The sequence below is a fragment of the Pan paniscus genome, chromosome 19 (assembly GCF_029289425.2).
Source record: "Pan paniscus chromosome 19, NHGRI_mPanPan1-v2.0_pri, whole genome shotgun sequence".
NCBI classification, from domain to species: Eukaryota; Metazoa; Chordata; class Mammalia; order Primates; family Hominidae; genus Pan; species Pan paniscus.
The window spans coordinates 35,895,096-35,964,429 of record NC_073268.2 but is presented as its reverse complement, the minus strand read 5'-3'; the positions used below and the strand labels follow the sequence as shown (position 1 = coordinate 35,964,429).

General features: G+C 53.4%; 4 protein-coding genes across 7 annotated transcripts in view; 2 read left to right on the top strand and 2 right to left on the bottom strand.

Annotated features, from left to right (window-relative positions):
• The window catches only part of SLC13A2 (solute carrier family 13 member 2), a 24,124-nt gene extending 22,091 nt beyond the window's left edge, over positions 1–2,033 (top strand). For 2 of the 3 annotated variants that reach the window (XM_003812669.6, XM_055101028.3), the window contains exons 10-12: positions 1–68; positions 702–839; positions 1,351–2,033. The exon at positions 1–68 is cut by the window's left edge and continues 94 nt beyond it. In XM_003812669.6, the coding sequence (XP_003812717.1) occupies positions 1–68; positions 702–839; positions 1,351–1,521 (377 nt within the window). In that variant the 3' untranslated portion in view covers positions 1,522–2,033. The remainder of the gene's footprint in view (positions 69–701; positions 840–1,350) is intronic. The other variant, XM_055101029.2, reaches the window with a different exon arrangement.
• Positions 2,034–9,770: 7,737 nt separating this feature from the next.
• FOXN1 (forkhead box N1) lies at positions 9,771–43,031 on the top strand. 2 transcript variants are annotated; one of them, XM_057300266.2, is made up of 9 exons: positions 9,771–9,866; positions 28,073–28,209; positions 28,623–29,087; positions 31,371–31,481; positions 33,215–33,345; positions 34,873–34,969; positions 38,454–38,661; positions 38,830–39,321; positions 41,248–43,031. In XM_057300266.2, exons 2-9 carry the CDS (start codon positions 28,087–28,089, stop codon positions 41,565–41,567), a joined length of 1,947 nt encoding a protein of 648 aa, XP_057156249.2. In that variant the 5' UTR covers positions 9,771–9,866; positions 28,073–28,086; the 3' UTR covers positions 41,568–43,031. The 2 variants fall into 2 exon arrangements, with proteins under 2 accessions (XP_057156249.2, XP_003812719.4); XM_003812671.5 differs by lacking the exon at positions 9,771–9,866 and having other exon boundaries at positions 27,922–28,209.
• A 7,786-nt stretch (positions 43,032–50,817) lies between these two features.
• Positions 50,818–56,753, bottom strand: UNC119 (unc-119 lipid binding chaperone). The gene is made up of 5 exons (XM_034942210.3): positions 56,446–56,753; positions 52,702–52,815; positions 52,109–52,211; positions 51,787–51,959; positions 50,818–51,519 (listed from the first exon to the last, which is right to left on the bottom strand). The coding sequence occupies exons 1-5, from the start codon at positions 56,738–56,740 to the stop codon at positions 51,407–51,409; spliced, it is 798 nt and encodes a 265-aa protein (XP_034798101.1). The 5' UTR covers positions 56,741–56,753; the 3' UTR covers positions 50,818–51,406.
• Positions 56,754–57,487: 734 nt separating this feature from the next.
• Positions 57,488–69,334, bottom strand: part of PIGS (phosphatidylinositol glycan anchor biosynthesis class S) — an 18,331-nt gene continuing 6,484 nt past the window's right edge. Inside the window, exons 4-12 of the mRNA XM_003812672.5 lie at positions 67,924–68,013; positions 67,537–67,628; positions 65,524–65,731; positions 64,151–64,293; positions 62,591–62,705; positions 60,937–61,082; positions 60,276–60,376; positions 58,960–59,170; positions 57,488–58,604 (exon numbers count right to left, since the gene is read on the bottom strand). Of these exons, the coding sequence (XP_003812720.1) occupies positions 58,329–58,604; positions 58,960–59,170; positions 60,276–60,376; positions 60,937–61,082; positions 62,591–62,705; positions 64,151–64,293; positions 65,524–65,731; positions 67,537–67,628; positions 67,924–68,013 (1,382 nt within the window). The 3' untranslated portion in view covers positions 57,488–58,328. The remainder of the gene's footprint in view (positions 58,605–58,959; positions 59,171–60,275; positions 60,377–60,936; positions 61,083–62,590; positions 62,706–64,150; positions 64,294–65,523; positions 65,732–67,536; positions 67,629–67,923; positions 68,014–69,334) is intronic.

Genomic DNA, 69,334 nt, shown 5'->3' with positions numbered 1-69,334 from the left:
CCACCTTCACCGAGTGCACTAGCAACGTGGCCACCACTACGATCTTCCTGCCCATCCTAGCCTCCATGGTGAGCTGGCCCTCAGAAACACCTCCTCCAGGCAGCCCGCCTGCCTGCCCCACCAGGGGTTCTGCCTGCTGGGCAGAGTATCCTGTCTTTGCACCTCCTCTTTTCCTTTTCCTGAAGAGGACCCCTGAGTTTCCATCCTTCTCCAGGCTCTTGAGCCACCTTGGGCCCCAAGGCGCTTTGGCCCCTGACTCACCCCGTCCCTCATGATGTCACCCCTGGAGTATCCTGATGGGGATCCTGGTGGCCTCACCCACCTCCCCACCCCAGTCCCTGTTCTGGTCATTCCTGAGGTGACGGGGTGAAATTGCTCCCCGAAGCGTCCCAAGCCCCTTCCTCCCCAGGCGTGTTCCTGCAGCCTTTGATGACACCCCCGGAGCCCCTTTGAGATCGGTTTTATGGGCCCCTCCCCTCACCACACCCCACAAGGCAGGGCAGCACACTCATTCCCTCCAGAGAGGTCAAGAGGCCCTTCCAGGTCACCCAGTGCCTTCTGGGAGAAGTGGTGGGCTCATGACCAGAGAGTGTATTAGGGTGCAGGGGTTGTTCCCCAGAGAAGCAGGAGAATTGGGGGCCATGCCTCTCCCTCTGGCTTGGTGACCAAGTTCAGCTCTGCGCCACTGCCTCCCACTCCAGGCCCAGGCCATCTGCCTCCACCCTCTCTACGTCATGCTCCCCTGCACTCTGGCCACCTCCCTGGCCTTCATGCTGCCTGTGGCCACCCCGCCCAATGCCATCGTCTTCTCTTTCGGGGACCTCAAAGTGTTGGATATGGTAAGTGGCAGGGAGGCCTGAATGCCTCATCCCTCCTTCCTGCTCTGACTTTTCATCTTAGTGAACCACAAAGCAGCTTAAAGCCACTGAGAGTCTCAGAGTTGAGCGGGTCCTCATCTGGAATGAAGGTGCAGTTGGGGAGGTTGGGACATGACCTCTCAGTGGTGGCATCTTCAGGCCCTGCCAGCCCCAGGCTATGTGAGAGGGAGGGAAGTGGGTGGGGAACATGGGGAAGGCTCCAAGGTGCCAGGCACCCACACTCAGGGAGATGAGCTCAGAGAGAACAAGCCCAGGGCCCTGGAAGCTCAGGAGGAGCACCCCTTTCCCCTGTTAGCACAGGGAGTAAAGCAAGGGGCAAAGGCATTGGCTATGCTGCAGGTTATACCAACGGGAGGACTTCCCAGAGAGAATTTTGCTGGTAGGAGGGCTCCTGTGCACCCCCAAACACCTGGGGACTTGGGGGCAGTCCAGCCCAGCCCCTGCTTAGCCAAATGGACTCTCCTCACACCAGGCCCGGGCAGGATTCCTCCTCAACATCATTGGAGTCCTGGTCATCGCACTGGCCATCAACAGCTGGGGCATCCCCCTCTTCAGCCTGCACTCTTTCCCCTCCTGGGCACAGTCCAACACCACAGCCCAGTGCCTGCCGAGCCTGGCCAACACCACCACACCAAGCCCCTAGGCTGGGGCACAGCCTGGCCATGCCCAGGAAGACCCACCCCATTCCCACTCCTCTGAGCCGGGAGGGGACACCCCAAGCTCCAAGCTCCAAGCTCCAGGCCAAAGGCTGAAAGGCACGTGTGTACATAATCTCTTGTGTGTCTGTAAGGAAGGGGTGTATGCTCAGTTTCCTATGTGCTGGAAGAAAAGGTGTGTGCATGTGTGTGTGCGCATATGTGTGCGCCTGCATGGATGTGAGGGGTGTGTGACGTGAGGCTATCTGAGGGGGGCTGTGTGCATGCACATGATCCTAGGTATGTATGTTGGACAGTGCACACGTGTGTGTTCACAGACAATACAACATGCCCTCTCTGGTGCCCCAGGTCTTGGTATCCCCAGCTTAGTGACCAGACTTACTTGCACTGTATTTATTGAAATTCAGGCTTGGAGTGGCCTGGGAGGAGGGCCTGCCAGCAGCTGCCACGGGAACAGCCTCTGGGCTGTTAAAGTCACATTAAAGTCTTTTTCAGTAAAGTCTGGGATGGTTTTTCATGGCACTCTCCAGGGCTAGTCCCCAATGTGGTTCAGACCCCAGGTTGGGGGAGTCCAGAAGGTGGGGGCCTGGCCTTTGTCCTATATGCAGCCCCCTTGGCACCCCTCCCACCCAGGGGGGAAGGTAATGGCCGGGCATCCCTGCCAAGGCCCATCAGAGTGGGCGCAGCCACCTAGGAGAGCAGCACTGACATCACTGGGCCCGGCTAATTGGGAGCTGCCAGTCCCTGCGTGTCTTTGGGAAAACCAGCCTCCCCGTTCCCAGAGCACTCCCTGGGTATTTACATAAAACCCTCTGCCCCTGCCAATTCCTCATCGACCCTTCCTCCAGCTGGAAAAACCGGTCCCACCAGGCCAGAGAAGGCAGGCTGACCTGTGCTGGGTGCCCAGAGGACCGACCCTCATCCTGCAGCACAGCAACAGGCTGGAAACTGGCATGGCCTTCAGAGTCCAGGACCAGACAACTTTGGATGATTCCGCCTCCCCCACCCCACCTCCACCCGGCCTCCCCACACTCCCCCACCCCACAACCTCATGGACTCCAGAGTTTTCATTTATCTAGCAAGGTGGGGGTGGGGGTGGGGATGGGGAAGAATGACACCGTATCCATCGTTCCTTCTGCGAGCCAAACAGCCCTTCCCTGCTGGAAGTTCATCTTTGTGTTGATGCTAAGTCTCGCCCACTGTGGACGGTGGCGTGTCAGCCTTGAGTTCATCCAGAAGGAAGTTTCGTAGAGTCTCACCCCATCCCCTCCTCCTCCAGTGGGACAGAAAAGAGATATTTCTCATCACCTTCATGCCCAAATGAAAAAGGGGGCTGGGCTGTGAAGAGAGAAAACCAGAAAGGATTTCCTTCTGGATCCCCATGGGCCGGGCTTTCACTGGGTCCTCCCAGAGCTGGGGGTTGGAAGTGCAGTTAGGAGGGGGCACTGTGTGGGGGAGTACGCGGCTGTCCCCAGGGGACAGGGGGTCCTGACAGGACACGCCAGGCATCCCAGAGAGCCAGGAATGTCAGGCGGGTGGCTCCAGCCCCACCCTGGTCCCCCAGGCTGGCATTCCTCACTCATGAAGCACAGCCATAAATCACAGCTCCCACTCAGACCCACAGGAGGACCCCCTCTCACCCACCAAAGCCCCAGGCAACAGTCCCCTGCATTGGAAACGGCTGGCCCCAGAATGTTGGGGCTCCCCCAGTGGCCTACCCACAATGCAGTGGCTCCCTAAGGAGCAGCCCAGCTCCATCTGCAAGGAGGACCCTCTGCTGCCACTTCCTTCTGGACCCTGGCTGGGGAAAAGGAGAGTGTGCTTCTCCGGGTGCACATGCCCTGCCCACTGTTCTCGGCACACTTCCCCCTCAGTCCGGCTCAGAGGGGGTCAGGTGTGGACTGAGATCACACAGCAGTCCCAGAAAGTGAGCACCCGGCTGGCCCTGCATTCTCCAGGAAGGAGGTGGACGCCAGCCAGCCTGAGGGTCGAGAGTTTGGCTGCGGTGGATGCCCTGGCAGAGCTCTGGGGCCAAGCCTCCCCTAGGTGCTCAGAAAACACCCTCTTTAGCAGGCAGGAGGGTGGACAGGCGGCAGGTGGCACCTGTCGGCCTAATCACCATCATTAACTGGGCAATAAAGCGGCACGGCCTGGGCCAGTCTTTGAAGGAAGGGCCCGCCAGCCAGGTCAGGTTTACACAGGCAGCCCGGCAGCTCGGCTCCACACACACTCCAGGCTGCGGCAGGTAGATGGGCCCTGCTGGGACTGGGTCTGCAGCCTCGCTGCCCAGGCACCCACACCCCATCATTGATGGCTTCTAGGAAGTTAGCAGTGAGCTTTGGGTGTCTCCTACCAGCCGGACTTGTGCGGTGCTGGGACTCAACAACTTCTGCGGTAGTGAGCATCCCATTGCTAAGATCAACAAGTCTGGAAGCGACTTGAGGACAGTCTGCCTGATTGGAGCTGTGTCCCCAGTTCCTCCACAGGGCCTGGCACAGCAAATAGTGCATGAAGGAGGAATGTGTGGGAACTATACAGGAGCTTCTTGCTCCCAGAGGGAAGCTGGACACGCTCCCCTCCAAGCCTCTTTCCAGACTGCCGTGTGTGGAGTGCTGTGTGACTTTGAGAAACATCTTGACCTCTCTGGGCCAATGTCACCTTAAGCTCAGCAGATAGGCCCAGATTTCTGAGCCGACCCATAGTGTTCCCCTGACCCTGTCCCCTGAGGTCCTGGGAGTGTCCCTGTTTCCCTACTCCCTCCTCCTGCCAGCCAGCACCAGCCCTCTATGGCAACCACAGGGCCCAGGGATAGGTGGAGCTTGTTAGGGAGCTTGTGGAGGCAGGAGCAGGGCTGTCCACACCACTCTCTGAGTTCACCTGGACCTGGGCCCCGGCCAAAGTGCGCTCTAGAGGTTAAGGTCATTGGCCCCAGAGTAGGCTCCTTGGGGGCGCAGGCCATGACTTCCTATCTCCTCACAGTCTTGGAGGGGAGGCTGCTTTCTGAAGGAGGGAGGGAAGGGTGGAGGAAGCTAGGGAGTGTTGGGTCAGGGGTCGAGTAGAACTGGGTGGGTGAAGTTCTGGTGGAGTACCAGTCTCCAACCCTGCAGCCTCCACCCCAGTTTGGCAAGGGAAGGGGAAGGGGATGTGCAGAGGAGAAGGCAAGGATGGGAACAGAGCAGCCTAGTTGGAAAGAATGTGACGGGGACTCAGAAGAGTGCTCTGAAGGGTGGAAAGACCCACAAATGTGTGTACGTGGAGTCACAGATCCTTGGGTACCCACAGAACCCATAGACACATGCACAGACATGGATACCCGGGAACACACAGTTACACACATTCACACACAAACACTCATGCATACAACATTACAGGCTCTCACAGCCTGAAAGACACACAGGACCACCCCCAGAAACACACACAGACATACACAGCCACAGCCACTTGTACACACACAGTCGCTCAGACGCCTCTGCACCCCGTGTCAGACCTGAGTGTTCTCGCTGCATGTGGATACCCACATTTAGACACAGATTCTGGCACGGACATACCCAGTAGCACATTACAGCTCCACAGACTTCAGGCGCACCCATGGTGACACGTGAGAGTGAGAACACAAATGTAAATACGTACACACTCATGCAGAGGTACACATGTACTTACACAGACACTGACACCAGTGAAAACACACACACCCCAGCATTGCTTCTCCCACCTCCACAGCAGGAGGGATTAAGACAAGAGGTGAGAAGCCCTCCCCACCCAGCAGGACTCTGTGTTCCTCCCCCCCGACCCCCCCACCAAGCTCTCAGATTGGAAACTCCCTGGATTTCCCAGGGGGTCAGCCAACCAGAACAGGCTCAGACCTCGGCCCAGCTGCCCCGCCACACACCCTCCACAGCTCTGGGTGCTTCTCCATCAGCCACAGCCAATGAGCTGCCTGCTCTTCCCCAGGAAGCTCACCCTAATTAACCCCAGATCTCCCCACCCCTTCTTTGACATGTGGTCCCTGGACCTCAGGGCCTCATGGCAGCTCTGCTTGGGCCCTGTTCCTCTGTGGATGTTCTTCAGTGTCTTGCACACCAGTGGAGTGAGACTTGGAAAGCAGCAGGCTCAAATCTTGGGAACTCACTTTGGAAAAGCAAGTCCAGCCTGCATGAGCGGAAGCAGACAGAAGATGGCCAATCCAGATGCAGGGTTCAGGGAGGGGTCCCCCTCCTCCATCACATTGGGGCTCCCAAGGGTGGGCACTTGCTCTTCCTTCTTCCTAGCGTCCCTAGGGTCTTTCCCCAGACTGAAGCATAGCAGACATGGGCCCCAGGGATTTCCATCCCCAGCCAGGGCTGTTTTCTGGCTCAAAGCAGCCCAGCCCTGGGCACAGCTCAGCAGCATACAGTGAACTGCTTCTGACCTCCAGTATTCAGAGGGACAGAGCTTTCTCTGGCCCCAGCCTGTCTAAGCACCTAGCTGCAGCTCCTCCAGGCCAGAGCCCAGCTCAGCTCCATCTGAGGACCTGAAATGAGGGTGCTGGAGTGTGTGGGACCAAAACTCCAGACAAAAGTCCTTTCCCAATACTGCAGCAGCTGGAGTTGAGGCTAGACACCAGGACAGACTTTCTGGGCCTAAGAGAGAATTCTGGAGGGCTGGTGTGATGAGAGAAGGAGGGGATGGTCCTATCTAGTGACAGAGGAGAAACACCTCACAGTCCTTTCAGTCCAAGGACTGTGGCAATCCCAAGGTTCCTGTTTCAACTCCCAGACTGCATGCAATGAGGAAGTCATGCTTCCCAAAGGAAAGAGGGAGCCAGAGCCAGAGCCTACACCCATTCCTGGGGCAGAGGTGGATCCTGATTTGGAAGAGAAAGAAGTTCATCTCACCCGCCAGAAGCAGTCTCACTGTGGGAGGTGATAACTACAGTCTCTCCGGGGCATCCCATCAGGGCCTCCCTGAGACCCGTGGCCCCTGAATTAATTTGCATTTTCTTGATTTTTAATGAAGTTGAAAATCTTTTCACTTGTGTCTTGGCCGTTTGTATTTTACCTGTGAATTGCTTGTGTCCTTTGCCCATTTTTCTGTGAAATCATCTTTTTATTTATTTAGAGGAGCTCCTTATATATTGTGGATATTAACTCTCTATCTGTTACATATGTTTCAACACTTTCTTCCAGGCTATGTTATGTCTTTTAACTTTGTTCATGTTACATTTTGCTCTAAAGAAATTTACAGTTTTTATTTAGTCAAATCTGTCAATGTATTCCTTTATGGCTTCTGCATTTGATGTCATGTTTAAAAATGCCTTTCTCCACTCCATAATCATAAAAATATTTCCTATATTTTTTATTTGTTTGTATGATTTTCATTTTTACATTAGATTGTTAATCCATCTAGATTTTTTAATGTACAGTATGAAGTAGGATTTAACTTTATTTCTTTCCAATGGAAAGTTCATTGCCCCAACTCCATTTATTAAATTTTTTACTTGCTACTTTAAAATACTTTACAGTCCAGATGTCGTGGCTCAAGCTTATAAAACCAGTGCTTTGGGAGTTTGAGACCAGCCTGGGCAACAGAGCAACACCCCATCTCTACAAAAAAAAATTCTTTTTTAACTAACTGAGCATGGTATAACTGTAGTCCCAGCTACTGGGGAGGCTGAAGTGAGAGGATCACTTGAGTCCAGGAGGTGGAGGCTGCAGTGAGCTATGATCTTGCCACTGCACTCCAGCCTGGGCAACAGAGCGAGACCCTGTCTCAGAAAAATAAAGTAAAATACCCTACTATTATATATCTATTTTAAAATACCTTGTTATCATATTCCCATTTCTCACAAATATCCAAGTTTATTCTGGACTCTATTATCTTCCATTAATTTATTTATTTCTGTATCAAAGTTGCAGCTTTAATTATGGAAGCCTTATTGAACATTTTGAAAACTGACAGGGAAAGTTACCCCTGTTAGTCTTCTTTCTCAAAAAGCTCCAAGCTATTCTCATGTATTTACCCTTCCCCCAAACTATAGAATCAACTCGTCAAGTTTAGGGGGCAAAAAATCCTTTAGACTTTTGATTTGAATTACATTCAGCTTCTATTTAGAGGAGAACTGACATCCTTACAATATTATATTCAGCCTTCCTGTTGTTGCTGTTTTAGAGACAGGGTCTCTCGCCTTGTAGCCCAGGCTGGTGTCAAAACTCCTGGGATCAGGCGATCCTCTCACCTCCCGAAGTGCTGGGATTACAGGCATGAGCTACCATGCCTAGCCTTTTTTTTCTTTTTTACTTTTTTTTTTTTTTTCAGCCTTCCAGTTCAGTAACATGATATGCCCTTATTTTTTATTCAGGTCTTATTTTATGTCTGTCAGTAAAAATGTATTGTTTTCTTCATGTAGATTTCATGCATTTCTTATTAAGTTTATTCCTGGATATTTTGTATTGTTATTTTTGTGAGCTAAATCTTTTTGTCTCCTTTTTTTTCTTTCTTTTTTTTTTTTTTTTTTTTTTGAGACAGGGTCTCACTCTGTCCCCCAAGCTAGAATGCAGTGGCTCACCGAAACCTCTCGGCTCACTGCAACCTCTGAATCACTGGCTCAAGCAATCCTCCCACCTTAGCCTCCCAAGTAGCTGGGACTACAGGCGCATGCCACCCCACCCAGTTAATTTCTGTATTATTCGTAGAGACAGGGTGTCGCCATGTTGCCCAGGTTGGTCTTGAACTCCTGAGCTTAAGAGATCCACCCGCCTCAGCCTCCCAAATTGCTGAGGTGTGAACCACCGTGCCCAGCTATCTCCTATTTTAATTGGTTGTTTTAGTTGTATAGAAATGGTTTTGATTTTTATACATTGATATATTCTGCTATCTTACTTCATTCTCTCATTTGTTGTAATAGTATTTTAGTCGATTCTCTTCGATTTCCTAAATAAGCACAACATTTGTAATTCTTGAAGGTTTTGCATCCTTCCTTCTTATATTAATGCCTTAATTCTTTCTCTTATTGTACTGGTTGGGGCTTTCAGAATAATGTTCATTGATAACAACCATGGCAGCCTTCAACTTACAACTTTTGTGGTTTTCTGTGCCCAGAGTATCCATACAGAAATATCTGTGAGTCTAGAAATAACAATTAGCTCTGTGTACATCAGATAGAAGCAGTTAGCAAACACCCAGGTCTTGATAGCTGCCCTTTCACTGTGAAACTCCGTAGACTATTAGGGTTAAGGGAGCAGAGCTTTGATTGCTACTGTGAGTCCCAGAGAAAGGTGGATTGAGTCAGGGCCCCTCTCCTAACCCCAGAACACAATTCTGTTTCTATCCTCCAAATAATGAAGAGTAGCCTGGGATGAAGACACAGAACCAGGGAGCCCCCATCTCCACCCCCACAGACACCCACATGCTCACACAGGACTAGGTTGCTGACCCACAGCAGAGACGTGTGCACAGACATGAGCATGTCAACACACGGACGACACACAGGCCTGGGTCTGGGGACACAGAGACACAGACACAGGGGAAGACATGCAGACACACGCCCACCCAGGAGACAGATGTACAGACCCAGGGAGAGATGCAGACAGACTCGCATGTATCTGCCCCTGAGGGAGAGGGAGATGGGAGTCACCAGCACATGCTCCAGTGGGTGCACACGCCCCCACCCACAAGGAGACACCCTCGAGGTGCTGCGGGAGCTGTGGAGAGACAGACAGATGGCCGGCCCCATGGACAGACAGTTCCCAGCAAATCTGTGCTAATGCTTGGCCCTTGAAGGGCCCAACCTGTCCATGCCGTGCCTCAGAGAACCCTGGGCTGCCACCCAGCGCTGTTCCCCAGAACCTCATGAGTGGGCTCCATGAGCATACATGTGGCGGCCAGGCTCTCCTGACACACGTGCATGCTCCAACAGGCCTGTGCCCCACCTGTGGGTGGGGGGGCGACATCTCCCTTCTGGAGTGCAGGCGGGGGCCACGGGACAACCCCCTCCTCTACAAGCCACAGGCTGTGCGCACTGGCAGGGACAGGGGAGGGGGCCTGGGCTAGCTCAGGAGGAGGGAGGGGTTGGGGGGCCAGGGTGCGGCTGGGGCGGGCACGGGAGCCGGTACCTGTCAAACAAGAGCCAAGGAGCAAACTAGCTTCTTAGTCACCTTTCTCTTCTCCCCGTTTTGGCAGCAGCCCCTCCGGGCAAGGGGAAGCTGATATCATAATTATTGGCTCACCTGGCAGCTGCCTCCCCTCACCTGATGTCAGCACAGACACAGGACAGCCGAGCTGACGGACTGACAGACGGACAGAGCTCCTGGCCCCCCAGACCCGGGCCCCCACGCCGACCTGCTTCACTGAGCAGGTAAGAGGAGCCCCGGCCCAAGTCAGCCGTGGAGGCCAGCAGGGCCGGGCTGGGGCACGGGGAGGGCGTTCGCCTTTTTAACGGGGCTCAGGAGTGACGGGGAGCACCCAGGTTCTCACTGCAGCTCAAGGGAGACTCAGAATTCGGGTGAGTGCCTGGAGGCCAAGGGGCACCCCTTCCCCCACGTCCCCCTCCAGTTCCTTTTCTAGGTTGTCCAACTTGAATCCCTCTTGCTGTGGTGTGGGTCTCATTCTGGTGTGTGCTGGATTTTGTGTGTGTCTCTGTGTGTTGGAGATGCGCTCACCCACCCTGTGCTGGGAGGAAATGAGGACTCAAAAGTGTTAGATCTGGAAAACTAGAGCTGAAAGGTAGGGGGCCAAGTTCTCCGTGTAGTGGTTTTCCAGGTGAAGAAGGGAGAGCCCAGCTCTGGGAGCTGGGGAGCACCAAGAGTGTGTGCAGATCAAGGAATTGCTCAACATCTCCACGCAGCCTGGGCTGGGGTCTAGATGCCTGGGCCCATGCAGAGGCCTGGGTTGCAGAAAGGAGATGGTGCACCTTGTGGCGAAGCAGACAGGTGGCAAACAGGTGCTGTGGCCATGAGTTGATGCTGGGCTTAGGGCAGAGTCGCCTCCTATCCCCAGCTCCATTTCTCTCCCGCAAGACCCCTAAGGCAGAGTCCTGGTGAGCAGAGCTGGGCCAGGCAGGGAGCCCTGAGGCCTTTGGGGCCTAGAGTTGGGGGCGTGGGAAATGAAGGCCCTTAGGGAAATGGCCGAAGCAGCAGGAAGCCCCTGCCAGCTCCCCCGACTCCTCCCCACCCACTACCCGCTCAGATAAGGTTCTGGCATTCCCCGTGGAGTCCCCCAGGCCCTCCCTAAATATCCAAAGAAGCCCGTTGGATGAAGAGTAGACTCTAGCAAGTGGGCGTGTTTGCCTCTTCTCTCGGCACCTACAGGCATGGGGGATATGTCTGGATGTGCTTTGTGGCAATGCACAACTGGTCAGTGGGAAGGGACCCGGGCGGAGGGGCTCATCTTGGGAAGTCATCCTATCCATCCCCTGCCCCTATGCCAGTCATTGCCCACATCGGGCAGGGCTGCCCCTCCTAGTTTTCCTAATCCCTGAAGGAGAAAATCTGGTCAGTTTCCTCACAATCATGAAGTCCTTCCTGGAGCCTCTCTGAAGTCTTTACTGCTGCAGGGTCCAGCTCTGCTTGCCCGGTAGCCTTCTGCCTCCCGCACTGAGGAACACTAGTTCCTCGGATCCGAGGGCGGCGTTGCACTGCAGTCCTGTCCCCACCGGGCTTGGCTCAGAACCTTTTACCATCTTGCTCATTCCCTGACCACAAGACACAGGCAGTACAAGGGCACCCCGAGTGGATGGGGGAAGGGGCAGTGCCTCCTATCCTGGTCCCTTTCTCTTGTGGCTCTGTGAGGGGTCCAGGGTGAGCCAGGCAGGGACAGAGCCAGGCTGAGTCCTGGAGAGGGGCAGACGGGGTGAGGGCTGCCCCAGGTTGGGGATCCTCAAAGGCGAAGGAGCCACAGGGAGAGGCGCATGTCCTCCCGGCTCCCCGCCCAGCCCCGCCCCGCCCGCGCTGCCTGTGCGAGCTCAGCTCCCGGCTCCAGGGCCTGCCGAGGCACGCTGCACCCCCAGGCCCGGCGCCTCACTCACTCCCAGAGCCAGAAACCTGTTCTCCCGGGAATGCCAGGGAGTTCTCAGAGGACTTTATTTCCCAGGGGCTCAGGGAGCCCCAGAATCTTCTGGACCAGTGGGTCCTGGGAAACTAGAGAAAAATTAGGGGGCTTAGGACCCCTCCCTGCTCCCCAGCTTTGTCTCATCCACGCACTGACGCCACATTGCCTCCAACCAACAGCCGTCTTCACCGTGAGAAGGCTTCATCGCGAGAAGGCTGAGGAAAGTTAAAGACAAGGGGGAAAGCCCACTGGTGACATGTGCCTTCTGTCATGTGCCATCCGTTGCCTCAGGGAAAGCCTTCCTTTCCCCCCATCCCCCAGACAGTCTCATCTGGCCTCTAAGAAAGCAACATATCGCTTCCTTCCTTGGACTCTTCACCTTCTCTAGCTAGGAAGTCCTTCCTGATGTCTAACCTCTCCCTTTCTGGCTTGAGTTGACACCTGGTCTTCATGGACCAGCAGAACCCCCATTGCCTGCACAGGGCCCAGGCACATAGGCAGAGACTGTTCTAAGTCACATTGAAATGCCCTGGTTGCTTGGGCGCTGGCAGGGACAGAAAGGCCCCACTCTCGCTGCCCCTCTTATTCTCTCTGACTCCACATTCTGTCGAAGTTGCGGTCCGCTTCTGCCTGCCTCCCCGTCTGCCCATAACAGAAGGATGGAGGGGACCGAGGTCCTGCAGGTATGCCCTCCCCTCTGTCCTTCCAAATCACAGCCTGCCATCCCTGCTGTGGCTGGCAGAGGGGAGTTCAGGAAACCAGGATTGGCTTCTGCAGCAGGAGTGACTGACAGAGTTCAGAGAAAGTTCTCAGCATTTTAGGTTGAGTTTGACTGGACTATGTGACCACAGGAGGTGGTTTCCTGAGTGGAGAGGCAACCATTGATCTGGGGTGGGTGGGGTTGGGCTGGCAACATGCCCAGGAGCTGGGGAAGGATGAGAGGACCTCCAGGAGCTGGGGAAAGACAAGATGACCTCTGGGAGAGGGCCTCCCACAAGCACGAACCACATGGTTCCAGAATACATTGGGTCTTTCCAGCTTATTCATCTCCATCCCCTGCCCCTCCCTCCCTCTCTGTGCCCAACTCCAACCTCATCCCTGACCCTTCCACCCGTCTCTGTCTCTTTCCCCATCATAACCTATCTCCATTCCCACCTTCAATCCCGCCCAGCCCCCTTCCTACTCATCCCCGTCCCCAAACTTGCCTCCATCACCACCACCCCATCCTGCTCCTTCCTCCTTACCTCATCTCCTCACTCCCACCTCCAACCACACTCCTATCCCCATCTCCACCTCCTGCTCCATTCCTCAGGATGGATCTCCTCCTATGTCACAGGTTCCCTTGGAGTCTAACACCCCTCACCAGCATCCCCGCCAGGTTCTGGGGTGTCCCCCAGGTTGTCTGAGCATTGAGGAAAAGCCCAGAGCCATGCCAATAGACAAAACGAGCAGGACAAGATCATCCCTGGAGCAGCCCTTAGCTTCCTCATCCTATCTGGGCGGTAAAGGCTGGATGCTCACCAAACAGTAAAAATGAGTTCAGATGCAACAAGACAAGTGGAGGGCTGGCACCCAGACAGACCTCCACACTGCGGGCATGTGGCAGTGAAGGGGGGATGGAGAGACACCCTCATAGAGCCCCAAAGCGGGGCCGGGGCAGCCTTTCTCAGGGGGCTGGGAGCGTAACTGATCCTATCAGGCATGGCGGGCCAAGGAAGAGGGGGCATGGAAGCAGGAGCAGGGATTTTTAGGGTTGATTAGGAGTGCGCATCCCCGGGTCTCTACCCTGCCTGTGGCCCTTGCTTAGTCAGCTCAGATTAATGGGGCCAGGGAGAGAATTCGCTGAATCGTGATCTCTTGGGGAACTTGACTGGAGAGCCAGCTGTGAGTCATGGAGAAAAGGGAACCTGTGCTCTCACAGCTACTCTAGAAGCTTCCAGGGGTAGGCAACCCTCCAGATCCTCCCATCCCCTTCCAGAATGCAACAGAAAGCCCACTGCAAGGTCTGACCCTCGCCCTCCACCCCATGCTCACAGGAGGATGCACGGTCAGTCAGCTCCAAATCCTGCCCTCATACACCCTCCGGGGCCTTCAGGGCTCCCCCCACTGCCTCTGACAAACTACAGCACAGAGACACACATACACACAGAGACACACACACACAGAGACACACGCACACAGACACACACACCCAGACACATGCACAGAGATACATACATGCACACACGCATACATATATACATACAGAGAGACACACACAGAGACACACACAGACACACGCGCACGCACACACACAGAATGAGAATGGGGTGCATCCCTGGAACCAGATTGCCTGGAGACAGTTGGAGGTCCCACTTACACTTGTAAATTCCATAGCCATGTCCCAGACTGCACCAGCCCATCAGTCTCGGAAGGCATAGAATGTACATGAGGAAGGACACACACACACACGCACGCACACACACACACACACACATCGCTGTGATCAGAAAACCCAATTATCAGACTCTGCACTTAGCACCCCTCCTCCACGCAGGCCCAGAGTGACCACAGCAGTCTTCACTGTCAGTGGGGGCAGTGTCCCCAGCTTCCTCTGGAGAGGGTTCCTGGAGCCCACGTTGGGCACCAAGAGCATGTGGCTTCATAGAGGTGGCTCTGCTTCTCTGTGCCTTCCCGTAAGCGTGGTCAATCTGCCTAAAGTGGGAAGGGTTTTGGAGAAAAAATTATTTGGGGTGGCAATGCCAAATCCAATATAATCTGAGCGTGGTCAAGGGAGAAAGATGGCAGCTGGAGCCACGGAGCTGGATGGGCTCAGGAAAATGCCCCCAGAGCCTGCCCCTTCTCCAGGGACATGATTAGGTGCTGAGAGCTGCTTCCCATAGCCCCAGCACCTGGAGGAAGGAGCAGCGCACAGATGCCTGCATAGCAGGGAACAATCTCTCCCACTGGTGGGACCTCGGTTTCCCCATCTGTCAGATAAAGAGGGGCTTGGGTGGGAGGGCCTCCCAGTGCACTTCTCACTTCAAGGCTTAGTAAGTTCAAGGAGATAACCACCTGCCCATCCCCTGTGCAAGATGGCGTTGGGAGAGGAGGTGCACCAGTATGTATTTGTCTTGTACTAAATCTGTATTATTAGTAGTGGTGGCAGAATTAATATCCTTAATAATAGATTGGTATTAATGAGCAGTTCTGATAATGATATGTACAGAATGTGAGAGGCCCCTGGCCCAACGGACAGTGGGATCCTGGGCCATTTCTTTGCCCCCACTCAGGTGGACAGGCAAAGAGCGAGCGCACCAGCAGGACGAGGGCCCTCTTGACCATCCCCCTGGGGCACACCCCTAGGAAGGGCAGATGTTTGAAGGTAAAAAGATCTCACTCAGCCCCATCCCACTCCTGAAATCCTACAGGCCTGGGACCCCAGGGGAGGAGGCAGGGGCACCAGACAAGCTGGTGCTGGTTTAACTTCTGAGGATTTTGACATTCTGGTTCTCACTCGGTCCCCAGGACAGCCAGATGAGGTATGTAGGGCAAAGATGAGGACTCCATTTTATAAAGGAGGGAACAAGGTTTATTCTCATGACTAGCCCACACTGAGAGCAGAGCTGGGAAAGGACCCTCCTGCAGTCCTTGGTCAGGAGGACTCACTGTGAGGGAAAAGGGGGATTCTGTAGGGAAGCCAGGATCTGGGCTCAGTGAAGGCGTCCAGAGATTATAACGCCAGGTTACGGGGGAGGTGAGACCAAGCTCCAACATCCCTGTTGGTCTCACAGATCAAATCCTCTGCTGCCAATCACTGCCACAGCCCAACAACTCCAAAGCCAATTACCTACACAGCCCACAGGAGGCTGGGGGTGGGACCATCGGGCTCAGCCCTGGGTGACTTCATTACAGGGGTAGGACTTCCGGGCCACAGGGACCCAGAGCTAATGAGTGCTTAGAGGTCAGCCACTTCATCCCATACCTCAGCCCATTTCTCCATCCCCTTCAGCCAGTGTAGCTGGAGGAAGCTTGTTGTAGGAGGGATGAAGGCAAGGCTTCACAATCTGTGCAAAAGCCTCCTGGTCCTTCACTCATGCCCCATCTCATCAGCCATTCTTTGGCCCTTATCACAGCTGGGCAGACTGAGGATTTCAGGGAACTTTCTTCTCTAGAAACCAATGTCTAAGGCCTCAGATCACTGCTTTCTGAACACTGCCCCCTGGAAGGATCAAGCAGGCAACAAGTTCCTCCTTCTCAAAAGTCCAGCTTTCCAGTCAAGCCCTGAGTGGTTCTAGGCCACCTTGTCCACCTCCAAGTCCTAGGTCAGGCCAGTTCTCACCATCAGACTCAGCCATGGCTTCAAAAAATCCCTGGGAATAGGTGAGCACCGTGGCATGCACTTTTAGTCTCATATACTCCAGAGGCTGAGGCGAGAGCCTAGGAGTTTGAGACCAGCCTGGGCAACAAAGCAAGACCCCATCTCTAGAACCTGGGGAAGGTGGGGGTGGGAGAACCTTCTCCTTAAACTGCCTGTCCAAGGGGGTTTTATGTTTTTGGAACTGGGAATTCCCCTCCCCCACTAACCTTGGCGGGGCAAGCTTGCTGACCTTGCTTCTGGGAGCAAGATGTTGGGGTAGGCTCCCAGCCTCAGAGCCTGGACTCCAGAGTAGCCAGGGAGGCAGGAGGGTGGAGGAGGCAAACCATGAATGACACCCACAAGTAAGAGCAAAAGATCCCTGGAGGCCGAGGATGCTTAGGTGGGAGGTCTCTGTCAAGGAGCATCTAAGGAGTAGGAAGAACCCAGTAGGGCTGATCTCTCAGACTAGCAGAGGAGAGAAGGGGTCCTAGTAGGTACGTCTCAGAAGGGAATGGATGGGAGCTTTGAGGGGTAGCATTTCTTGTTTCCTTGAAACCAAACACCCCTTTCTTTCCATCTACAAAATAAACATCCCCAGCTTGGCCAACATGGCAAAACCCCATCTCTGCTAAAAATACAAAAGTTAACCAGACTTGGTGCTGCCCGCCTGTAATCCCAGCTTCTTGGGAGGCTGAGGCAGGAGAATCGCTTGAACCCAGGAGGTGGAGGTTGCAGTGAGCCAAGATTGCACCACTGCACTCCACCCTGGGTGACAGAGTGAGACTTTGTCTCAAACAAACAAACAAAAAAACCAGAATAAACATTCATGGGTAGGTCAAGGACATCCATCCATCTATCCCACTAAATATTCATCCTTTACACTACAGATACTTACAGAAATAAAAATACTTAAAATAAAAAAATAAAACATTCATCTATCTGTCTGTTGATTTGTCCATCTGTCCAGCTTTCCATCCATCAATCTCTCCATCCGATGATCTGTCCATTCATCCAACTGTTCATCTTTACATACATAAATACATCTATCTATCCACCCATCCATCCAGAGAGGTCAGGCTCCAGTTGGCCTCCTCAGGGCTGCTAGGAAGGGCCTGTGGTCCTGTGGCATTTATGGGGCATGTGACCTGCCTGCCTGGCCTGGGGAGACAGCCCCGCCTCAGCCCTCGGGCAGGGGGCCGGTCCAGGCATGTGGGAGTATTTATACCTCGATGGAGGCTCCTGGGGAGCTGCAGGCTGAATGACTCCCCGAAGCGGTGATGGTGGCCATGACCCAGAGCCCACTGTGAGTGCTTGGATTTGGCTCCTTTGGGGCCATGGCTGGGTGGCAGAGGTTAGAGAGGGGCTGGAGAGATGGGAAGCTGCCCAGAGGCAGCCAGGGATGGCAAAAAGGAAGGGGTGCTGGGCAAAGGAGAGTGGGAGACTGGTCGCTGTTGGAGTCAGGCATCTGAAGCAAAGCTGGGACCCTCCCTGCAGAAGGGATGAGTCTATTGCCCTTAAAGAGGCTCTGGTGGGTGGCTTGGTGAATGGCAGGAAGGACAGGACAAGAGGACTAAGATTACAATAAATAGGGATTAGAGATCTGGAAGAACCTCCAGGTCGGCCCAAGGCTCAAGTGCTTTTCCAGGATGGGCGTACTAGGCAATGCTCTGGGACCAGCCTGCTTCCAGAGGCACATGGGAATGCTGAAGAGTCTTTAGGAGAAGCCTGATTTGGGGACTGGAATGACTCAGCTGCAGGTGTCGGTGGCTCACATGGAGGAAACCGTCACCTGGGGGACATGGTGGCTTTTCATCCTTTGTTCTCCCCACTCCCCTCCCTGCCCATTCTGTCCCTACCTGCTCTGTACTTGAGTCAGATCTCAAGGCAGGGGCACGCAACCCATTTTCCAAAACTGATGCTGGGTTAAGAGCCAGGGAGGCCAGAATTTTGCCCTCAGAACTTCCAACATTGATGGGGAGAAAGGAGCTAGAAACCCCCTCTTTCTTGGCATTCCCAGACCCCGAGTTTCCTCGGGTGCCCAAGCCTCAGGCAGAGCCCCCAGGTCCTTCCCTGCCACCCCCATAATTGCCGAGCTGCTCCAGGGGACCCCTCCCAGCAGCCTGTCGGGTGGAGCCCTGGGTGGGGCTACAGGCCAGCACCCGGCCGGCCGAGCCCCACCCCTCGTAAAACATGCTGCCGCAGCCAGCAACAGAAACCATTAAGGTGGAACTGAGCTGTCCCCACCTCACTCATAAAGAGTGGATAGGAGGCCGCCAGGTGGGAGGCAGCAGGGAGCGTGAAGAGAGCCTGGGGAGGACCCTTGGTGCCCCAGGCCTGTCTGTCCCTGTGATTCAGTTGCCCACAGGGGAGGCAGGGACAGACCCTCCCAAGGAAACCTCCAACGTCGCCCCCACCCACCTTTCAGGCTTGAGCAGGGAGGCTGAGGCGTTACCAAGGTGGGGCCGTGTAGCGTAATGGTTCAGCATGCTGGCTTTGAAGCCCGGGTCGGAATCCTGGGGAGCGTAATTTACTAGCTGAGTGAACTTGGGCAAGTCAGGTTAACCTCTCTGAGTCTCAGTTTCCTCATCTATAAAATGGGATGATAATACAGCTCCTCCTTCCTGGGATGTAAAAACTCAGCCAAGTCTTCCTGATCTCCTTGAGGATGTCCTCAGGGGGGCCCCACATAAAGGCAGAGCAGGGGTGAGGTCCCTGCTGACAGCTCTGTGGGCCAGATACACCTTTACAGGGTACATATCTCCACAGGGTGCACACCTCTATGAGGTACACACCTCCACAGGGTACACACTTCCACAGGGTACACACCTCCAAAGAGTACAGAGTACATACCTCCACAGGGTACACACCTCCACAGAGTACACCCCTTCATAGGTGTACACATCTCCAGAGGGTACACCCTCCACAGGTGTGCACATTTCCAAGGTGTATACACTTCCACAGGTGAACATACCTCCACAGGTGAACACACTTCCGCAGGGTACATACTTCCACAAGTGTACACCCCTTCACAGAGGTACACCCCTCCATGTGGTACACACTTCTAGAGGGTAAACACTTCCACAGATGAACATACCTCCACAGGCTACACATCTCCACAGGTGTACACCCCTGCAAAAGTATAGACTTCCACAGGTGTACACAACTCCACAGGGTATACAGTTCCATTGGTGAATATACCTCCACAGGTGTACACTCCTCAACAGGTATACACCCCTCCATAAGTATACACACTTTCACAGGTGTACACCCCTCCACAGTGTACATACCTCCAAAGGTGAACACCATTCCCCAGGTGTATACACCTCCACAGATATACATACCTTCACAGGCATACACACCTCCACAGGGTACACACTTCCACAGGTGAACATATCTCTACAGTGTCCATACCTTCACAGGGTACACATTTCCACAGGTATACCCTCCTCAACAGGTGTACACCCCTCCACAAGTATACACATATCCACAGGGGTACACACCTCCACAGGATCCATACTTCCACAAGGTATACATCTCCACAGGATCCATAACTCCACAGGATACACACCTCCACAGGATCCATACCTCCACAGGGTACACATCTCCACAGGGTACACACCTCCACAGGATCCTTACCTCCACAGGGTACACACCTCCACAGGATCCATACCTCCAAAGGGTACACATCTCCAGAGGATACACATCTCCACAGAATCCATACCTCCACAGGGTACACACCTCTACAGGGTACACACTGCCACAGGATCCACACCTCCACAAGGTACACACCTCCACAGGTTACATACCTCCACAGGATCCATACCTCCATAGGGTACACACCTCCACAGGATCCATACCATCACAGGGTACATGCCTGCACAGAGTACATACCTCCACAGGATCCACACCTCCACAGGGTACACACTTCCACAGAGTACACACCTCCACAGGATCCATACCTCCAAAGGATACACATCTCCACAGGGTACACACCTCCACAGGGTACAGGGTACACACCTCCACAGGGTACAGGGTACACACCTCCACAGGGTGCACACCTCCACAGGGTACACACCTCCACAGGGTACAGGGTACACACCTTCATGGGATCCATACTTCCACAGGGTACACACCTCCACAGGGTACACACCTCCACAGGATCCATACCTCCACAGGATACACACCTCCACAGGATCCATACCATCACGGGGTACATGCCTCCACAGAGTACACACCTCCACATGATCCACACCTCCACAGGGTACACACTTCCACAGAGTACACACCTCCACATGATCCACACCTCCACAGGGTACACACTTCCACAGGGTACACACCTCCACAGGGTACCCACCTCCACAGGGTACACACCTCTGCAGGGTACTCAACTCCACAGGGTACAAACCTCCACAGGATCCATACCTCCACAGGGTATACACCTCCACAGGATACACACTTCCATAGGGTACACACTTCCACAGGGTACACATCTCCACAGGATCCATACCTCCACAGGGTACACACTTCCACAGGGTACACACTTCCACAGGATACAGGGTACACACCTCCACAGGGTACACACCTCCATAGGATCCATACCTCCATAGGGTACACACCTCCACAGGATCCATACCATCACGGGGTACATGCCTCCACAGAGTACATACCTCCACAGGATCCACACCTCCACAGGGTACACACTTCCACAGGGTACACACCTCCACAGGGTACTCAATGCCACAGGGTACAAACCTCCACAGGATCCATACCTCCACAGGGTACACACCTCCACAGGGTACACACTTCCATAGGGTACACACTTCCACAGGGTACACATCTCCACAGGATCCATACCTCCACAGGGTACACACTTCCACAGGGTACACACGTCCACAGGATACAGGGTACACACCTCCACAGGATACACACCTCCATAGGGTACACACCTCCACATGGTACACACCTTCATAGGATCCATACCTCCATAGGGTACACACCTCCACAGGATCCATACTATCATGGGGTACATGCCTCCACAGAGTACATACCTCGACAGGATCCACACCTCCACAGGGTACACAATTCCACAGGGTACACACCTCCACAGGGTACTCAACGCCACAGGGTACACACCTCCACAGGATCCATATCTCCACAGGGTACACACTTCCATAGGGTACACACCTCCACAGGGTACACACCTCCACAGGGTACAGGGTACACACCTCCACAGGGTGCACACCTCCACAGGGTACACACCTCCACAGGGTACAGGGTACACACCTCCATGGGATCCACACTTCCACAGGGTACACACCTCCACAGGGTACACACCTCCACAGGATCCATACCTCCACAGGATACACACCTCCACAGGATCCATACCATCACGGGGTACATGCCTCCACAGAGTACATACCTCCACAGGATCCACACCTCCACAGGGTACACACTTCCACAGGGTACACACCTCCACAGGGTACCCACCTCCACAGGATACACACCTCCACAGAGCACACACCTCCACAGGATCCATACCTCCACAGGGTACACACCTCCACAGGGTACACACCTCCACAGGGACACACCGCCACAGGGTACACACCTCCACAGGATCCATACCTCCACAGGGTACACACCTCCACAGGGTACACACTTCCATAGGGTACACACTTCCACAGGGTACACACTTCCACAGGATACAGGGTACACACCTCCACAGGGTACACACCTCCATAGGGTACACACCTCCACATGGTACACACCTTCATAGGATCCATACCTCCATAGGGTACACACCTCCACAGGATCCATACCATCATGGGGTACATGCCTCCACAGAGTACATACCTCCACAGGATCCACACCTCCACAGGGTACACACTTCCACAGAGTACACACCTCCACAGGATCCATACCTCCACAGGGTACACACATCCACAGGATCCATACCTCCACAGGGTACACACCTCCACAGGGTACACACCTCCACAGGGTACATGCCTCCACAGGGTACATGCCTGCACAGGGTACACACCTCCACAGGATCCATACCTCCACAGGATCCATACCTCCACAGGGTACACACCTCCACAGGGTACACACCTCCATAGGGTACACACCTCCACATCGTACACACCTTCATAGGATCCATACCTCCATAGGGTACACACATCCACAGGGTACATGCCTCCACAGGACACAGGGTACACACCTCTGCAGGGTACACACCTCCACATCTTACACACCTTCATAGGATCCATACCTCCATAGGGTACACACATCCACAGGGTACACACCTCCACAGGATACAGGGTACACACCTCCGCAGGGTACACACCTCCACAGGGTACTCACCTCCACAGGGTACACACCTTCACAGGATCCATACCTCCATAGGGTACACACCTCCACAGGATCCATACCTCCATAGGGTACACACCTCCACAGGATCCATACCTCCGCAGGGTACACTCCTCCACCAGGTACACACCTCCACAGGATTAGCCTCAGCATCTTTAGATGCAAATGGTCCCAGGGCCTCGTTTGACTTATAGAGGAACTGAAGTACAGAAAGGGGAAGTGAGTTATCCAACATCACACAGCCAGCACAATGTCTCCTGGCTCCCACTCCTAAACGGCCCCCTCTGCCTGAGTCCTAAGGAGCCAAGAGAAGGCTCTCTGAGAGGTGGGGAGATGTTGATGGGTAGAGCGGGCGCAGGCCGGCTGTTTGTGAGAAGGGCACAGAGCAGGAATGCAGTAATGATGACTGTTGATCCTTGATGATTATTGATCCTGTTGTCAGTCTTTCTGGGGAATTTCTCACTCGTCATCCCCTCTACTCAAGTCAAAGGGCCGTTTCTTTCTTCTCTCTGATGCCAGGGCAGATCAAGTCCACCTCTTCCATCCCCACTCCCCAAGGATCATGGCAGGCGGAAGGTGGCCAGAATGCCCAGACGCTGAAAAGGTCTTTGGTCAAGGTTTTGCCAGGGGTGCCCTCCTGGAGAGTCAGCGTCTGGCGGTATGGTCATGGCTCTCAAGAACTGAGAGTCAGATGTGGTTTTCAGTCAGCTGTGTAACCCTGCGCAGGTCATTTCTTCTCTCTGGGCCTCAATTTTCTCCCCTAAAAAAATGGGCTTGATGACCTTGCTCCCCTGACAGTGGTGTGTTGGTAAATGTTCACCAGTCAGCTTTCAAAAGTAAATAAATCATAATGTTTAAAAAGGCTCTGATTTGTAGGATTTGCTAATTTCCATGGGCAAATACTCCCACTGTGGCTGATCTCCACCAATTTCACTGGACATGGAGTTGGGAAGAAATGGGCACAATTGGCTCTCATGAGCCCTTGCCAACTGGCTGTGCACACCATTGCCCCCTACCCTCTGGGGCAAAGGGAGGATAACATGAGACAAGAGATACAAAAGTGCAGAGGGGCTGGGCGCGGTGGTGCACACCTGTAATCTCAGCACTTTGGGAGGCTAAGGCGGGAGGATCAGTTGAGCCCAGGAAGTCGAGGCTGCAGTGAGTGATGATTGTGCCACTGCACTCCAGCCTGGGCGACAGCAAGACCTTGTCTCAAAAAAAAAAAAAGTGCAGAGGAAACTTCAGAGTGCACTGCAGATGTGGAACTGCGGCGAAGGGACCCCAGGGCACAGTCTGCCAGTGAGAGCCTCAGCCTCTAGTCCAGGAAGCAGGTGGTTGTGGGTTGTGGGTACCCATATTGAGGGGCAGTTCATGAGAGTGATCTGGAGGAGCTCCCGGAATCTGAGAAGGCAGGAGAGCTGACTGGGCCTCCTGTGCTGGTATTTTCTGATACTTGCACACACATCCCATCCAGTTCCAGTGCTCCCTGAAACTGGAACAGGCAGGATAAAGGTTGGACCTCTATGAAAGATCCCTTCTGAATGCAGATGTCAGCCCCAGGACACTGGGGCCAGCAGAGAGACCTCCCGAGAGATCCAAAACAACAGAGTCAACCCCCCTCCTCTCCACATAAGTCCCAGAAGTTTCTACAGACACTAGCTCTACCACATGGGAAAGGCGGAAATGACCTCTGAGGCCAGAGAGTCAGGAAGAGGGAAGTTTAGCCTCTGCCAATGGGAGAGGACAATGTCAAGGACCTGGAGGTAGAAGGCAGGAGAAGGCAGGAAAGGGGAGTTCCCTTCCTGATGCTCCCCCTCCCCCCACCCCCATAACTCAGGCCTTAAACAAACTCTTTCCCACTGCTAATTATTAATAATAGCTATCATTTATTGAGCATGTACTATGTGTTAAGCTATTTACAAGCAATATTTTATTAATCCTCCAGAGAGGTAAGTATTTATTAGTCCTATTTTACAGATGAGGAAACTGAGGCATGGGGAAGGAAGTTAAGCATCATGCCCAACCAAAGTCCCACAGTTCCTGCGATTCAAATCCAGCCCTGACTCCAGGTCGTCCAGCTTCAGGGATTCTGCCGGCTACTCCAGGGAAGGGTCAGGGCCAAGGCAGCCTCATCCAGGTTCCTGCAGTGAGCCCTTCCCAGTGATGGACAGGAGCCCCTCATAAACACCAGTCAGAGGGCTTCTGACCAGCCCCTGAGGACCCCCTCTCTCCTGGGCCGTGTGGCCTTAGGAAAGTCACTTTACCTGTTCCCTGGGTCTCACTTGTAGAATAGAGCTTTAGCTGCAACCAAGGGGGCATCATGGTCACCAAATCAGGAGTCCCCACTTACAAAACCTGCCCAGATGAATCCCAGAGGACCAGTCAGGAACCTCTGCATCCTTAATGCAAATTAAGGGGTGGGCCTCTGAACTCTGCATAACTTCCTTGGTTCTCATCCTGTCCCCGGGGGATTGGAGGAGGTAGCAGGGTGGTTTGGCCAAGCAAGGCTATGAAAGTCATGGCTGTGAACTGAAGCCTCTGTTAAGGCCTCTGACATACAGGAACTTGGCTGGAGCTGGAGATGATGTTCTGGAGAATAGGGAACAGGTGCAAGAATGGGGTGAGGCCGACACTGCGGGGATCATTCTGGGCAGGCCAGACCCTCAGGAGGCGGTGCAGGCCTGAGCTGGAGTTCAGAGAGGCCTCCCCAGGTTCACATCTGCAGGGGAGCAGTGCTGGGGTCTGAGGCCAGGCTGAGTGAAGGCCAGGCAGGCAAGGAGGGCTAGCAAGGGCAGCTGCCACCTGGGGCTGGGTCTTCAGCCAATCGCCCCAGGACTGCCAGGCCTGAGGCAACGAGAGCATCAGAGAAGCTGTAGAGCCTGGGGCCAAAGGCCCCTGCAGCCACACTTGGCCAGCAGTGGCCAGATGCATGACACATGTCCTCGAGCATTTTCCCTGTGCCAGCACCTCATGCACACCATCCTCACGATGACCCTGCGAGGTGGGTCTGTGTGCCCCATTTCTCAGATGCGGAAAGTGAGGCACAGAGAGCTACACAGTTTGTTCAAAGTCACACAGCCAGAAAGTCACAAAGCTGGGGCTGGAATTCAGTTGGGCTTGACTCCAAATCCTTGCTCTAAAACACCGTGCTACCCCACCTGCAGGGAGGGGAGTGGCCACCCTCCCCAGGTTACAAAGCCTGAGATCTGGGGGGGAGGAAGGGCCCTCGGCCTCCCATTTGGAGCTGGAGAATGCCAGCCCCCTGCACCAAGCCCCCTGCACCACCTCCTGAGAAGGCAGCTCTGGGCCAGGGTGAGGTGTGGCCTCCAGGCAGGCCCGAGCTCTCCAGGAGGAGCTGTCCAGGGAGCAGGAGGCAGTGATGCAGAGCGGGAGGTGGGCTGCCCCGCACCTCGGGCCCCATGCCTGCTCCGCTGTGGTGTCCCGTTACGGCCAGCTCGGCGCTTCCCTGGTCACGCCACATTTAGCATTGCCGAGTGAGCAGGCGCCAGGACATCAAGAAGGGGTGGTGGGGACTCTTGAAGGGGCGGGAGAGCCTCCCACCAGGCCCCCACCTAGACCCCGGCTTCCAGCCCCTCCACCACTGATCCCTTGTGGGATCTTTGGGCAAATCCTATGGGACTTTGGGCAAATTGCCTCCCCTCCTTTTCCCTGTTACCCTCTCTGTCAAATGAGGCTTATTGATGGTTTATTCAGCAAAGATGTGCCAACCCCAGCCTGGGTACCAGGGGGCCAATGAGGCCACCTCTCCCTCCCAGAGCTCCGGAAAGAGCATGGCCTGGGCACAGCACAGCTGCCCTGCTCTGGCTTGAGGGGGTCTTGGGTAGAAGGAGTGAGTGTACACCTCATGCTTTTCTTGATGCCTGGGCTCCCAGCTTAGCCTACCCCAACTTTGACACCCACCCAATGAAGAAACCATAAGCAGAGTGCAGAGTCTGCAGTCGGACAGACCAGAGTTCTTGCCCCTGGGCGACTTGGGCAAGTCACATAACCCCGCTGAGCCTCAGCGTCCTCATCTGGAAGGTGGAGTCAATAATGCTCCTTCCTCTCATTGTTCTAATAGATCAATGAGAAAACCATCCAAATTGTTCACACAGTGGCCAGCCCAGAGCAGACCCTCAGCAAACTGTAGCATTTATCAGAGGCCACTTGGGCAAAGAGAAGTACATTTAAGAGGAATTGCTCTTGCAGGTGGTAAAGGAAGGCAAAAAGCTGAGGATAGTAAGAGTGAGAGGCCGGGCACAGTGGCTAGGCTGTAATCCCAGCACTTTGGGAGGCCAAAGCAGGCAGATCATCTGAGGTCAGGAGTTGGAGACCAGCCTGGCCAAAATAGTGAAATCCCTTCTCTACTAAAAATACAAAAATTAGCCAGGCATGGTGGCCTGTGCCTGTAGTCCCAGCTACTCTTGAGGCTGAGGCAGGAAAATCACTTGAACTCAGGAGGTGGAGGTTGAAGTGAGCCGAGAGCATGCCACCGCACTCCAGCCTAGGCAACAGAGGGAGACTCCGTCTCCAAAAAAATAAATAAATAAAAATAAAAACAAAAATACAAAAAATAGCCAGGTGTGGTGGTACAAGCCTGTAGTCCCAGCTACTCTTGAGGCTGAGGCAGGAGAGTTGCTTGAACCCGGGAGGCGGAGGCTGCAGTAAGCCAAGATGATGCCACTGCACTCCAGCCTGGGTGACAGAGAGAGACTCCATCTCAAAAAAAAAAAAAGTGAGAACCACACTCACAATAATATTCATAATGAGAACTGGCATTTATGGGGCACTGACTGTGCACCAGGCACTGTGCTGAATGCTTTCTGCGCATGATTTTGTTTGACACTCACAACATCTGTGTGAGGTGGGGCCTGTCACTCTCCCAGTTAGATGATGACGCCGAAGTTCAGAGAGCTTTGCTGGCACTGCTTGAGAGGAAGGGCCAACCCCGGCTTTGAGGCCTGAGTCCTCTTAACTGTGTTAGGGACAGGGTTCCCCTATGATTGCAGAAGGTCTGAGCAGAAAAAGCCCTCCGATATCGTGTACCCAAGCCTCTAGGTCTTCATGGGGAAACTGAAGATCAGAAAGGGGCAGTGGCCTGCACAAAGTCACAGGTTAGAGTTTGGGGGACACCGGTGGAACAGCACTCGCCAGGCGCTGCAGTGTGGCTGGTGACATCCTCAGGGCCCGCTGGGCTCACAGGGCCTCCAGGCAACCGGGGGCCTTTGGGTCCCCAGTTACACACTGTGGTCACATCAGCCAGGCTGACCTGAGGGTCGCTGCAGGACCAGCCTCTGCTGAGGGCTGGCTCACCTGCATGGAGGGGGTTGCTCCCACCCCAAGCATGAGTCTGACCCACGCACCAGCTCACTCTCCCCTCAGGACCACCGACTTGCCCAGTCACTGAATGGAGACCACCTGCTGTGGTCACCTTGCCAGGCCCTTCTCTGTAGACACAGGAGACCGATCTTGAGGAGCCAGAGGCAGAGCCCAGCTGGGAGCCGGGGTTTCACTGGTCAGTCTCTGCAGCTGCAGCCTGAGATCAGCCAAGCCCCTCCTGAGGCTCCTACCTGGCTCGCTTTGCCCTTTCTCCACAGGGGTCTGATCTCTCTGCTCTGCTTTTCCAAACTATTTCTCTTTCTCTCTCTCGCTCTCTGTCTGGTTCTCTCTCTCTCTCTCTCTCTCTCTCATCAGATGGCTGACTGGAGGCAGGGTCCCAGCCCAAGGATGGGGTTGGGGTGGAGGTGGCGAACCTGGGTTGGTCCCCCCCTGGATGCTGGTCCTCACTCTCATGGCAGACGGCTTTCTTTGAGGCCAGGACTGGGTGATGGTGTCGCTACCCCCGCCGCAGTCTGACGTCACGCTGCCGGGCCCCACCAGACTGGAGGGCGAGCGCCAAGGGGACCTCATGCAGGCACCGGGCCTCCCAGGCTCCCCTGCCCCACAGAGTGTAAGTACCCGGCATCTGGGCCTGGGTTTAGGCCAAGGCCTGCGGCTGCCCAGGCAACAAGAAGACCAGTCACCTTACCGCCCCCAGGGACCTCCCAGGGCCTGTCTTGTCCCCTCCACCAGCAAACAAGTCCTCAGGGACCCCGAGATCCAGAGGGGTCACTCCTCATCCCTTCAGTCTGAGCCTGTCCCAGGGCTGTGAGCCCCATCAGATTTGGGGTACCCCAGGTTTCATGGCAGGGTGCCTTCATGAAATCGGGGCTCCCAAGGGCAGGCTATTTCTTCTCCACCATTTAGGGTCTTCCCAGAGCTCAGCCATAGACCCCCTTTACCCCAGAACAGAGTAGGGTCCCAGCCAGTCCCCAGGCCTGGTTCAGCCTCCACTCACAGGCTCGCTACTCTCTGTCTACCCAGAAGCATGCCGGCTTCAGCTGCTCGTCATTTGTGTCCAACGGCCCTCCAGAGAGGACACCCTCACTGCCCCCACACAGCCCCCGCATTGCGTCACCAGGGCCCGAGCAAGTCCGGGGCCACTGCCCAGCTGGCCCCGGCCCCGGGCCCTTCGGGCTCTCACCCTCAGACAAGTGTCCTGGCTTTGGCTTTGAGGAGGCCCCAGCAAGCAGCCCTGGGCGATTCCTCAAGGGCAGCCACGCGCCCTTCCACCCGTACAAGCGGCCTTTCCATGAGGACGTCTTCCCAGAGGCCGAGACCACCCTGGCCCTCAATGGACACTCCTTTAAGACCCCAGGGCCGCTGGAGGCCTTCGAGGAGATCCCAGTGGACGTGGCGGAGGCCGAGGCCTTCCTGCCTGGCTTCTCAGCAGAGGCCTGGTGTAACGGGCTCCCCCACCCCAGCCAGGAGCATGGCCCCCAAGTCCTGGTGAGTACTAGTGGCCAGCGAGTGTCCCATCTCCCCGCTGTCCCAGTTCCTAGCAGCCTAGAAAGAGTCAGACCTCTGAGACCAAAGTCCCACCTTCTCTTTGCAGACCTTCCCACTCAAGACCAGAGAGTTGGGGCCTCCTGGTCAGCTGGGGAGGGGTGTTGGCCTGGCCAGCATGGAGGGGGGCAAGTGGGGGAGGTAGGCCAGGCTAAAGAAGCTGGCAGCTTCCCAGAGGCTCCTGAGTCAGGATTCCAGTGTGTGACTTCTCACTGTTTGTTTAAATGTCCAGAAACTCCAGCCAGACCTACACACCCATATGCAAATGTGACAAGAAAAGCACATTCCAGAGGCCAAGGGAAAGGGTTTGGGGAGGAGCCATAGTACACAGTTTTTCCCTCCCCAGCCTTAGCATACAGAGTTGAGAGAGGACTTTAAGTGTGGAGGGACCCTTCCTGGCCCCATTCTTTGCCCAGAGTGGGGCCTGGGTGTATTCCTGGAAATACCTTGGAAGGTTAACATGTCCTTCCATAGCCTGACCTCCATAAGCGGCGTGACCCTGGGCAAGTCTTAACGTCTCTGAGCCTCATCTGAAAAGTAAGGTCAACATTACCTGTCTCATGGGATTGTTGCTTAGGGAAGATAAAAGCTAAAGGGAATTTGCTCCCTGCTCCCCCGCTCTGGTTTGGAGGTCCCTGAGGCAGTGACTGAGTGGGCGTAGCCTCAGCAGTGCCTACTCCACATGCCCACCAGCCCCCCTCACCTCTTGCTTTCAAACAGGCCCCCATTCCAGCCCCAAGCCACCCCAACAAAGGCTTAGAAGGAAGATGGAGAAGGCGGTTGGGTCCTACCAGGTGTGGCCAAAACAGGACTTTATTCTGGCCCTTTGACCACTTCTTCTCAGGCCCCTTAAACATGACCACAGCCTACAGATAGGGCACCATCATCTCAGCTACTGCCCCCAAACCTCCACTCAATAACAGCTGCCAATCATTCTGCCAGGTGCTTTCTTTCAAGTGCCCCCATTTAATCCCCTCAACAACACTCTAGAGAGTTCCCACCATACCCGTGTTGCAGATGAGGAAACTGAGGCTCATAGAGGCCAAGTGACTTGCCCAGGGTGTCTCCTAGCCTGCAAATGGTGAGACTGAGATTGAGTTCACACCCTTGCCCTCCCACACATGGAGAAGAGCTCCAGAGACACACAGCTATCTGGTCGACTTGCTGGGTGACCTTGGGCATATTGCTTCCCCTCTTTGGGCTCAGCCCCATCATCTGTCAAATGAAGGGGTTAGACACAAGTGCTCTTGGCCCTTCTAGGCCCGAGATTCTATGATTATGGCAATCTCTGCATCAACAACCCCAGGGCACACCCAGAGAGAGGTCACAGCTGATTTGCCCCTCTGGGCCCAGATGCTGGTTTCCCAAGGCCCCTGGTAACCCCAGGAAGCGCAATCCGCCTCCTCCAGGGCTTGTCCACCTTCCAGGGCCTAGCTGCACACCCTCCTGTCGGTACTCACTGGAGAGCTCTGCACTAGGCCCTGGGACTCTGTGTCGGCCTCTCACACATGGGAAGGCGGAGTCTGGCCATCATGGCTAGCAGCAGCTGCAGGCTCCCCATGCCCAGTGTGAGAGCATCCACAGGACTCACGCAGGCCAGCAACTGTGTAGACTCCCTGGAGCAGGGAGCAAAAGCTCTGCATCAGGGATGGCCAGGAGTCAGAGCGGAGAGGAGTTACTAGCCCCATCCAGAGATCCTGCTGGAGCTTCCTGGGGCTGTACAGAGGAGGAAACAGAAGGGACCCAGGGCCACAGCTGGACCAGCCTGTCTGGCCACTACCCATGCTCCCCTCACCATGGATCCTCAGGGAGAGTTCTGGAGCTGTGACCTTTTCCTGGTGTCCTTTGCACACCTACTCAGAGGGTCTGAGACCTCTGAGTCAGGCGTGTCGAGTGAGGTCAGCACTGTGCCTTTGTGCTATTCCAGAAGATCCCTGTCCCTACCCCAGCACAAGTCTCCCTGACTTCTCAGGACAGCCCAGCCTCAGCCTCTCCCCTGCCGTGAGGGGAGGCGTAGGGACTGCTGTCAGTTCCAGCCCCGGCTCTACCACTAAATTGCTGAGTTCCCTTGGGAAAATCTCTGCCCTTCTCTGTTCTCTGTTGTTCTCCAGGAATAAGCTTTGGGGGAAGCAGAATAGGGGTTGCTTTTATGTAAGGTTCAAGACACAGGAAAGAGGAAGGGAGAAAATAAGGCCTAATCTAGTCATCTGCTTTCTCTTCCAGCAGGGTTCAGAGGTCAAAGTCAAGCCCCCAGTTCTGGAGAGTGGTGCTGGGATGTTCTGCTACCAGCCTCCCTTGCAGCATATGTACTGCTCCTCCCAGCCCCCCTTCCACCAGGTGGGTCTGGGGCAAGTGGGCCTGCTTCCCCCAGGTCTGAGGATATCGTGTGTGTGTATGTGGTGTGTGGGTGTCTATGTGATGGCATGTGTTCACCAGGATAGGCAGATAAGGACAGCAGGGCCCTGAACCTTAGGCTTGGCCACAGCAGGTGGTGGGAATAGTTAATGGGAAGAGAAGCAATTGCCCTCCTCCAGGGGTGGGCTTGTCTGAGTCCCTGGCAAGGCCTGAGAGGCCTCAGATAAGAGTGTGGGGCTGAGATGGAGGCAGGGCTGTGATGTGAGCCAGAAATGGGGGAAGGAGGAGAGCTGCCCCAGACAGAGAGAGGGGCAAAGAGGAGTGTGGTGTGAAACACAGGCCGAGCAGGTCGAGGAACAAGGGCTTCTGTATAGTCAGCCACCATCTTGCTATGTGACCTTGGCCTCCAACTTCTATTAGCCTAGAAAGGGTGGGCACCCAGTGTGGGCTTAGGGGACCTTCCCACCCAGAGGACTCCAAGTCCCCATCATCTTCAGCCCTTTCCTCCTTTCCCAGCTTCAGCTCCTCCCAAGTGTATAGGATGCCAAGTAATTGCCCCACACTGGCATGGGATGGAGGAGTTTTAAAGGAGAAAGAAAAGAGCCCCAGAGCAGCCAGGCAGCTCCCAGGAGTCACCAGGCAAGACAGAGCAAGTGGCTGCCCAGCGCCCAGCTCCATCCACCTGCAGCCTGGCACTGAGACAGGCCCTGCCTGTGGAGCAGGTTCTGCACCCGGCTCTCTGGCACTGGCCCTGATCTCAGCCAAGCCAGGGAGGAAGGCAAGGGAGAGGGGCTGGGTCAGACTGCTGGCTTTGCAGGGAAAAGAAAGAGATAGAGGGAAGCAAAGAGAAGGCATGAGAGGGCATCCTCTCTGCCATGAGGGGCCTGGGTGGAATGGCCGAAGCTATCCTGAGGCTCATGGTCTGACCCAGGGTAGAGGATGTCCCTGAGGCAGGGACAGAGATTGAGCCACAGAAGAACTAAGGGGCCACCGGACCTTAAATGACCTCACCAAGCCTGGCCCTGCTTTGATGGCCTCTGCAGTCTGCACCCCCTCTCAAGATGGCCGCACCCAGGGCTTTATGGAGCCTGGACCGAGGGTGACTCAGGCACTAAATGTCTCTTGGGTAACCTGGAAAGAGCTCTTCAGCCTGCAGCAGCTGGGGGAGTCAGAGTCTCCTACCCCCATCCCCCATAAAACACCATCCGTGGCACCGCAGCCACTCCCTTTGCCGTAAAACCACCTCCTACCCCGACCTGTCCACCACCATGACTGGCCCTTTCAAAGAGCCACTGAAACTCATAAAAGGTGGCAGTGCCCAGCAAACGCCCAGGCTGGACATCCTGCTTCCGGCCCAGCTGCTCTGGGAGATGCACAGGCACTGGGAGCACCTTCCTGGAAGGGTGCAGGGGCCGAGGGCTTCACTTCATACTCTCCCTGCAGGGTCCCGTCACCATAGCAACCAGAGCATCAAAAGGGCTGAGAGGAAGGAGCTGGAGGAAGAGGGTTTTAAGGCCTCTGAGATCCTGAATTACAGGGTGTGGATCTCCTCACAGCCCCTCAGACAGCTCTGCGTTGGGGGTGATGGGGCCCATGACCCAGGAGGGAAGAATCTGGCCTGAGCCCCTTCTCTGGATGTATATAAATGGGGAGGGGGGCCCTCCTGGGAAAGGCTCGGTACCATGCAATCACTCTGCCCCTTTTGACCTCCTCAGTACTCGCCAGGTGGTGGCAGCTACCCCATACCCTACCTGGGCTCCTCACACTATCCGTACCAGCGAATGGCACCCCAGGCCAGCACCGATGGGCACCAGCCTCTCTTCCCAAAACCCATCTATTCCTACAGGTACATTTCCCACTCTCCAGGGATGGGAGGAGGAGGGGAGTGAGAGGGCCCCTGGGAACACTGAGGCATGGAATCCTCTGGGTCTACCAGTAATGGCAGCGGGTGGAAATCATACCAGTGGGCTTCCAGAAGATGCTGGAGAGAGGGTTCCTGCATGAAGGCAGGGGCATAGACTGGATCAGCTCTGACCCTTTGTCTAAGCCTGGGGAGTCATGTCTGTGACTTGACTCAGCAGATGCTGGTGCCCTGTGGTGAGCCTGCCAAGGTCCCATCTCCTAGGGCCCAGGGCCTGGATCTGAGAATTTAAGGGGGATGCTTGCTGCCTTCCCTGTGCCTCCCCGGAAACAGATGGAAGCCCCCCTCAAAGCTCTACTGGAAGGAAATGGGGGATGAGGCCTGCAGATGTGACTCGGCTATCCACCATCTGCCAGATCTGGTGGGACTTCTCTGGGGCTGGGCTCTTAAGTGTCAGCAGACCCAGCCTGTCTGGGAGACCCTTCCATCTGTCCTTTCATTCATCCAACCAACAGTGACACTTGGCCAAATATGTGTCAGGCCCTACATGGGATCGGGTCATCAGCTAGTGTGAGCTGAGGGGAAGGGAGAGGAACTTAAGCATCAGCCAGGAGTGCAGAGAAGGGCTTTGTGAAAGGCAGGATCATTCACTGAAAGACATACACGCAGCTCTTGGAGTCCAGCAGAAATGAGTTCAAGACCAGCTGTGGAATTGACCAGCATGAAACCTCAGGGAAGTTACTTAATCTCTCTGAGCCTCTATTTATTCCTCTTTAAAAAAAAAAGAAATGTCAGGGGTTGGGGGCAAGGGGAGGGACAACGTTAGGAGAAATATCTAATGTAGATGACGGGTTGACGGGTGTAGGAAACCACCATAGTACGGGTATACCTATGTAACAAACCTGCACGTACTGTACATGTATCCCAGAACTTAAGGTATAATAAAAAATATATATATATATATAAGACTTTTAAGATTCAAAAGAAAAAAATGTCAGGGTTTGGGGTAGCAGTTCAGGCTTTTGGAAGGATTAAGTAAGAGAATGTAGGTACTGTGCTTGGTACATTGCATAGGCTCAAGAAACCTTAGTTCCCTCCCTACTCTCCAACATTCATGCAATTGGCTGAGGACTAACTAGTAATGACAGCTTCCGTTTAATGAGTGCCTTCTATGTGACAGGCACCATCCTTAACCCTCACAACTCTGAGGTAGCTATTACTTTCTTCACTTCAAAGTTGAGGAAACTGAGGTTCAGAGAGGGTAAGGCATTCACCCAAGGTCACACAGCCAGAGAGTAACTAGGCCAGGATGGCCACCCAGGTTTCTCAGATTCCACAAGACCCTCGCACATCTGTAATTCCTGACTTCCGTGCTCACTTCAATGGACACCTTCTCATTCCCTTCTCTTTCAACTCCAATTCCATAGAGCCTCTCACCAGGGGTGGGGGGCTTGGGGTCGGCTCAGGACCCAGTCAGAGGTTTGGACTCTCAGGGGCTTTCTCTGTCTTCAGCATCCTCATCTTCATGGCCCTTAAGAACAGTAAAACTGGGAGCCTTCCCGTCAGCGAGATCTACAATTTTATGACGGAGCACTTTCCTTACTTCAAGGTGAGCCCAAGATTCCTGCCCATCCCATCACCCCCAAGTCCTGGACAGGCCAGGCCTCTCTGAGCAGAGGCTTCAGTCTGGAGGTGGGAGAAGAATTAGAACGAAAGCCAGGAGAGGGCTTACCCCCACCATGCTTTCCATTGTCTCCACCTCAGAAGGACAGAGTTCCTACAAAAGGTGCTCCAAGTGGGGAACAGAGAGCCCAAGCGGCTCATTCAAGGTTGCACAGCAGACTGGAGTCAGACCTTCTGCTGGGGAAGGTGGGCATGGTAGCACCGATGGGCCTCAGGGAGCATCCATCTACCCCAAGTGGGAAGAGAAAGTTGGAGAAGAAATAAGACACTATTGCTCCCCCGACCGCTGGGATGCTGTGGGACTGGAGAAGCTAGTCAGCCACGGTGACTGGGAGGTCGGGGCTGAAGAAGCCATTGCCTTCCAAGGTGAGATTAGGATCTATCTCTGTGGGTGGCAGGCTCAGCTGCAGTTCTGCCAGAAAGCGGGGTGTGGGCTTCCCAGTCTTTGAGTGTCCCAGGCTGGCTCACCTGACTCTCCCCCAACCCCTTGGGCAGAATCTCATTTCTATCATTCACAGAAGGGGCTTCTGGGAGCCTTACCCAGCTCCCTCTCTAGAGGCAGGACAGGGGCTCTTCTCCCAAGGTGGACAAACACATCAGACAGGGTGGTCCATTCCCCCAAGGTCGCACAGTAGATGGGATCAGTTACTGGATCAAGCTATTTGGCTTTGCACACCCCTCTCTGCGTGCCACCTAGACCCTCCAGCACAGACCCCCTTCTCCTGGGATGGGTGTCAGGGAGACCAGAGATTGTGTGTGAGGAGTGCCTTCTCCAAGCCCTAGTAGACACAAATCTCATCTGTCACCCAGGCAGTGGGCAGTTGCTGAGACCCGGGTAATCCGGAACTCAGCTCCACCTGCCAGGGGGTGATTCCTGCCCCCACCATCGATGGTCCTGCCTGGGGATCACTTGACGCTTGATGTTCAAATAAGTTTATCCTGCTGGGCTGCCATCAGATGAGGAGTGGGCAAGTTGGCCGGAGTGGTCTGTCCAGGAGTGGAAAAGTGTGTTGATCCACCAGAGGTTCTGGAAGAGAAAGAGGGAGGGAGGTGAGTCGTCCCTGGAATTCAAGAAGCATCAAAGCCTGAATTCAGGGCTGCCCCCAGTACCCCAGCAGGTCAGGGGCTGAACTCTCCCTAACCCCTAAAGCTTTTGGAGGGTCTTCTAGGGTTTCAAGGGGCCAGGGCAGAGAGAGGGAAAAGCCCAGTCCTCTCAGCCTTCCTTCCCCACCAGCTCCTGGCCTGGCCCCCACCCCTCCCCGCATCTCATCTTCCTGGCTTAATTATTTTTCCTGGGAGCCATGTAATCCCTGTTTTATGGGGCTGAGGAGTGAAGAGGTCTAACAGCTTTTTGTTCCCTTTGGTTCTAGTTGTTGTTTTTAGCCACTTGCATCACTCCCTCACTCCTGAGTTTACATTTGATCTCAGAGAGAGAGCATCTGTGAGGATGGGATGGGCCCCAGATTGTGAGACAGGCCCTATGGGGTGACCTGGGCAGGGCCCTTAGCTGGGGGACAGAGTTGGAGGCTAAGCTCTGTCACTGCCTCCTTGTGTGATCCAGGGCTAGGCCCTTTCTTCTCTGAACCTCAGTTTCCCAGTCTGTAAAGTGGGTCAGATCTGTTGGCACATAGATTCCTTCTGACTCTGACAGTTCCCCTGTGACCCACCTAAGGAAATTCCTTAGTTCAAAGATCCCCCACCTCTTTCCATCTCTCACTTCCCTTTTGAAGATCATTTTTCTGGGCAAGGATAGACTGGACCCTGGAGTGGCCAGCACTCATGCCCAAGGCAGCTACTGTGGGCATCCCATAGCCCCATGAGTCAGGGATGTGGGGCTGGGGAAGTGTCCAGCCACTGGACATAATTGTTAGTGCTGACCATCCCTCTTCCAAACAGGAAGTGGCTGGGGTGGGGGCTGCCCTGGCATCCCAAAGTCACAGATTTATGGGGCCATAAAAGGCCCCAGCGCCCATTAACTCCGCCCATGGGGCAACATGGCCTTAACTCCTAGTGGAGACTGTGGTGGGAGTCGAAGGTGAATCCCTAGTTGGCTGGTCTGGTGGCTCAAGAATCCTCCCTGGTGACCCTGGGAGCCTTAGGGGTCATCTCAACCAGCAACCTGCCCCAGGCCAGCTGCCCCCAAGAAAGGCTGCACCAGGTCCTGCCAGCCACTTGGAGTGACGCTGGCATCAGGACCCAGTTCTGCTGGGCATGATTCAGCTTGGCTGCTCCCTGGGGCAAGTGGGCTGAGGAGGAGGGAGTGGCCGCCCCTCATTAAGCAGAAACTTTGGGCTGAAAGGGGGAGGGGCCAGGGAATGAGGGCGAAGGAGCCCCACCGGCCAGAGCAAGTGCCCTACCCACAGTCAGCCCCTGCTGAGCTCAGGGCTGTCACAGAGCCTGGAACAGAGCTGGAGGTGGGCGGGCAGGGGGCCCACTGGCCCTCCCGCCACCGCCTCTCACCCAACTGAGTCAGCCTAATGGTTTTTACAACCCTCCCTAGGCACAATTACCGCACTGGTGGCATGACCAGGCCTCCTAATGGGTGTTTATTCTATTGGCACGAGCACCCCCCCCACTGCCTGAGGGCTGGCCTCCCCACCAGGGCACGCCCCCTGGGCACACTCATGCAAACACTCACACCCACACATCATACGATCATGGCTACCCACAGTCACACCCAGAGAGACTTTCTCACACACAGCCATCCTCACAGTCGAGGAATTCATGGACCCATGAAGGAGTATCCAGGAGACGTTGCTTATGCCAGGATGACACACTTAGGGACGTATGCACATGCTCATATGCACTGTCCCTTCATATACCAAACCCACTTAGACACACAAACATATGTGCAATGCACACACCACACACACCCAAACACTCACCAACCTCGCCCATCTTTCTTTTCTCCCAAGTTAGTCCTAGAGGGGATAAGGCAGACCCAGGAGAGGAGCATTCTTCCCCTAATTCCCCTGTCTAAAGCCAGCCACAAGACCTCAGAGTAATGAGTCCCCCTTCCACAGAGGGGTCCAAGCACAGGCATGGAGACCCAGTGGGGAGTGGCTCAGCTTCAGATGGGAGAGTGTTGTGGGCCAGAAGGCCTCTGTAGCGCCCACCAGCCCTGGCTTTCCGAATCACCTCGGCAGTCCTCTGAGGGGTCAGGAAGGGATGCGGGTGGGATGAAGGCAGATTTGAGATGAAAATAACTTGGGGTCAAGGTTCGTGTTCACCCCTCTCCTACCACCGAAGGGTACCAAGCAAGGGCTGGGTGCTGAGGAGGACAACAAGCCCCAGAGTGGGCGGCAGCTCTGTGCCCAGAGGAGAAACAGGAGTGTTCTAGAACCCAGACCTGAAGCCCGCTCTGGCTTCCTGAGCCTGGCCTGAATGCTTGTCTTGCTCTGTTCCGGCAGACAGCACCCGATGGCTGGAAGAATTCTGTCCGGCACAACCTATCCCTCAACAAGTGCTTCGAGAAGGTGGAGAACAAATCAGGAAGTTCCTCCCGCAAGGGCTGCCTGTGGGCCCTCAATCCGGCCAAGATCGACAAGATGCAAGAGGAGCTGCAAAAATGGAAGAGGAAAGATCCCATTGCTGTGCGCAAAAGCATGGCCAAGCCAGGTGAGGCTGGCCGGGCCACGCAAGGAAGGGCCCAGGGTACTCATGAGCCAAAAAAAAAAAAAAAAGAGAATCAGAGAATGAGGCAAGGCCCCGAGTAAGGGTTCCAGTCTGGGGAAGACTGTGGAGGAGGGAGGTCTCATGGTGTTCTTTCTCTCTTGGGCCTTTCAGAAGAGCTGGACAGCCTCATTGGAGACAAGAGAGAAAAGCTGGGCTCCCCACTCCTGGGCTGTCCGCCCCCTGGGCTGTCCGGCTCAGGCCCCATCCGGCCCCTGGCACCCCCAGCTGGCCTCTCCCCACCGCTGCACTCACTCCACCCAGCTCCAGGCCCCATTCCTGGCAAGAACCCCCTGCAGGACCTACTTGTGGGGCACACACCCTCCTGCTATGGGCAGACATACTTGCACCTCTCACCAGGCCTGGCCCCTCCTGGACCCCCGCAGCCATTGTTCCCACAGCCGGACGGGCACCTTGAGCTGCAGGCCCAGCCAGGCACCCCCCAGGACTCGCCTCTGCCTGCCCACACCCCACCCAGCCACAGTGCCAAGCTACTGGCCGAGCCTTCCCCAGCCAGGACTATGCACGACACCCTGCTGCCAGATGGAGACCTTGGCACTGACCTGGATGCCATCAATCCCTCACTCACTGACTTCGACTTCCAGGGTGAGCTGGGGGTGGGAAAGGGAAGGTGGGACAGGACTGGAGAGGAGCACCTGGCAGTGGGACTCATCTTCTCCAAGTCTCCAGACTGCAGCCTGCAAGTGGCTGGGTTTCTGGTCAGCTGAAGCAGAGGAGGCCGGACCTGGCAGGGGGAGCTTCCCACTTGCTCTCTGCCATCCAGAGAATGGGGAAAGAGGGATGTCCTTGCCCCTGTCTCCCTCCTCCTGGTGCTCCAAACATGGTCCAACTGACCTCATCATCAAACCACTCTTGGCAGGGCACGGTGGCTCACGCCTGTAATCCCAGCACTCTGGAAGGCTGAGGTGGGCAGATCACCTGAGGTCAGGCATTCGAGACCAGCCTGGCCAACATGGAGAAACACTGTCTCTATTTAAAAATGCAAAAATTAGCTGGGCATGGTGGCACGCACCTGTAATCCCAGCTACTCAGAAGGCTGAGGCTAGAGAATCACTTGAACCCGGGAGGCGGAGGTTGCAGTGAGCCAAGATCGTGCCATTGCACTCCAGCCTGAGTGACAGAGCGAGACTCCGCCTCAAAAACAAACAAACAAAAAAACCACTCTCAGCTCTGGATAGACTGCAAAGGGCTCCGTGTTCTATTCTATACTCGATTGTGAGTGACCAGTAGTCTGAACATTCTCAGATGCATTTGTATTTTATCAGAGTTCATCTTCTAAAGCAGAAGGAGAGAGACTCTACCCTAGAGGAAGAGTCTCAGAGCTGGGCAAGTCCTGGAGATATTTGGACATAGGAGTTTGGGGAGGGTTCTACCCATTCCACTCCATCTTGGCTGCTCCGTCTCTGCAGATGGCTAAGCCCACCCATTCCCGTCTAAATTCCAGTGCACCCCAGGCCCTGGTACTGGCCACAGGAGGTTTGGAACGGGGTGACGACCCAGGCCTCAGACTCTGTGTGCACAGGGGTGGGGGACATTCACAAGCTGATGGAGGCAGCCTGTCCTCAGAGAGCTCCCAAACCGATGGGGAGACAACCCAGGTTTAGGAAGCTATTAGAAAAGTGCACATAGATCCTCAGCCCAGTCCAGAAGTGGGGAGCAGGGCTCAATCAGCCTCAGAGGAAGCTATAGACATGTGGGATACGAAAAACATTTACTTGATCCCCTGCTAGGCATCAGGCATCAGGCTGGCTGCTCTCTATGTGCTTTCTCATCTGGGCCTAGAGGATAGGAAGGATTATTAAACCTGCTTCATGGAAGCACACAGAGGCTTGAGAACTTACTCTAGGTCACTTAGCTAGAAAGAGGGAGAGTTGGGACTGGAACCCAGGCAGCCAAATCCAATCCAGGGTTTAGTCAGGCCCTCTCTCTCCAGAGCTTGCAGCCTGGATACCCAGTGCAGGAGCCCCAGGCCCTGGTCAGCCATGATGAGGGTCCACAGGTGGCAGCACTGTTTGCTTCTCGGACTCAGGTGTGCATCCTGGCTCTGCTCCCATTCCCTGGGCCCTGCAGTGGAGGAGAACCAGGGAGCCATGCCCATCCATCCCATTAGGTCCAGAGTACACTGCCGGAAGCTCCTTGATCTGGGCTGCAAATCTACCTTCCTTGGGAGACTGGGCATGAGCCAGGGTTCACTCCCGAGTGCACAACATTGGCATCCACGCTGTCAGCCTGTCAGCAGGCATCAACCCCTCCCCAATGCCCACCCCCCAAAAAGAACCACAGAGGTCATCTAGATCGATGGCTTTCAGATTGTGCTACACGGGAGGAGGAATCTGAGGCTGAGAGCTTCAGCAACTGCCTGGGGTCACAAGCTAGTGCCAGGCTCTGTTCCCAGCACATGTCACCCTGACCCCTGCTCTCTGCAGCATGTGAAGATTGACAGGGAGGAGGGGCCAGACAGGGCTCCTCCGGTGCCTCCCAGTGACACCTGTTCTCTCCTTCCCCATCTAGGAAGCCTGTGGGAACAGTTGAAGGATGACAGCTTGGCCCTCGACCCCCTGGTACTGGTGACCTCATCCCCGACATCATCTTCGATGCTGCCACCCCAGCCACCACCTCACTGCTTCCCCCCTGGGCCCTGTCTGACAGAGACAGGCAGTGGGGCAGGTGACTTGGCACCCCCGGGCAGTGGTGGCTCCGGGGCACTGGGTGACCTGCACCTCACCACCCTCTACTCTGCCTTTATGGAGCTGGAGCCCACGCCCCCCACGGCCCCTGCAGGCCCCTCTGTGTACCTCAGCCCCAGCTCCAAGCCCGTGGCCCTGGCATGAGCTGTGCCCAGCATCGTCAGCTCCAGCGTTTGCCTGGTCTGGAAGTCCTGGCTGGCCGCCCACATCGGGCTCACCTTAAAGGTCAAGGAAGGAAAATACTACCTGTCCCCTATGCCACTAAGCCAACGTGTGTGTTAGCTGGTAGCTGGGGGCACAGAGGACATCACCTGGGGTGCTGCCTCTCACACATTTCTGCCATGTGGTGGCCCAGCTCCTCACCCAGGGCCCCCAAAGAGCAAGTGTCTGGGCAAGAAGAAAATGCACTGTCCCTAGCTCACACTCATCCACATTTAAGCCCTCGTGCACACACACGAATTATTCAGATGTACACCCACCCACATATCTTACAGCCAGAGGAACCAGCACTCCATCACTGAGAGCCCGACTTCATTTCTGGGGCAACTGAGAGCTGAGCGCTTTGCTTACCAAAAGCTCAGGGCCCTGTGCCAGGCCAAAGATCCCCCCAGACCCCCATTCTGACATCCACATGCTCTGCAGTCCTGGCCCCATCGTCATTTTCTTTCCCAGAAGCGCCCTGTATTTATTCCCCCATCTTCATCCCAACAGCCCAGCAAGAAGGAGGAGACAGAGAGCTCCTCCCTGGGTTGTCTGTGGACCCCCCCAGGAGCTGCTAATTGGCAGCACCCACTCAGCCATTCTCTACCCATCCTTAGTACATGCTCTGTCCAGCTTTCCCCAGGGTGACATACAGAAGGGGCAACATCTACCCGGGCACCAAACTGAGCCCAATTCCGAAGCAGTGTTTGGGAAAGCCCTTGCCCTCGGAAACTTGAACATGTCCTTTTTCCCCAGTCCCGGGTGCAGGAAGGGCCCCCTCCAGGTCACCACAATCTCACTCCTCCTCCAGAAAGAAAAGTTCACATAGTTTAGGTCCTGGCTTAACTCTACTTATGATGGTTCAACTTACACTTTTTCAACTTTAAGATGGTGCAAAAGCAATACACATTCAGTATGTTCCTCGACTTAGGATGCGGTTATGTCCGATAAACCCATCGTAAATTGAAACCACCGAAAATCAAAAACCACTTTCGACTTACGATGTTTCCCACTCATGATGGGTTTCTCCAGATGTAGCCCCATCATAAGTTGAGGAGCACCTGTTAGTTACTTCCAACTGTCTCAGGCAACCTGGGCATTCAGGAGAAAAGCCTGGCACAGGGTGACAGGGAAGCACCCATGCAAAGCACCCCCGCTTTGACTGCTTGGCAGACCTAGGGTGCCCGGGAAGCACAAGGGATACCCTTGGCCCTGCGGGGTGTGGCCCAGGTGCCTGCCATGAGCCTGACCCCATCGAGGGGGAACCTCAGCCCACCCTGGGCCTGGGGGTGACAAGAACTTCCACAGGTTGGCCCCAGGCTTATAGGAGGCATAAGCAGATCCCGCGATGGCTTGTCATTGTCCCCTGTCCTGGAACAATAAAGCAAGTGCCTTGTGGTCTCACTACCAAGCTTTCATTTCTGGCCCCTCTCCCTAAGCAAAATGGCCAGGCCACACTGATGGCAGATGCCCTGGGCCTGTGACGTCCCTGTCACCCTCACCCAGAACTAGGAAGTTTCTAATCCAAAGAGTGAGGCATCTAGGAAAACTTCTTGACCCACTGGGGAGGCTGAGGAGCAGGTGAGCAGGGCCTCTTCCCAGGAGAACTTCCAAAGAGATGCAGGGAAGAGGCTGCCCTGGCCAGAGGAATGGAGGGGATGCCCTCCCCCAGACCCCTTGCCTCTGAGGTCTGCCCACTCCCTCTTTGCACCCCCATCTCCTCACACAAGAAGGAGTTGCTGCCCTGTCCAAACTGTGCCTTTCTGCTTCCAATCTGTCCCTGGCTGAAAGAGATGCCAAGTGGTTTGGGGCCCTGAGTTCCACAGGTGACAAAATGGAGCATGCCCTGGTGCTGTGTGCACTGCTGGTCCTGGAGAGTGGTCTCTGGATGGTCAGGGGCTCACTCAGTCCCACTTCAGACTCACCCCCTAGGTGTCACCTCCAGGTGGGGTTGGTGTCACCGCAGCACTATCTCAAGAGAGATGGGGCAGATGTGGGAGCCAAAAGCACATACATGATCCCCAGGTCCCAGAGCAGCCACAAGTGGTGTCTCTGCTTAGAAAGCTCTTCTTGGATGAAGGCTGGGCACGGTGGCTCACGCCTGTAATCCCAGCACTTTGGGAGGCCCAGGCAGGCAGATTACCTGAGGTTGGGAGTTCAAGACCAGCCTGGCCAAAATGGTGAAACCTCATCTCTACTAAAAATACAAAAATTAGCTGGGCGTGGTGGTGGACACCTGTAATCCCAGGTACTCAGGAGGGAGGCTGAGGCAGGAGAATCGCTTGAACCCGGGAGGCGGAGGTTGCAGTGAGCCGAGATTGGACCACTGCACACCAGCCTGGGCAACAGAGTGAGACTCTGTCTCAAAAAAAAGAAAAGAAAGCACTTCTTGGATGGCTAGGCACAGTGGCTCATGCCTGTAATCCCAGCACTTTGGGAGGCCGAAATGGGTGGATCACTTGATATCAGGAGTTCGAGACCAGCCTGAGCAACATGGTGAAACCCTGCCTCTGCTAAAAATACAAAAATTAGCTGAGTGTGCTGGTGGGCACCTTTAATCCCAGTTACTCAGGAGGCTGAGGCAGGAGAATCACTTGAACCTGGGAGGTGGAAGTTGCAGTGAGCTGAGATTGTGCCACTGCACTCCAGCCTGGGTGACAGAGTGAGACTCTGTCTCATAAAAAAAACAAAGCTCTTCTTGGGGCTGGGCCCAGGGGGCCAGCCAACACCTACCTCTGAGAGGATAGGTCTGCAAAAGACCCCATAATAGAACCCCACCTACCCCAGCACCCGCCCCAGCAGAGGCTGGAAGGCTAGATGCAGGGCTGGTGGGCTGAGGTAGGATAGGGAGTGGGGAAGGCATGGCCAGCGGGTGCACCCAAGAGGAAGGCCCACCTGCCCCAGCCTGGCCCTGGCTGTGTAGGAAGCAGGTGCAGGCTCTTTGCCAAGACCTCAGAAGATGTTGCACACCAGCTCTGTCCAACCCTGGGCCTGTGTCTTGATGACATCCAGGCCCCCAAACACAGGGCAAATGTTTCCTGGGAGAATCCTATTGGGACCCATTTGCTTGCCTCTGGTCCTGAGACTCTGAGAGCTCAGACAAACCTGCCTTATATACCCAGGCTAGGCCATCTCCTCCAGGGGACCCTCTGTCAAACCTCTGGCCAGTGGGCACATTCAGCACACCTGTGTGTGAACTGGCCCCTAATGCAAGAAGACAGGTAGCAAGCAGGTAGGACTTGGGTCCAGTTTTGTGTGTGTGTGTGTGTGTGTGTGTGTGTGAGAGAGAGAGAGAGAGAGAGACAGAGAGAGAGAGAGTGTGTAACCAGGCCCTTCGACTTTTTTTAACTGGGCCTCAGTTCCACCCTGAAATGAGCCCCACACTCCCGCTCATATGCTGCCCCCTGCTGGCCACCCCATGCCAAGCATATAGCCATTATTAGAGTGAGCAACCATCTTTTTAATTTTATTTTTCTAAGTAAATATGGGGTCTCGCGATGTTACCCAGGCTAGTTTTGAACTCCTGAGCTCAAGTGATCCTCCCACCTCAGCCTCTGTTAGGTGCTGGGATTACAGGCGTGGGTCACCGCACCCACCTAATGTTTGTATTTTTTGCAGAGGTAGGGTCTCACTATGTTGCCCAGGCTGGTTTCAAATTCCTAGGCTCAAACAGCGCCACCTCCTTGGCCTCCCTAAGTGCTAGGATTACAGGCATGAGCTACCACACCTGGCCAGGGTGAGCAACAATTTGTCTGAATGGATGCAGCGTCTTCAAGTCTGTTATTTGGAGGGAATTAATCCTTTTGCTCAGGGATTCTAAATGTGAGAGATCTCAAATGGATTAGAATTCCCAGGTCAGGAACTTGCATGAAAAAGTTACATCTTCATTTTCTCTCATCCTTACCTGAAATCTAGAATTTCCCTCCATTGTGAATGTCAGCAACAAATCACACTAGCATTGGCAATACCTGTGACTTTGTCAATAGAAATCACAGATATTTTGTAATTGTATTATAGATAGTACAAAATATGTATAAATATATACACATGCACACACATATACACACACATAAAGTAATTTGTCGCTTAACAACAGACATACGTTCTGAGAAATGTGTCCTTAGGCAATTTTGTCATTGAGCAAACATCATAGAGTTTACTCACACGAACCTAGATGGTAGAGCATACTGCACACCTAGAGGCTCTATGGGATAGCCTATTGCCCCTAGGCTACAAGCCTGTGTGGCATATTAGTGTGCTGAATTCTGTAGGCAATTGTAACACAATGCCTATGTGTGTTTCTACAACACATAGAAAAGGTACAGTAAAAAATACAGTATTGGCCGGGCACGGTGGATCACACCTGTAATCCCAACACTTTGGGAGGCCAAGGCGGGCACATCACTTGAGGTCAGGAGTTCAACACCAGCCTGGCCACCAAGGCGAAACCTCATCTTTACTAAAAATACAAAAAATTAGCCAGGCGTGGTGACACACGCCTGTAATCCCAGCTACTCGGAAGGCCAAGACAGGAGAATCTCTTGAACCCAGGAGGCAGAGGTTGCAGTGAGCCAAGATTGCGCCACTGCACTCCGGCCTGAGAGACAGATCAAGACTCCGTCTTAAAAAACATATATATATATATATATATATATATATACACATACATACAGTATTATAATCTTATGTGACTGCCGACATATATGTAGTCTGTCATGACAGACACATCGATATCTAGTGCATGATTGTAGATACACACACACACACACACACAGTCATCTCACAGTGGTTCCAGGACCTCCCACAAATTCCAAAATCTGTGAATGTGCAAGTAAGTCCCTGATATAAAATGATGGAGTATTTGCATGTAACCTACACACATCCTCCCGTATACTTTAAATCATCTCTAGATTACTTATAATACTTAATACAATGTAAATCCTTTGTCAATCATTGTTATACTGTACTATTTAAGGACTAATGACAAGACAAAGGTCTGCACATATTCAGTACAGACATTTCTGATGCACAGTTGGCTGAATTCACAGATGCGGAACCTATGGCCAATTGTATATAGTTTTTAATACATAAAATAAATAGGATAGGCCTGGCAGGGTGGCTTACGCCTGTAATCCCAGCACTTTGGGAGGCCAAGGCAGGAGGATCACGAGGTCAAGAGATCAAGGCCATCCTGGCCAACATGGTGAAACCCCATCTCTACTAAAAATACAAAAATTAGCTGGGTGTGGTGGCACGCACCTGTAGTCCCAGCTACTCGGGAGGCTGAAGCAAGAGAATTGCTTGAACCTGGGAGGCGGAGGTTGCAGTGAGCCGAGATTGTGCCACTGTACTCCAGCCTGGCAACAGAGCGAGACTCCATCCCAATAAATAAATAAATAAATAAATAGGATAACAATATATTTTATGTTCCTAAAATCCTTTTTATTGTCCATAGGCTTTAGCAGACTGACAACAAGAGAGTCTGTGACACATAGAAAAGTAAAGCAAGGGGCTGGGCCTGTAATCCCGGTAGCTTGAGAGGCAAAGGCAGAAGGATTGCTTAAGCACAGGAGTTCGAGACCAGACTGGGCAACATGGCAAAACCCTATCTCTACAAAAAATTAGCTGGGTATGGTGGCACATGTAGCTTCTGTAGTCTCAGCTACTTGGGAGACGAGGTAGGAGGATTGCTTAGGCCCAGGAGTTTGAGGCTGCAGTGAGCCGTGATTGTGCCACTGGACTCTGGCCTGGACAACAGAGCGAGACCCTGACTCAAAAAAAAGAAAAGGGTAATGTCCTTGCTTTAGTTGCCAGATGGTGGGGAAGTGGAGGGTGACTCTTAGGGGAGGGGCCAGGCTAGGGCGGCCTGGGACAGCAGCTTTTTAACAGCTGGAAGGGAAGATCTTAGTATTTTAACCACTGGTTTGGCAGTCCCAGTGAGCACCTTGCCAGCCAGCCCAGGAGGGCACGAGCTGTGGGTTTCCCTGTGGTACTTGGGCTTTCCTTCTCTACCCAGGGGCAGGATCCTCATGACACCCCTAAAGAGTCAAAGCAGGCCAGGCACAGTGGCTCAGGCCTGTAATCCCAGCACTTTGGGAGGCCGAGGCAGGCGAATCACCTAGGTCAGGGGTTCAAGCCAGCCTGGCCGACATGGTGAAACCCCATCTCTACAACAATACAAAAATCAGCCGGGCATGATGGCTGGTGCCTGTAATGGGTCCAGCTACTTGGGAGGCTGGGGCAGAAGAATCACTTGAACCCGGGAGGCAGAGGTTGCAGTGAGCCGAGATCATGCCATTGCACCGCACCCTGGAGATCATGCCATTGCACTCCACCCTGGGCGACAGAGCGTGACTCCTTCTCAAAAAAAAGAGTCAAAGCAAAAATGACTGGCCCATTTCAGAGACAAAAGGGAATTGCCCCTTCAAGGTCAACAGCTCATCAACATCAGAGCCAAGACTAGCCCCACCTCCACCCTATCTTCCTCCCAGGCAGCCTCTAGGTTCCTAGGGACAGTGCCGGGAACTGAATGCAGCAAGATGTACCATTTGCAATAGGACTAGTGCCAGAGGCATGAAGACTTAAAAGAAGGCATGGGGCCAAGGCTTTTCCCAACCTAGGCTCCTCCAAGCCCAAGGAACGCAGGCCTCTTTTCAAGGTGAATGCCAACTGGGTGCCTGCTTCAGAGATGAGAACCTCAGAATAGGGACCCTCCTCTCTCTCTGAAGATGGAAGTGCAGCAGGCCCAATCTAGAACCTCAACCCAGTTTTACTTAGCAGCTGCAGTGAGTAGAACTATTATCAGGGTATTAGGAAAAGGTCCTCTTCCTTGCTATACCTTCTCTGCAGACTTGTAACCCCATAAACTACAACAACAAAATCACCCCTATACTGGACTTTCTTTCATACCTGTACAGCCTCATCTGCAAACAAATCCCTCCTTTCCACATTCTTGTCCTCATTCTCCTTCTTTAACTGTGGCAACTGATAGTTCCTGCCCACTTGCTTTGTGATGAAATTCTTTCCTCCAAAACATGGCTCTGCTCCCACCTCCCTGGAGGCTCACTCCTCCTGTCTCCATTGTTTCCTTTCCTTTCGCCCTGCTCTCAAACACTGGCCTTCCCTAAGGTGATACATTCTCGTTCAGGCACCCTCAATTAGGGGATGGGGATTCGTATTATAATAGCATTGTTTGGGAGAGTCCCAGTAATTGCAGGACATTTGGCATTCCTAAATAACAAGAGTGTCAGTGGAGGACCCCATGATCTCAGCCACCATCATAGCTTCAGAAATCACCTTGTGGCCGATGGCCTCGACAATCACCACCTCCAGCCCTTATTCCCCTCCTGGTCTTAGGGCCCACCTTTCCTGTCTTCTGGTAATTTCCTCCATGCCACAGCATGTCCCAGTCTGAAGTCATCCTCTCCTGCTGGCATCCACCTTGATCCAACCTGCATTCCCAAACCCAGTGATGGCACCTGTAGCTACCCCAGCACCCAGGCCACAAACCAGGCAGTCAGCCTCACCTCCTCCCTCTCTCCAACCCACTCATCCAATCAGCCACCACTCCTGAGGATCTCACCTCTTAAAAATATCAGTTTCACCTGTTTCTCTCCATCTTTGAGGATACTGACCTAATTCAGTTTCTCTTTCTCTCTCACCAGATTCCTGCAGCACCCTCCTCATCCTCACTGCCCCCCTGCCTTTAGTATGGTAGTGCATGGAGCCGGACTGCCTGGATTCAAGTCCTGGCTCTGCCACTTCATAGCTGTGCAACGTTGGCTGGGTACATTAACCTCTCTGGACCTACATTTTCTGTAAAATGGGCATCATAATAGTGCCTTCCTCAGAAATGACCATGTTTATGAGTTAACACATGTAGAGCACCCAGCCTGGCACTCAGTAAATCTTGGCTATTATTGTCAGTGTCACTCTTTCCAATCCACCATTCACTCAGCAGCCAGAGATAATCTGACCAGGTCATGCCCACTTAATCCTCCACAGGGGCTCCCCACTTCTCAGAAGCCCTGCTCCTAAGGCTCTGCCAATCTGTCTTCTTTTCACATCATATTGACTCTTGAACACACCTAGGCTTATGCCCATAATCCTGGCACTTTGGGAGGCCAAGGCAGGAAAATCCCTTGAGCCCAGGAGTTTGAGAGGGAGACCCCATCTCAAATAAATAAGTAAACAAACAAACAAACACCTGACAAATCTTGCCTCTGAGCCTTTGTTTATGCTGTTCCCTGTGCCTAAGCACTCTTCTCCATCAATTCCCATGACAAGCACCTGCTCCAGTGCTACCTCCTCTAAAAATCCTCCCCAGAACCCTCCACACAGAACGACCCTGATTCTTGCTCTCCATGTCCCCAGTCTTTTTTTCCCTAGGGACGAGTGTGTGTTCCTTGTGTCTCACTCATTTCAGAATTCCCAGAATTCGGTGCAGATCCTAGCTCCACCCCCCTTCCCCCAGCAAGGGCTTCACAGAATCAAGCTGAATGCCAGCACTTCTGGGCCTCCTAGGGCCGGAGCTCCTCAGCCCAGAGGGTGCGTCAGCTCTGGGCATATCTGAAGGAGGGCCTGAAACTGTAGGGTGTGCTCTCTGCCCACCTCAGTTCCTGAATTTCCTCCATTAAGCAGCCCCCTCCTCTGAGTCTGGGGTGGGGGTGGAGGCTGAGGGCAGTGTTATGTGCAGGGCTACCCAGGCATGGGGGTTCCCCAAGGCAGCTGAGGGCAAGGAGATGGCTCCAGGCCTTAGCCAAAGCCCTGCCACCGTCTATCATGAGGGCTAAAAACACAACCCAGTGGTCCTAGTGGCCTCTGGGGTTCAGGGAAGGTAGCATGGAGGACAAGGCCAAACCCCACCCCCCCACACCTTCCCCTTGCACCCTGGAGTTCAGGGCCTTTGTTTCGGCCTCTGTTCTGCCAGGGTTAGCTCTGACTTTGGGCCAAAGCTTCCCCTCTCAGGGTCTGGGTCTCCTTCATCACAAGAAAGACCCTCTCCAGCTCCATCATGTTCTAAATGCTGACTCTATATGGTGTCAGGGTACAGAGAATCAGGGGACAGGAAGACTAAGGGGTGAGAGTGCAATGGAATGTGGGAGGTAGGAGAAATTTTTACTGCCTTAAGCACATTCCTGCCTATCCCTGCTCCCTTCTTTGCCCATACACACAGAGGCTGGCCACACCAGAGAACAGAAAAGGAAAAAGTTTATTGAAAACTATATACAGTTGGTCCAGCTCCTACCATGGGCTGCAATCTCAGCCAGTCCCTCCCACACCTTAGGCAGTGTCTTGGCCCCTCATGGGGAGGGATGGGGCTAGGCCTAGGGCCCAGACTCCCTTGGGTGGCTTGGCAGCTGGAGCCCACCGTGGATCTTTGTAAATTTACAACTCTAAATGGCCTGAAAGTAGTGGGCAGGGGACAGGGAATGGATCCCTGCCTGATCTAGTCACAGCCTTGATAGGGGAACACTATTCTGAAACTTGGGCCCAAGTAGGGCCCAGCTAAGTTGTCCGGAAGTCCTGACTGCTCCTCTCACAGGCCTTCCTAGACATGGAGGCAAACAGCCTCCCTACGACCCCACCCCATGTAGCAGGCCGCATGGGCTTCATGGGCTTGACTGGGGACACCAGGTACCCTTCCTCCCAACATTGACTCAGGGTCCGGAGCTCCTGGAGAACTCCCCAAGCAGAGGACTTGGGGTTGAGGGGTGAGCGTTGGGGAGGTCACAGCTCCCAGCCCAGAACTGGAGCCTCCTGGGGTCAGGGCAGCCGTGGGGTCAGGGTGTCCCGCTGTAGGAATAGTCTGCTTTATTGTGCATCACCAGCCGGTCATCCACGAAGTAGAAGCTGTCAGACTGGGTCTCATACGGGTGGCGGATCATCTCGCTGACTGCAAGAGAGGCCCAGCCAGGCCGGGCAAAGGTCAGGAGCTTGAGTCCCGCCACTGCAGGGGCTTCAGGACTGGGGTACAGGGACAGCCAAACAGCCTGAAATATCCCCAGCCTCTTTCTCTACAGATGATATGGGAATGGTGGCAGACACAGGAGAGCTCCAGGGTGGGGAGAAATGGGATCAGACCCACAAGTCCCCCTCCCTCCCGCAGCTCAGTCTCTAGACGCCCCCACTTCCCCACTCCCAGAAGACCCTGCCCGCGCACTCAGCTCCTCGGAGAGAGGGGGGAAGTCGTAAATGTGCTCGCAGGTGTTCTTGCTGCTGGGGATGCAGAAGCCAAAGTGGAAGTCGAAGCTTTTGAGTAGCTGGTTGCGGAAGTAGTGCCTCTCGATCATGCGGAAGTTGTTGACAGGCTTGTCTCCCACTGTGAACTCCACCCTGAGCAAGAAAAGGAGGCAGGGCTAAGTCTGTCCTTGAAGTCAGCTAGCCAGCCAGGCTCAGGACAGGCCACCCCTACGAGAGGCTGAGAAGGGCCCACTCACACCCTCTCCCTCACCCCCACCACCACCCATAGCCCAGCGACTCACGTGGCTCCCACCTGCCTCAGGCGGAGGAAGGCAGGCGTGAACTGGTAGCGGACAAAGCGCCCAGCATTGGGGTCCAGGTCCCGCCGGTTGATGGGCAACCGTTCTGCAATGTACCCCAGCTGGGGCTCAGTGGGCTTCAGGCTGGGCCCTCGTCCACCCAGGGTTCTACCCTTGGGTCCCCATCTATCTGATTTTTTTTTAACTCCCCAAGAAATTCCGGGGCACACTGAGGGCTCAGACCATTGGCCAAATAGTGCCACCTAGGGGTTCTAGGTCTGCATGTTCCCAATCGCCACTGCGCTTCCCCGGGCCACAGGATGCTGAGGCCTGGGACCCGTAGGACTGCAGTTCCCAGAGAGCCCTGCAGAGGGCAGGTTGGCAGGGACCGAAGGGGTAGGGCTGACCTCGCAAGATGTCCAGCCTCAGAAACATATGGGAAGGAAAAGAAAGGGCCCCCCTGCCTGCAGACTCCTGAGAATGCTGGGGTCCAAGCCCCAGCTCTGTGGACTCCTCTGTGGCCCAAGGATTCCCTGGGCAGCCCACTCCGCAGCTCGTATCTGCCTCCCCATCAATGGCCCACCCAGCCCACTCACCTGAGACTGGGGGCTTCTTGATTTCAAAGAGGACAGTGCCTGAGTCCATGTCCCGAATCTTAAACCTGACGAAGTCGATCTTGTAGATATTCTCCTCAGGGGAGCAGAGGTAGTCTAGGGGAAACAGGCAGCTGAGCAAGGAAGGGGCCGCAAAGCCCCTGCTGCCAGGTCAGCTTGTGTGGGACCCCAGAGTAGCTACCATCTTCTCATCCCTGGGATCACTGCCCTCTGGAAAGAGGGACCTCAGTCCCTGCCCTTGGGGTACACCCCCAGTGTGGAAGAGACATAACTCCGCCATGGGGATCTAACAGGGGATAAGGAGTGCCATCCTAGTGGTCTCTGGGGGCCAGGGAAGGGCAGGGCAGAGAAGGGTAGAGGACAAGGCCACCTCCTGAACACTCTCTCTCCCACTCTGGAGTTGAGGGTCCTCATTCTGGCCTCCGCTCTGCCAAGGCTGGCTAGATGACTTTGGGAGAATTAGGTATCCAGCCTGGTGGGAGCCTCTCCTCTCATATGGGAACAACTTCCTGCAGTCTGACCTGTCTCTTCTACTGCGACTCAATGTATCAACTTCTCTGGTACCCTGCCTTTGAGAACCACACTGTAAAGGGGGCCACACAGCTCTGTCTTGGGAGAGTCACTGTCCTTCTCTGGAGGATACTCCTACCCTCACCCCACAGCTGCCCCTGGCATGACATCTAGATGTATCAGGTGAGGCTGATGCTGAGGGGACTTTCCCTGATATGGGTGGGGCTGGGGCAGGTGAACAACCCCTTCCCTATTCCTCCTCTCCTCCCAACCCCCTCCTCTCAGTAAGAAGCTTACACCAGCCCAGCTCCCTTAAGCAGCTTAACCAAAGCTCTGCTGACTCAAGCCCAGAGCCTGGGATATGGCAGGTGGGAGGAGGCCAACTTTGCTCTCATCCTTTGTTGATCTCCAAATGGGAGGAAGTCTTAGCAAGCAGAGGGAACCCCCTTAGAGGTCATTTACGCAGCCCTGGCTATGAGCCACCACCATGGAGAAAGTAGTCCTGGACCCCCATAGAGAAGAACACAGGCTAGGCCAGGAGGAGGGTGTGGCAGGTGCAGCAGTGGGTGTGGAAGGGGTAAGGGGAGTCCTCAGGCCCAGGAAGGGAACCAAGAACAGTGGGAGGCCCTGCCTGAGGAAGCTCAGGGAGCTACAGGGCCTGATCTAACCCTCACAGCTCTTGCAGCAGCAACTTCAAGTGCTCAGGGAGGCCCTGGCAACAAAAAGAGCTGAGAGGTGCAGGGAGGGACTCGTGCTGTCAGCCTGCACAGCATCACATCCTCCCCTGGTGGCCCACAGAGGCCCGGAAATCACCCTCCAGGCCCCTGGGCCACCTCCTATTCCTCTGGGGCAGGAACAGGAAGTGAATATAAAGTCATTTTCTCTTCCCCAGGCCTGCTTCTTCCCCAAGCCTGACGCTGTCCCCTCCAAGAAGCCCTCCTGGCAGCCATCTGGTACCCTGGGGCCCAGCATGGACTTTATACAGCTTGGGGAAGAGGCAGGGCCCTGAGTCTACTACAGCCCCCATGTGGGGTGGGGAGAGAATGGAAGTGGGCAACCCCTATCTCACCCCATTCACCCTATTTTCACAGAAAGTAAGCACCAGTATAAAGACATAGAAAGAAGGTACAGAGCATAGGGAACGGAGGTGGCAGAGTGGGGAGCAGGATCCCAGTGCCCAAATCCCAGATCCCTGTAAGGCCTTCTCTTCTCCCATTCTCCAACTTTTGGAGCCTCTCTCATTTGGGAACAACTTCCTGCAGTCTAACCTCAGTCTCTTCTACTGCAAACTCAATCTATCAACCTCTCTGTCCTTAGAAGAAGTGAGGAACGCGGATGTCTATGGCTCAGAACACCACGGCCACTCCTTCTCTTCTAGAAAGGATGAGGCCTGGGACCCAGGGTCAGGTCAGAATAAGGGGCAGAGTGGCCAAGGGCTCAGAACACAACTGCTCTATTCCTCTCAGCCACAAATAGCTTCCTAAGCTGGATTCAGGGCCCAGTAATCTGGGAACAGCAAACCTCAGACCTGCATGATTAGGGTCAGAAGAGACCAGGCAAGGGGTGCCAGGGTGGAAATCCCTGGAACTCTGTTCTCAATTCCTGCACAGGAAGGGGTTCTCATGAAGCCCTTTCCTCTACTTACCCTTCACAGATGCCCCATCTCTAAGGGCTATGAATTTCCTCCAAATTAGGAGACAAATGGTGGTACATGAGCTGGAAGCTCCCTCTAGTTGCAAAATAAACCCCCAAAGTTACTCAGGACTCAGTCAGTCTGAGAAAGTTCTGCCCCAGAGCTAAGCTGAATCCTAAATGCTGCTATTGCAAATTGTAGCCCAACTGGCTTCAACATCAGCCTGGTCCAGCCTCCCTCTCTCCATCGATGCCTGCTTGGGCAAGGGAGCTCAGTACTCTGGGGGCCCAGCTAAGAATGGCTGCTGCCTAGCTCAGTAAGGAGAGAGGAATTGGCCCCCAGGGACCCAGGAGCACAGGCTCAAGGCTGTCTCCCCTCCACAGCTGTCTAGGAGTCCGGTGTTCTGCTGCTTTGGAAGCTCTAGGGCTCAGGTCCACTCCAATACATGCCCCCCATACCCACAGAGAGGCCCCCCCAACAGTTATTCTCACAAAGGGGGCCAGGGCAGGTTGCTGGTGAATGTGGCCAAGGGGGAGAGCCACTGTCTCTCCATGCACCTTTCATCCTTTGAGGCTCATCCAAAGCCTCTGCTATGAGGTTTCCTAGCCCTCGTTCCCTGCCTATGATGACCCCCTCCCCTGCCCTGAAAGCCAAGTTGTTTGACTCCAGGCAGCAGCTATGAGCAGCCCTGTAGGGCCCAAAAATACTACTGATCAAAGAGCCCAATGTACACAGCATGCATAGATGCCAGGCACTGTACAGAATCAGAGGACTTATCTTCACAATAATCTTACGAGATAGGTATCATTATCCCCATTTTACAGATGAAAAGACATGCTCAGAGAGGTGAGGTTACTTGCCCAAGGTCACACAGACAATTATATGGCAGAGTTGGAACTCCAACCCAGGCAGTCCAGCTCAGAAACTCTTAACCACAGTGGAGACCAAGCCTCCCTTGATGACAGAGCCTCCAGAAGAGGACAGGTGCTAGTCCAGGCTTGGAGGGACATTATGCCACTCCCCATGAGAGGAACCACAGCCAACACACTAAAGCTGCCTGCTCAGTTTCTTTCCCGGGGAAGAAAATGGCCCAAGTCTTCCTGGAGGATCAGGGTGAGGGTATTAATGGTTGGGGAGACATGAAGAGTCTGAATGCCTCCCAAGTAACTCAGCCTCCACCTAGCCTCCAGCGTGGGGGCTGAGGACAGGCTGCACTCAGCCCCTCTCCTCATTAGTGCAGGGACGGGCCTCAAAGCGCTCTGGAGACTCCACAGCTACAGGGCTATGGTTGCAGCTGCTGCCGCACGTACCTCCACGCTGGGAAAAGGGGACGGGCCCCTGGAAAAGGAAGGAATAAATCTCGAAAGGGAGAAGAAGGAGGCACAGAGAGAGATCAAGGGAAGGGGGTACACAGAGATCTCAGACCTGGCGGCAGAAGGGAGAGCAGGGGACACAGGAGAGGGGACTCGGTGGGGGAGGGGAGGCGGGAAAGGGGGCGGGGGCCAGGGCTTGGCGCGCCGGGAGGGCCCCTCGCACCCTCTCCCCTTCCCACCCGCGGGCGGCGCTCCCTCGCGGGTGCTCACCACCGGTGATCCGCTGCAGCCCCAGCACGTCCTCCGGCCCGATCGGCTGCTTCCTCTGCAGCGGCCCCGGCCTGGGCCCTGGGCCTGCGTCCGGCTCCGACTCGGACCCAGATTCGGATTCCGCAGGCGGCTGTGGTATGGGGGCCACGCTCGGGCCCGAGGGCCCCGGAGCGGGCTCCGTCCCCGTCCCGGCCCCACCGCCGCCCTTCTTCACCTTCATGGCCTTGCGGGGCCGCGGCTCGCCTGCTGCTGCCGCCGCTGCCTGCGCCGGCTGGAGCCGGGGGAAGGGGAGCATCCGCAGCCCCGCCCCCGGCCGGGGCCCCAGGTACTGCCCCGCCCCGGCCCCGCCCCTGGGGTGGGCCCTGCGCTGATCCCGCCCGCCGCCCGGCCCAACCCTCCCGAAATGCGGCGGACGCAGGGGATGGGAGTCGGGGTATCCTGCCCTGGGCTTCATTCTGTTTTTCTAACACTTTCTTGTACTGGTACTAGTGGGGTCCTGACTACCTCTCCGCTTACTCATTGTGTTCCAGCCTTTCTGCCCGTGAGTTCCAGGCTCAGGGTCTCTGCTTGGATGGTCTTCCCCAGATGGCCTCTTTTCTCCTAGTTACAGCTCAAATGTCATCTGCTCAAAGGGCCTCCCTCACACCCAGTCTGAAGTCCTTCCCCCTCAGTCACTATCTGACCAGCCTGTTTTTGTCTTTCTAATGCATTATGTGAAATTATCTTTATTTGTCCGCTGACTCTTCCCCCTGAAAGCTCAGCTCTGTGAAAGCACTGGTCCTGCCTACTTTGTTCTCTGTAGGACCCCTGTACCTAGCAGAAGGCTCCCTGCAGCTGGTGCTCAAGACTTTTTTTTTTTTTTTTTTTTTTTTTTTGACCTGATGAATTAGTATCTCAGGTAAAAAGCAGATGCTAACAGCCTTGGGCAATCCAGCTAGGAAGGGCACATGGCCACGTGGAAGCAAAGTGGACCTGTGGGCACAGGAGGACAAACACCAGGAAACTTACTTACGCGTGAATGCAGAAAGAGTAGAGCTCAGACTTTGTATCATTCCAATTCATATTCAGTCAGTATTTATTAAGAGCCTACTATACGCCAGACACTTTACATGCTGATCACATTTAATCCTCACAACCATCTTGTAAGGGAGACATCATCAGTGCCATTTGAACAAATGAAAAACTGAGGCTCAGAGAGATTCAATACCTTATCCAAAGCTCTCCAGACAATAAGTGCAAAAACAAGGATTTGAATTCAGGACTGTTTGATTCCAAATCTGGAACTTTCTGGAACCTCTCACACACACACACACACACACACACACACACACACACACAAAACACCATGTCCTGAGCTGCTGCCTCCTGGACTCCCGCCAGACTGTACCTGACAGACAAAGCCAACTAGGAGGGAGGGGAGTGAGGGAGAAGGTCCCACAGGTGACCAATGCCTGGCCCCTTCATGACAGCAGGGGCTAGGGCTGTCCCACAGGGACTAGAGAGAGGTGTGGAAGGGAGGGACTTTCCCATAATGCTCCCTCCTCTCAGTGCACAAGTGTGCTATGTTGAGAAATGGGGCAAAAGAACAAACAGTCCTTGCCACAGAGGGAGACAGGCAGCAGCCTTATCAAACAAGATAAGGAGACCCGGATGATGTGCCTTTTGAGGCCCCTGGTGGTGGAGGAGGATTGAGCCAGGTGAATGGGAAAGGAAGAAAAGATGAACCCATCTTGGAGTGTTGTACTTTGGTTGCTGGAGAGCCAACAGTGGAGACTGGAGACAAATATTTAAGTCATTCCGGCAGGCCCCATGTACGTGCCTCTCAATCTAACACCGCCCACCTTGGCCAGAAAGGAAGGCTTCCTATGGAGGTGCTGCCCTGCTCAGTCTGTCTTCTCAGGCTTTCTCCAGGACTTGTGGGTCTCCAGGAAGATCTTGACCAGGGACAGGAGGATGGGCACAGCCATAGGCAGGAAGAGTGGGATGTAGATGGCAAACTTCTGGTCATCAGGGAAATAAAGGAGGTGGAGGAGTGACGGGTCAAAGAAGGCAAGCTCAGAGGATGTCACAGCTTCCTGGCTGGCGACAAAGGCAGATGCCAGGTGCCCAGAGGCCAACTCTTCTGCCGACTTCTGGACGGCAGCTACAGCCTTGTATACCTAGGAAGGAGAAGGGACAAGAGGGTATACCAGTAAGTCCTAGGCATTGGTGGAAAGGGTGCTGGGCCTTACTGTGCCTTCCATCTACCAAGGAAGATGCCTGGAGTTCATCCAGGATCTATGGAAGTCTTTCTACAGGGATATGGTTTATTTTCCTAGGGTCAGCTTGAAACCTCGCACTCTCATCTGCACTCCTGCTTGGGGGCTGGTACTGCCGTCTAGAGGAAGGCTGGGACACTAAAGATGGCAAGCCCACACATACCGTGGACCTCAGAGGCTCTCTGGTCTCACCACACTCTGGCCCTCTCTGGCTACTCCAGTCCCAAGCTGCAGAATCCATCCCCTGCCTGCTTACCTCAGATGCCACGTCGTCCTTAATGACAATGTTGCTGATCTTGCCCAGAAGCTGCGCCAGGGAGGTAAGGGTGGTGGTGGCTGTGGCCAGGTTCTCCACTGACCGAGCCCAGAGCAGCCGGTCTAGCTCCCAGGTCATTAGCCCTTCACTCGTAGGCCCTGAAAGCAGGCATTTTGGAGGCACCTGGGGCTGAGCAATCCCAAAGAGCAACCTGTAGGAACATCGGAGTAAGATCAAGGTGGCTGAGACCACAAGGCGGGAGATCATGGCTAAGATTTCTCAAATATCTGTCCTGAGCCAGTGATTTTCAATCTTACCCAGAACCATAGGGGTTAAAGGGAAGTACCTCAGGGTCTTGGGGGCATAAGGGGCAACACCAAACAAGTTGGCCCCAAACGCTGCTTCAACAGGTGTTTCTGCTTTTACCTGTTTCTACATTAGATTTCCAAGATCTTGTTTTTTAAAAAAAGGTTCCATGGCTAAAATACTTCTGATAACACCAACTCAGTTTAATCCTTTCACCTTTTCTACCCTCTCTTTGAACAAATGGGGCCAATGGGACTTAGCATTAAGGGATGATCCAGGACTGCCTTTGCCAAGGCACATGTGCTGTGCTTCTCTAAGCCTGCATCCGTGAGAGACACTGCTAGTCAATCAGAAGAATACTCTTTCCTAATGAGCCCAGATACAGCCTTAGAAGCCTCAACACAGAGCCTCAGGCAGCCACTCTCAATCCATCAGGCAGCATAAGAATTAACAGCTATTTTCTTAAGCAGCCCTAATCACACTCCATGGACCTGACATTCATGAGTCTATTTTTCTTAAAACTGGTTTTGCTGGCTGGGCACAGTGGCTCACGCCTGTAATCCCAGCACTTTGGGAGGCCTAAGCGGGTGGATCACGAGGTCAGGAGTTCAAGACCAGCCTGGCCAAGATGGTGAAACCCCGTTTCTACTAAAATTACAAAAAATTAGCCAGGTGTGGTGGCGGGTGCCTGTAGTCCCAGCTACTCAGGAGGCTGAGGCAGAGAATTGCTTGAACCCGGGAGGTGGAGGTTGCAGTGAGCCAAAATGGCATCACTGCACTCCGGCCTGGGCAACAGAGCAAGACTCCGTCTCAAAAAAAAAAAAAAAATGATTTTGTCACCTACTAGTCCTTCTTAGAAGGATGATGGGATCCTTAGAAACTTTTCTTGGTTTCCCTGGGGCTCTAGGCAAGGCCAAGATATCCCTGCCAGGTAAGACTTGATTCCACTTTGCAATTCCCCTCTACAGCCAAGGAGACTATGTCCCCAAGTGGATCATCCAGGACCTCACCGCAACTGTGCCAGGAACACCTCCATCACTCGCACCATGTCCACCTCGACTCTCACTGGCAGCACTGAGGCATTATAGGTTTTGGAGTCAACATTATATACCTGAAAGGGGGAATGAGATTGCCACAACGTCATACCAGGCCCTTGCACAGCTCTGCCCTAGGCACTCTGGAGAGAAAAGGAAAACATATTCTGTGCTCTTTAGAAGCTATAAACCTCATGGTATAGCTAATATTTTTTGAGTACCTACTACGGAGAGCATTAAATACATTATCCCAATTACCCCCTTGAAAGTCCTGTAGAACATATTTTTTTCTTATCCCATTTTAGAATTCTCCCCCATGAGAAACTTCCAGTCTAACAAGGGAGACAAGGCTCCCAACCTTGCAAGACTCCCACAAATAAGGCGAAGATCTAAGATGGACACAGAATGATCCTAGGTAAGGGCAAAGGGTCACAGTATAGAAAACACTGGCGGAAACAAAAGTGGGGCCGGCAGAAGAGGGGCATGAGCACATAGCACCCTCACCTTCCTGGTGCCTGCCCCTCCCACAGGCTGGGCCATGGAGGACACCAGAAGGAAAACAGAAGGAACACAGTTTCAGGGACACCTGCCTGTCCCAGAAGCATGGGCTCTGGGGTCTGCGTAGTGTGACTATTACCATAATGCCACCCCAGCGGGGACTATGGAAGGCATTGGTGGCCACTGGAGCGCCATCCTTGTCCTGAATGTACAGCGGTGAGTGTGCAAGCTCAGGCACGTAGAGTAGAAAGTTGAGCACAGGGTACAAGGAGGCAGCACTGGATCCTGTGGTATAAAGACAAGGGAAAGCAGAATATCAAAACATGCTGGACCTGGACCTTAGTCCCAGGTCGGCCTCTAACTTGCTGGTCACTCACTCTGGGACTGATTCCCCAACTAACAATCATTAGGATATCCTCCTGTCCAGGGTGTCTCTAGTAAAGGGCTTCAAAATGTTCTCCCGAGATGTGCCATACCGATGGAAACATAGTCCTTAGCTCCAAAACACCCCCGAATTCTCCCTCCTCAAAGGCCCCTTGACTGTCTACGACAGCTTTCTTGGCCACTCCCACAATGTACCCATATTACTACAGATAGTTTTATGCAAACCAGAAATCTGACCTTATGTCAGTTCCCTGCTTAATATCCCTCAATCACTAGCCACCCATATCAGGTTAAAGTTCAAACTCCTTAACATGGTCCTTTATGATCTGGCTCCTGCCTGCCTAACCAGCTTCATCTTTGGTCACTCACTCACATTTCAGCCACACTAAACTACTCTGAGCTTCCTGAATGCCTAAGCTCTCTCACTTGTCTGCATCTAAGCTCACAGTTCCCTTTGCCTGAAATGCCCTTCTTTTCTCTACTCAGCACTGTCATAAGGTAGTCCCTCAGTCAATGTTTGCTGAATGAATAAATGAACGGAGGAATTTTCTAAGGCCTCACATGCCACCCCCTCACAATCCTTGGGCCACACTAGCCTGCCTCTGGTATCTGAGATTCCACAATTAGATATACTCACTTTGGTTTGCCTGTGTTACAGTTCTTAGTCACACCTCCTCTTCCTAGTTTCCACCCGAAAAATGAAAAACTATAATACTAGCTTCAAGGTTATTCAACCTCAGTCAGCAGAACTGTCAATTCAAATTCTGCCCTCAAGTACTTTTGCTGTTGTCTTTCCTATGTGTGTGACAGCCTCTCTCCTAGATGGCTTTTAGGGAGATAGACCCAGCCTAGTCATTCATTTGTAAAAAGTGCTAGGAATCACGTTTAATAAATGCTTTTGGATATGATAGGTGTGAAGATGGAGATATCAACAGAGCATCATGAAAAAGGAACCTAGGGCTCAGGCATAGTGGCTCACGCCTATAATCCCAGCATTTTAGGGGGCTGGGGTGGGAAGATCACTTGAGGGGAGTTCAAGACCAGCATGGGCAACATAATGAGATCCTGTCTCTAAAAAAAATTTTGAAAATTAGCCAAGTGTAGTGGCACATACCTATAGTTCTAGCTACTCGAGAGGCTGAGGTGGGAGGACCACTTGAGTCCAGGAGTTGGAGGCTGCAGTGAGCTATGACTGTGCCACTGCACTTTAGACTGGGCAACAGACCAAGGCCTTGTCTCAAAAAAAGAAAAAAAGGAGCCTCAATCTCCACAGTCTCCTCGGACCAACCCAACCTGGGAACCATCACTGTATATAATCCACCTCCAACTCCCGTCCCCCACCCAGCTGAGCCGTCAGGGTCCCTCCCTAGCCTGGCAGAAAAGAAAGACCCTCATCCTTAGGTGCTCACCCAGCCGGGACTCCACTGGGTTGATGACATGGGGGAGGCTGTGCATGTCCAAATAGTAGCTGGAGGAAGCTGAGTCAAAGCGGGGATTCACCCCCAACATTGCATAGTAAAGAATCTGTAGAGCAAACAGGGAGTGGTTACTTTGTTTAGATTTATATTCTACTTTCTCCCAAAAAAGATTTGAGGTGCCTTTAAAAAGACACAATCAGGACAAGGCAACATATAAGAGACAAAATCAGGGCCGAGAGAAAATAATTGCAGAAGAAAATAGCAAAGCCAAGGGTAAAGTGAATAAACTAAATACGTGCTTTAAAAATCACGTATTTTACCAGGTTTCCTAACAGTCTACACAAAGAGAGAAACAAAGAACAGCATAATTCAGTGTCTACAAGATCAAATCAAGCCAGTTATTCAGAAGCAATTACTCCCACTAGGAAGACCTGATAAAAATTTCTCCCACGTGTTTTCCCTACAAGGAGACAGCGTGATACAGAAAGCTACATTCTTCACATCTTTTTTTTCTGAGATGGAGTCTCACTCTGTTGCCAGGCTGGAGTGCAGTGGCACAATCTTGGCTCACTGCAAACTCCACCTCCCGGGTTCAAGCAATTCTCCTGCCTCAGCCTCCCGAGTAGCTGGGACTAAAGGTACGTGCCACCATGCCCAGCTAATTTTTATCTTTGTAGAGACGGGGTTTCACCATGTTGGCCAGGATGGTCTTGATCTCCTAACCTCGTGATCCGCCTGCCTCAGCCTCCCAAAGTGCTGGGATTACAGGCGTGAGCCGCCGCACCCGGCCCTTCACATCTTTATTGTTACTACAATTACAAATTTCAGGAAGCATTTTTCTAAAAACTAAATTCCTTAAGAATGGCTCTGCTGGGCTCCATCACTCACACCTGTAATCCCAGCACTTTGGGAGGCCAAGGCAGGTGGATCACGAGGTCAAAAGATCGAGACCATCCTGGCCAACGTGGCGAAACCCCATCTCTACTAAAATACAAAAATCAGCTGGGCAAAGATCGAGACCATCCTGGCCAACGTGGTGAAACCCCGTCTCTACTAAAATACAAAAATCAGCTGGGCATGGTGGCACGCACCTGTAATCCCAGCTACTCAGGAGGCTGAGTGAGGAGAATCGCTTGAACCTGGGAGGCGGAGGTTGCAGTGAGCTGGGATCACACCACTGCACTCCAGCCTGGTAATAGAACAAGACTCTGTCTCAAAAAAAAAAGATGGGTCATGGCATTAACATCTAAGCACAATTGGTGAGTACAGGTCTAGAGGGAGCTATAGGAAGGTGGTTTGTTAACAAGCACTGACAAACTCTCTCAATAGGACGCCAAGGAAGTAAAGACACCAGAATCTGCCCTCAATGGATGGATGGAAACAGACAAGGGCACACACGCACCCCCAGTACCCACCCTTATGACACTCACATACATATACACACAGGAAATTCCTAGCAAATCAGCAAGCTCTAAGAGATGGAGGAACAGACTGCACTTGTAAATATGTATAGACATTGAAAAGGACTCCTCAACTTGCTCCCGGTCTCACCTGAGAGTCCACAGAGAAGTTGCCAGCGGCACTGAGGGCATTCAGGAAAGGTTGCACATAGCGCCGGACAGCCCCCTCAATGTCCCAGTGGACATCATGGGACTTGGGGTCTGGGTTGAGTAAACTGAAGGTGATCTCATAGCCTACAGAAACAGGAGTCAGAGAAGTCAGAGGCTCTTGTGGATCAAAGAAGAGGGGCAGCCTGTACTCCCAGCTGAGCTGAACTTGTTTCTCCTCTGGAATGGGGCTGCTTTCCATCATGGAACCAAAAGGAGGACAAAACTGGGATGAGGAACACTGAGTAAGAAAAAGCTGCCGGGCGCTGTGGCTCATGTCTGTAATCCCAGCACTTTGGGAGACTGAGGCAGACGGATCACTTGAGGCCAGCACTTCAAGACCAGCCTGGCCATCATGGAGAAACCCCATCTCTACTGAAAATACAAGTATCGGCCGGGTGTGGTGGCTCACGCTATAATCCCAGCACTTCGGGAGGCCGAGGCAGGCAGATCATTTGAGGTTGGGATTTCAAGACCAGCCTGGTCAACATGGTGAAACCCCGTCTCTACTACAAATACAAAAATTAGCTAGGCATGGTGGTGGGCGCCTGTAATCCCAACTATTCAGGAGGCTGGGGCAGGGGAATCGCTTGAACCTGGGATGCGGAGGTTGCAGTGAGACAAGATCACGTCACTGCACTCCAGCCTGGACGACAGGAGGCGCCGTCTCAAAAAAAAAAAAATAAAAATAAAAATACAAGAATTAGCCAGACATGGTAGCATGCAGCTGTAATCCTACTCAGGAAACTGAGGAGTGAGAATCGCTTGAACGTGGGAAGCAGAGGTTGTGGTGAGCCAAGATCACGCCACTGCACTCCAGTCTGGGCAACAGAGCAAGACTCTGTCTCAAAAAATAAAATAAAATAAATAGGCCAGGTGTGGTGGCTCACACTTGTAATCCCAGCACTTTGGGAAGCCGAGGCGGGCAGATCACGAGGTCAGGAGATCGAGACCATCCTAGCTAACACGGTGAAACCCTGTCTCTACTAAAAATACAAAAAAATTAGCCAGGAGTGGTGGCGGGCACCTGTAGTCCCAGCTACTTGGGAGGCTGAGGCAGGAGAATGGCGTGAGGCTACCCGGGAGGCGGAGCTTGCAGTGAGCCGAGATAGCGCCACTGCACTCAGCCCAGGCAACAGAGAGAGACTCCGTCTCAAAATAAATAACTAAATAAAATAATAATAATAATAACATAAAATAAATAAGAAAAAAATTGAGACTAGAGAAGAAAGGAGAAAGAAGTTGGCATGCAGATTTCCCTCCTGCCCCATGTAATTCATTTCCTCTCCCTTCATGTGGCAGAGCCTGGTGCCCTACCCAAGCTGGACTTGAGAGGCCGCCTCTTCTCAGCGCTCCACTTGTCCTCTGGAAGGTGGTCAGCCAGAGCAGCAGCAAGCACATCCTCAGTCAAAGACATGGCCTGGGCCACCTGGACTATGCGGCGGCCAATGATGTTAAAGGCCTCCCGGTGCATTATCCCCCGCACCACTGCTGTCCTCTTGGGCCCAATGTAGCTCATCATGTCCTGTGGGGGTGAGCAAGAGACAGAATGCCCACGGCTCAGAAAAGAAAGCCAAAAAGCACCCTGGCTCCTACTGTTCCGAATCTGCCCCTTTGCCAATGACCAACAGGTTTGCACCTCTCTTGAGATTCATGAGCTATTAACTCAGCATTTCTGAGCTATGAGTATATATTGAGTATTTTCATTTGTCTCCGTTCTCTTCTTTTTCCCAGTTGACATGGGTCCAGGCAGCATCTAACTCTTCAGGGGCTGGTAAAATGGTGAAATGGAAACTCAGAGATGGCATGCTGAGCAAGAAAAGCGGAATAAACAGACAACTGGAGAGTCTGATATAAAAATGGCACATGGCAAAGAAACAAGTATTCATAATAGCATTATTTCTAACAGTAAAACCTAGAAATAATCCAAATGTCCATTAGCAATAGAATGGGTAAATTATGTTTATGTTTATACAATGATACATAGATTCAACTACATAATTATGGATGATTCTCTCACCAGGCTCTGCCACATGAAGGGAATAAAATAAAAGTGGCAGAGGAACATGTGTTATAAGCCACCATTTATATAAATTCAAAAATGTAAAATTAAATACATTGTTTACAGAGATACAGCATATGTGATCAAACTCTAAGGAAAAGCAAGAAAATTACAAACACAAAATCTGGTTGCCTTGGGCCAAAAGGGAATGGAGTATAACCATGGAAGTACACACCGTGCTACTGCACTGCAGTTTGTGAGCTGGGGGTGGGGATGGGGGCGTTCATTAACATTTTCTTTAGTGCTTTTATAAAAATTAAATATTTGATTATAAATTTTCTTTTTGAGACAGAGTCTCACTCTGTCGCCCAGGCTGGAGTGCAGTGGCACTATCTTGGCTCATTGCAACCTCCACCTCCTGGGTTCAAGTGATTCTCCTGCCTCAGCCTCTCGAGTAGCTGGGACTACAGGCACCCACCACCACGCCCGGCTAATTTTTGTATTTTTAGTAGAAATGGGGTTTCACCATGTTGACCAGGCTGGTCTCAAACTCCTGACCTCAAGTGATCCGCCTGCCTCGGCCTCCCAAAGTGCTGGGATTACAGGCATGTGCCACCGCACCCGGCCGATTCTTGTATTGTTAGTAGAGATGGGGAGTGCAATGGCATGATATTAGCTCATTGCAACCTCCACCTCCCAGGCTCAAGTGCTCCCCCTGCCTCAGCCTCCAAAAGTAACAGGGACTACCACATCCAGCTAATTTTTTTTATTTTTTGTAGAGATGGGGTTTTGCCATGTTGCCCAGGCTGGTCTTGAACCCCTGAGTTCAAGCAAACTGCCCGCCTCGGCCTCCCAAAGTGCTGGGATTACAGTGTGAGCCACCAGACCCAGCCAGCATTCTTTATTAAAAATATGTGGAGTACGGGTGCGGTGGCTCACGCCTGTAATCTCAGCACTCTGGGGGGCCAAGGCAGGTAGATCACAAGGTCAGGAGTTCGAGACCAGCCTGACCAACGTGGTGAAACCCCATTTCTACTAAAAATACATTACATGGGACATGCCTGTAATCCCAGCTATTCAGGAGGTTGAGGCAGGAGAATCACTTGAACCTGGGAGGCGGAGGCTGCAGTGAGCCGAGATCCCGCCACTGTACTCCAGCCTAGGCAACAGAGCAAGACTCCGTCTCAAAAAAAAAAAAAAAATTTTTTTTTTGGAGAGTTTTCTGTAGCAAATGGAAGAAATGGGTAGCAATGATGCAAGAAGGAGGTGACCCAGGAGTCCACGAGCTGAAGGGATAAGGCAAAGTTGCAGCCTCTCTGTTACCTTACCTGGGGAAGAAGTGAGGAGTGTTCAGATATCACGTACACAGTCAGGGAGCCCTCCGCTTGTTCCTGAGGCTCATCTAACATGGCTTCTGCCTCTGGGGGCAAGAACAGGTGGTACACCAAGAGCAAAACACCATTCCATCTCCCCCCAGCCCCACAGAATGCCTAACCCACCCCTTCACTCACATTCAGCTGACACAGTGGTCAGGCTTGGGTAAGCCAATCAACCTCTCTGGCCCTCAGTGGACTGGGCTGAATCCCACAGTTCCTCATTCCCAGCATTCCAAGAGAGGTTTTGGAAGTAAGCCAAAGCATGGGAACTATGCACTTAGAGATCAGAAGGAAAAAGAGGGCTTCACATTAAAATGGTGTGCTCATCCCTTCCCATACCTTGCACACTGCCCGATGACAGGGCCTCCTCCTCATGGTCCAAAGCCCTCCGATAGGCCTTCTGGAAACGGCATTTGATTTTCATTTTGTCTGGGAGGGATAAGAAGTAGCACGATGAAAAGGGCAAGCATCACGCCTCTGCCCACCTTCCCAGACCTAACACTGTCCAGCATCTGAGGACAGCAAGATGGCTGTTTACAGAAAAAGACCAAGCAGCTGCAGCCAACTCTAATGATTTCTGCATAGATGATATCAAACACATGACACCCATTTCGCCCATCTGCCGCAGCTCTTGCCTTCACCTCTGCACACACTGGTCCTTCAGCTTGAAACGTCTTCCCACTGGGAAATCTATTTCAATAGTCATTACATTAATAGGCAAAAGGAGAAAAACTGTATGGTCATTCCAATCACTGCCCCAAAATAATTAAATTCAGTGAATGTTCCTGATAAAAAACAAAATACACAGGCTGGGCACGGTGGCTCATGCTTGTAATCCCAGCAATTTGGGAGGCCAAGGCAGGCGGATCCCTTGATCTCATGAGTTGGAGATCAGCCTGGGCAATATGATGAAACCCCAACTCTACAAAAAATACAAAAATTAGCCAGGTATGTGCCAGACACTGTGGCTCACACCTGTAATCCCAGCACTTTGGGAGGCCAAGGCAGGTGGATCACCTGAGGTCAGGAGTTTGAGACCAGCCTGGCCAACGTGATGAAACCCCATCTCTACCAAAAATACAAAAAATTAGCTGGGTGTGGTGGCAGGCGCCTGTAATCCCAGCTACTCGGGAAGCTCAGGCAAGAGAATAACTTGAACCCAGAAGGCGGAGGCTGCAGTGAGCCGAGATCACACCATTGCACTCCAGCCTGGGCAACAAGAGCGAAACTCCATCTCAAAAAAAAAAAAAAAAAGGCAGTTATGGTGGTGCACACCTGTAGTCCCAACTACTTGGGAGGTTGAGGTGGGAGGATGACTTGAGCCTGGGAGGCAGTGGTTGCAGTGACCTGAGATGGCACCACTGCACTGCAGCCAGGGTAATAGAACCAGACCTTGTCTCAAAAAAATAAAAAATAAAAAACCACACACTTAATGACAAAATATTAAACATAATTCTATAAAGTTAGTAATAAAACAAGGATGCCTGCTATCTCCTCTATTCTCATTGTTATTCAGTATTGTTCTTTCTAAAGTTCTTGACCAATGTAATATGTGAAGAGAAAGAAAACTTAAAAGTATTGGAAAGAAACAGATAAAATGGCCACTTTGAAGTAGCATAATTATTTCTCAAGAAAATCAGAGAACCAACTGAAAAACTATTAGAACTAGCAAGTTCAATAAGATGACTAGATACAAGAATATGCAAGAATCAATACCCGCATAAATACCAGCAATATCCAATTAGAAACA

Coding starts and splice junctions, on each gene's coding strand:
- UNC119 (XM_034942210.3), bottom strand. CDS start 56,740: ATGCTCCCCTTCCCCCGGCTCCAGCCGGCGCAGGCAGCGGCGGCAGCA. Junction 52,816..56,445: donor GCTGCAGCGGATCACCGGTG/GTGAGCACCCGC, acceptor TGTTTCCCCTAG/ACTACCTCTGCTCCCCTGAG. Junction 51,520..51,786: donor CCCTCTCTCCGAGGAGCTGA/GTGCGCGGGCAG, acceptor CCTCTCTTGCAG/TCAGCGAGATGATCCGCCAC.
- FOXN1 (XM_057300266.2), top strand. CDS start 28,087: ATGGTGTCGCTACCCCCGCCGCAGTCTGACGTCACGCTGCCGGGCCCC. Junction 28,210..28,622: donor GCTCCCCTGCCCCACAGAGT/GTAAGTACCCGG, acceptor CTGTCTACCCAG/AAGCATGCCGGCTTCAGCTG. Junction 39,322..41,247: donor CACTGACTTCGACTTCCAGG/GTGAGCTGGGGG, acceptor TTCCCCATCTAG/GAAGCCTGTGGGAACAGTTG.